General features: G+C 44.9%; 1 long non-coding RNA gene across 1 annotated transcript; it reads right to left on the bottom strand.

Moving 5' to 3' along the window:
* Positions 1-63,015: 63,015 nt before the first annotated feature.
* Positions 63,016-70,676, bottom strand: LOC131588302 (uncharacterized). Its single transcript, XR_009279551.1, has 2 exons — positions 70,447-70,676; positions 63,016-63,791 (listed from the first exon to the last, which is right to left on the bottom strand). It is a non-coding gene; the product is annotated as an uncharacterized LOC131588302 (long non-coding RNA).
* Between the last annotated feature and the right edge of the window lie 1,413 nt (positions 70,677-72,089).

Here is a 72,089-nt window from a genome sequence, read left to right as displayed (position 1 = left end):
TTAGTTTAACTCTGTCCTTTACAATAGGCGTGAAAGAGGAATTGAGATGCTTTGCAAAGAAAAAAAATGGAGATGCTGTGCAAGAAAAAAGATGGAAAAAAATAAAAGTTTGGGTTTTTTTTGCCTCACTTCTCCCTTAAATCCTCCTCACCCTCCTGGCAGGGCTGAGGTGAAACGGTGCCATGTGGGGATTTCATCCAAAAAGCAGAGAGCAGGAGATGCTGAAAGCCCCAGCTCTGTCCCTCCTGCAGCCCCTGCACGGAGGGGAAATGGTGGGGTTAAGAAAATAAAGTTCTCTCCCAGTAAGGCAGGCACATAATGAACACAGAGTTATTATGCAGGAGGCCTCTGGAGACAGCGGCCTAAAAAATTCCACTGAAAAAGGAAACACCTGTTGGAATATTAACTAGGACAAAGTCAAGCAAGGAGAAAAGAGGATAGGTGGCCAAGAGGTCGGAGAAATCAAAGAGAAGATGTTGGAGGGATTTTTCTTTATTTTTTTAAAAAGTGGGACATTGGTAATATTTGAGTTTTTAGCCTTCTCTTCATGCAAGGATTTAGAGAATACAGGAAAAAAGCCAATATTGAGCAAATTCTCTTGGTTTCTAAGAGCAGAACTGTGTTGGGCATCCTTAAACTAATAATAACCAGGTACCTCCAGAAGCTGATGGGTTCCAGATATTGGAAACCATTTATAGCTCCTGTGTAAGAAAGAATAAAGAATAATGCAAAGAAAAATAATATTATTCAATACTTTAAAGAAAAATCTCAAAATTATTTTGGCCGAGGGAAGTTTTCTATTAAGATGAACTCGCCATCAGGTTTTACAGGTTTCCAAAGATTGAATATGCTGTAAGAATAAATTCCATTTTGCTGTTGCACCATCCCCAAGTTCCCTGGAGAATTCCAGAGTCTTTCCCTCCCCTTGGCTCTGCCTGGGACACTGAGGCACAGGTGAGGGAGGCCAGAGAGCCCTGAATCCCTCTGGGCAAGGAGAATTTAACTGTGGAAAACCCTAACAAAGAAATCAGAATTTAGAAAGGCCCAGCACAGTTTTGATCCCAAGGCTGCACCTTAAAAAACCCAAAATCCCACTGTGACAAAACCCCAAAATCCTACTGTGACAAAAACCCCAAAATCCTACTGTGACAAAAACCCCAAAATCCTACTGTGACCTCTGTTGCACATCCCACTGCCAGGGCTGTAAAACCCCAAAACATTTCAGTTTTTCTTTGGTTTTTTTTCTTTAGGAAGGTGACCAAAGCTCATATTTTGCAATATTTGCTGCCTAACTGGAAGATGCATCATCAGCCAGCCCCTGTCTTCAGCTGAACACCCAGTTCAGGAGGATTTAACACAGGTTTGAGAGCACTATAAAGCAAATGAGCACTTACACCATGCTAGGAAACACGATCCTTACTTGTAGTGCACTTGTAAGCACTTTTTTCCCCCCTCCAATACTTTTATTTTAAAGGGAATAATGTTTCTTCCCCTATAATACACTGGGGGAGTATCTCAATCCTCTCGTAAAAGTCCCTGCAGAGCCTGAAAATAACGTGTTGGAAAGGTTTAAACTTGACACATCGAGGAGGGGCTGAGCTCTGCAGGCAGGGAGGGAAGGGAGGGATGCAGAGGCTGAGCATGGGATGCCCATTCCCAGAATTTCAGCCCTTGGAACGGCCTGGATCCGGGAAATAATCACGAGAGATGCAAAGCACAGAGCTCTTTCAAAGAGCCATTTGAAGGAGGAGGAGAAGAAGAAGAAGAGAAAGGGGGCGAAAAATAAATTAAAAAAACCCAAACAAACCCCAGCCACTTGCAGGGATGCGCCTTGGCAGCTTAGCAAAACCAAAACAAAACCAACAAAAAAACCCCACAACTCAGCTTTCAGCCGAGCCCCTACACCACAGCCAGGATGTCTGAACAGCATCCCAAGATGATCCCAACAGAACTCCTCCCAAGGAAGGAGCAGCTCCATTCCCAGATTTCCCATTCCCAGATTTCCCATTCCCAGATTTCCCACTCCCAGATTTCCCACTCCCAGATTTCCCATTCCCAGATTTCCCATTCCCAGATTTCCCACTCCCAGATTTCCCACTCCCAGATTTCCCATTCCCAGATTTCCCATTCCCAGATTTCCCATTCCCAGATTTCCCACTCCCAGATTTCCCACTCCCAGATTTCCCATTCCCAGATTTCCCATTCCCAGATTTCCCATTCCCCTGGGCTGGCGGGGAGGGATGAACCCTCGGGCTCTGCTCTCCAAGAATGCTCGAGGTGCTTGTATTTCACAGACGGCTCAGGCTCATCCCTTTTCTAATGAGCTCGGCTTTATCCCGATTACCTGGAAAGCACATCAGCCTGGCAGAGCCAGCCCCGCTAATCCTTAACCCTTCCCACGCTGAGCCTGAGCTGGGTTTTACCCTCGGGATTTTTCTCCCAGCTCCAGGGTGGAGAGGTGGGGATGCTCAAGAACGCACCAGGTTGTTTCCCTGCTGCTTTCACACTGCCAGAAATTTAAGGATTTAGAGATTTTAGCAGGCACCTGTGCATATGAGAGAGCAGAGGTGTGTGATGATGATGATGGGGAGCCCCAAAAGAGGTTTCAATACATCCTTAAATATCAAAGATACCCCTGGCCATGGCAGCAGGCTGGAAATGGATGATTTTTGAGGTCCCTTCCATCCCAAACCAGTGTGGGATTCTGTGATCACAAAATTCCTGTTGTCCTCTCAGCCCAGCACCGCTGTGGGTGTCACCCTGCTTGGGCAATATCTGCACCCCTCCTGGGATTTATTTATTCAGGCAATCAATTCTCCAGCAGGAATCACCTCCCCATCATGTATTTATCAGGAATATATCCAGAAACAGTGGGGAATGATCTCGGCTGCTGACTATAAGTGTGTTCTTACATTAAAAAAAAAATCCCAAACCCGGATAAAACACAATTTCATATTTTTGTAAAGTAGTGGAAATCACAGTAAAACTTCAAATAGATGTTGTATGGAGATTAAAAAAAAAGAAAATTAAGAATCCTCTGCAAGTTACCACACCCAAGAACTTTGGAGGTGCTGTTACATAACAACTGCAATAGGTTTACTATTGGTACCAAAAATAATAAAAATAAGATTGACACAGACAAGACAGGGGCTTGGTGGCATTTCCACAGCTCCATATCCATCTCAAACTCTCTCATCTGGATTTAAAACAGGAATCTAAACTTTGCAAAGCAAATCTTTGCATGGTGGAATGCTGCAGCCTTCTAAAACCCAGAACATTTAATGTGAACTTGAACCTGGCAGGGAGGAAGAGTCGTGCAAAGCGAGAGCGTAATTTTAGAAAAATCCAAAATACCCTGGCAAATTGAAATTTAGCCAGGACATGAGCACAGCTCACTGAAAGGGAACTGTGGGCTCTCAAAAGAGGCCCAGACCTTTCCCTTTTGCAAAATACCGGGATCCAAACCTTTAGATTCCCTGTTTCATGTTGAGAAAGCAGGAGAGGAACAAGAAAGTCACGTGGCTCAGCTGAGGAACGCTGTGTTCCTCTCCTTGTGACTACAAGCAAATTATTTAGTCACTTGGTGACTGTTTTCTCCATCTGTGGAAGAGAATAATATTGAATGCTCACTTTGCCCACACAGCATTACTAAAAACTCTTTCAAAAGGTGGATTTTCGAGCATGGCAGCACCATCAGGAGCTTCCTTCTGCCCAGACCTTCATGCAAAGCAGCACCTTTGGAAGAGTCAGGGGTTCTTTTCCCAGCTTTGGCAAATTTGCACTATGGGTTAATTAATTTTTATCGAGGGATTTCAGAATGTCACAGGAAAAGGCACTGCAGAGATGGAAAGTGATTTTTATAGTGCTGAGATGAGGCCAAGGGAAACAGATTTGGATCAGAACCTGAGAAGCTCTGAGCTCGGATCTCTCATAATGGTAATTAATGAACGAGACTGCAAACATTTGTTTTTTGGGCCAAACTATTACCTTGATATGCAATGCCCGAAATCATTTCAAAGCAAAATATTTAAGTTATAAATCTGTCAGCACACCCCGAAAAGCGTTTGAATTTAATCTCCCGAGTTGTGCTGGGCACTGGGCTCTTCCTGCAGAGCTTTTATTGTCCTGGCCTTGATAAAGGCACTCGGAGGTGAGAAACTGAGCTCGGTAATTCACACCCTGAAAAAGGCAGTGCTGAGGGGAAGGAAGGGAAGGAAGGGAAGGAAGGGAAGGAAGGGAAGAAGGGAAGGAAGGGAAGAAGGGAAGGAAGGGGAAGGAAGGGAGGGAAGGAAGGGAAGGAAGGGGAAGGAAGGTGATGCTGCAGGGATGGAAATACACTGGAAGCAACGAGCTGAGCCTGCTCAGGTGCCCGTGTGGCAGGAAGGGAGCGAGGAGCCAGCATCAAAGCATCAGCCTGGTGAGTGTTTGTGCAAAGAGCCCGGCTGAGTCACCCAAGCTGTGATCAGCTTTTAGCGGCAGATCACCGGGACACACAGCATTCAGCAGCGAGGGCAAAACACACCGGCAGCTTCATCTGAGCCTTAATTCCAGCCCGCAGCCCTGCCTTTGTCACTTGTCAACTGCAATCAAGGGGGGAAAAAAACCCAGCTTAAAACCTTCTTCTGTTCTGTTACATATTTCATGTTCTCCCTGCAGCAGGGGAGTCCCAGTCCTAAAAAAAAAAAAAAAAAAAAATAATAAATTCTTGCTTTGAATTAGGAAAAAATTCTTGTAAAAGCCACACCTGGCCCTCACACAGCCCACAGTGAATTTGGGGAACTCAGTGGCACCAGAGGTTGCAAAGTCCATTGATAAAAAGGAATTTTAAGTGCACGCACATTAATAAATAGAAGAAAGGCCCACCTGAGCTGGCAAACACGAGAACTCAGGTCACTAGAAGTTAATGCCACGTTCTGGGGAGCTGTGAAGGCATTGCTGAAATTCTTCTGGAACTCTGAGCATCAGCTCCTGGCTCCTGCTAAGGGCTGGAAGCCGGTCACAAGGACCTTGAACCAAACACAACACAGCCAATTTTACAGCCAAACCCTGTGGGGGTTTCATCCAGCTCCTGTAAATCTCAGACCTGAACCTGGGCTAAATCCAACCCCCTCAAGTCCTCACTCGAGTTTTGCCCTTCCCCTTTCTCCTCCCCTTTTTTTACCCCACTGGGACTGATTTCAGAATGGAAACACCTCGATCTTCTCTCTGGGGGGGCAAGGTGGGTCCTGAGTGAGAAGCAAATGAACCTTTGTGCTGAGGGAGCCAAGAGCAGTGACAGGAGTTTCATTTCTTTTTCCACACCCTTCAAACCCTGCCGAGCACCATCCTGGCCTGCCTTGGACCTTGGAGCCATCCAAACCTCAAACCCTGACCTCAGGAATCCTCAGCTTCTGCTGTGGAATCAGAATCGTGATCCCTTAAAGCCCTTCCCCTCTCCCATGGCAAGGAGGAAGGATCACTAATAGGGCTGTGGAGTAATTAGTCATTGAGCCCCATATCCCATTAAGAGCTGCCAACAGCAGATGCCAAGGGAGGGGTGGGAGAGGAGCCTAGGTGCACATTGATATTCCTCCAATATCCCTCTGTGGGGAATATTTCGTTTCAGTGACATGGAAATGTCTCCAAGGGGTGCCAGAGGATGGGACCAGGCTCTGCTCAGTGTGCCAGGATGAAGAGCAATGGCCATAAAACAAACCACGACGAGTTCCACCTCAACACCAGGAAAAAGCTCTTTCCATGGAGGTGGCAGAGCCCTGGAACAGCTGCCCAGGGAGAGCATGGAGTGTCCCCATCTGGAGACATCCCAAAATCACCTGGACACATTCCTGGGTCCCCTGGGCATGGGGGTTGGCCTGAGTGATCCAGAGGTCCCTTCCAACCCCAGCTCTTCTCTGATCCGAGGATTTTGGGACAGCAGCAGGAGTTTTATCCCTGGGCTGTCATCCTCTCCCTGTCCAGCCATCCTTTAACCCCTCCATGCACCTCCCCTGCCTTAAAGTGAATAATGGGGTGGATGAGCCGGGCAACATCTCACCCATAAATATTCCCCCAAAAAAGCCCCTTTATTTCCTGCACAGATAAGAATATCTCCCATCTTTATAAGTTCCACATTGCAATCAATGTGGTCTGCATTTAAAAAGCACACACAAACATGCATCCATCCATCCATAGGCCCTACGTGTTTCCATCCACACCATCCAGACAGAATATTTTGCCACACTCCGCAGGATTAAGTGCACATTGCCACGGAGAAATAAATAAATAAACAACCAGCAATTTCTCAATTTCTCCCTGCTGCGTGGCAGTGGTGAAAATTGCTTGGAAATAGGGAACTATTATAAATATTCTATATATAACCACACATTGTGGAGGGAAAGGGGTGTGGGGGGGGGGAGGAAAGGGGAGAAGGTTGGTGTGTTTGAAAAATGGGAACACAAAGGAGGGCATAGAAACCTATCCAGCCATTTCCACCTCGGTGCTATTTATAGCTGCAGCGTTGGGAGGTGTTTGTTTAAAGGGGCACTGGAGGAGCATGGAGGGACCAAGCCCTCCTTGAAGGAGGCCTGCAAACAATATTCCCCTGGCAAAGGGAAGGAGAACTCGTCTGGCCTGAAAAATCAGGGCTGTTCTTGTGCTTTTTTTTTTTTTTTTGGTGTGTGTTTTTTTTTTTATTTTTTTATTTTTTTTCTTTATTTCCAGAATTAAAGTTTTAAATTGTATTTGCTTCCTCATTAACACTTTTGTTCCTCTAGCCTGCAGAGGTGGCTCACTAGTTTTGGGGTCAGGCCCCAAACTGCAAAACGAAGAAAGAGGGAAATTAGCAATCATTTCTGCCATCACCCTTCCCAAATTTCCCTTCTTTACAGCAGGCATTGGCAAGGGGAATCAAATTTCAAAATGTTCTGGTTAACTCCACAGTTGGTCGAAAGTAAAAATGAAAAATATTCGCCTGAGAGCTGCCAACTCTGCTGAGAATGTATTTAGGTTTGAAATTCAGTAGAAATATTGAAATAATTGGGATGAAAAATCCAACCAGCTCCTCGGAGCATCCTTTGCTTCTGAAGAGTTATAGTAGGAACCCCTGAAGAGCTCTCTATTGTTCCCTTGTGAGATGCCATATGGAGTAGGAGGGGTGGGAACTCGAGGGAAGAGTTATGACAATGAAAACAAAAACATAAATAAAAGAAAGGAAGTTCTGTGTTCTCTGCAGGGACATGGCTGAGGACTCACCAGCCCAGCCACAAGACGTTTCTGCTCCTCCAGCAGGGCATGGGGAGGATGGCAGCAGCACGGGAGGGTTCTCTCAGGCCTGGTTTGCGCAGAGAATGTGGAGGCCAGCAAGGGAAGGAGCATCCCCAGAGGCTCCGTGGATTTTGCCATGCTCCAGTCAGCACTTCCAGCTCAGCCCCACTGGCCAGACAAGTTCTGGATGTTTTGATTCATCGCTGGGAATTGTGGCTGACCCGTGAGGAGAAGAGGAACGGCTCCCACACTGCTGCTTTGGGGAGATGTGGGATCGGGGATCAGGGTTTGTGTACGTGGCTGTGACCGGTGTGAAATTCCTGGAGTGGGTTGGGCTGGGGGCATTAAAATCCATTTAATTCCAGCCCTGCTGTGGGCAGAGACACCTTCCACTAGGCCAGGCTGGCTGTGAACATCCCACCTGGGCTTGGACACTTCCAGGGATGGGAATATTGGAGCTGCAGTGAAGGGAGTCTGTAGGGACAGCAACCACCAAGGTGATCCTTGCTAAGGCCACTCTGTGCCTATCTCACATTCCCAGGTGTGCTGCCTCTTCCCGTGGTAGCTGGAGTGCAGATCCAGCCCATCAGCTCCTCAAAATGTTCTCCCAGTCCTCCTGGCTCTGGTAGGAGCCACATCAGCCATGAAAACACCCCTTCTCCTTTGGAGAGCCACAGCATGGCCACAGCCTCCTCAGCTCCCTCGGGTGATCCAGTTCCTGTGGGGAATTGCCACTGCTGGTTGTTCTAACAAGCTCAGGAAAGCTGAGAAGGAAATCTGGGAGCGGGCTGGGGGCTCAGGCTCGCTGTGTGCCGAGCAGAGAGGGAGGGAACGCTCTGAGAGCCTCCCCAGGGCTGGTTATTGAGGCTACCGGGCCGCTCATCCCACCAGCCTCGTTTGCCACCTCCCCAGGGGCTCGCTGACACAAAAGCTGTCCTGCTTTGGCTCCCAGAGCTGGAAACGCAGCAAAGTCATGCCCACGGCCAGGGGAAGGAGTCACAGCAGCCTGAAGAGCTTTTACACGCCAAGGGCTGCCCTGGCACAAACAATGCTCATGTCTATATAAAAACTAAATACAGAAAGCCGGCCGTGAAACAGCAGCTATCAGATTCTGTGCTTAATTATAGGTTTTAATTGTTTAACTGCAGGGGCATTTGGCAGTCATTAATACAAGCTCACCAAAAAAGAAAAAAAAAAAAAAAACCCAAAAAAACCCCAACAAACTAAAACTTGAAAGAAGTTGAATCAACCTGAGAAAATAAAATATCATCCTACGAAATGCTTGATATATTGTTACTTTGATAAGTTCAAACAAGTGTGACTCACCATACAACCATTCTATCAATTCTGAACAAAAAACTGCATGGGATTATTATGCTTTTAATCCAAAGAGCTGGGTATTTGGAATTCCTCAAGCCCTTTGTGGTGTCATATTAGCTAGGCCAGTCTCTCATGAAAAGAATGTATTGTTGAATAGAGTTGAGTCCGGATCTCTGCTCCATTGGGTTGATAAAATGGCAGTTGATTTAAAAAGAACCAGCTTGTCTGGAGAAAGGATTAGCAGATTAAGAGACTGCATGTAATTTTTTTTTATGTAATGTAAAGTTACATTTCATAACTAAAAGGGATTAATTAAAATGTTAATAGAAGAAGAGATGTTATTTTTCCAGGGACAAATGCCTCACCACACATATGAACGTTCACTTTAGTTGCTGCTGCCTCGACAGTAGGAAACGAAATGCTATTCTCTGTGAGCAAGAGTTGACACAGAAAAGAGAGACAAGAGGTTTGTGTGGTGGCTCAGCATTTTATTTTCCTGTTGCACTGATCTGGGTTTCAAAACAGAACAAATTTTTCCTGTGCAGCCAGCTATATATATAAATATATATAAATATGCACACACGTACATGCATATTTATCCCGCTTGAAGAATGCAGCAAAACTCTTTTGCCTGACATATTTTCTGCTCTAATAGGATGCTTTCCTTCCCTTTTTTCTCTGTTTTGTGCCTGCTTTTGCGTCAGAGATCAGATTCTGCTCCCTGCATGTGCATTTTCAATGCTTTAATAATTATTTTACACCAGGGCAGGGTGGCCAGGACTGTCCCAGCGCCCTGTCCTGCGATCTGCAGGAAAGTTGCAAAGCTTGGCCATAAAAGCCCTACCTGAGTGCAGTTTTAGCAGTGTTTATATTGAAAAGTTCAAAGTAAATCCCACCAGGAGGAGGTGGCAAGAAGCTGTCAAATTTACTGCCTGTGTCACCAAGTCCCAGCTTGCCTGAAAATCCTGGGCTGGGGCTTTGCTGTTTTGTTCTGCTTTCTTTTCTTCCCTGGGGATGAAGTTTTTGGCCAGTGAATTTTGGGCTCCCCAGGTTTTCTTTGACGCTTTTGTGAAGGGATCCAGGGGCACCGAGGGAAGCTGGGCTGAGCCCCTGCCCTGGGATGAGGCACCTGCCAGAGCTGAGGGGTTTTAGGGGCAAAGCACCACAGGTGCCCTGCCCTGGGACCCCCAGCACTGCCCCAGGGCACCTCTTCTGTCCCCTGCCCTCCATCCCAGCTGAAGATGAGCTTCCTCTCAATTAAATATTAACAATAATTAAAAAAAACACAAACAACAAACCTCTTACAATAAATCAAAATTCGTCCTTATTTTCAGTGCTTCCCCACCTATGCAAATTGTGCAGGAGTCTCATCCTCCCTATTAAGGAGCATCACAAATAATCTTTTATTTTAGTTCTAGCACCTAAATCTACCTGTGCAACAAATTTTAATTGAGTGTAATAAACTTGTTCCACCACTGCCCCCAGCACCTGTTTACAGCTGTGCATTGATGATGCCATATTTGCAAAGAGGAGGAATTTCATTTCACTCTTAAATTCCCCTTCCTTTCACAAAAATTTGGGTAACATGGGAATAAACCATCATAAAAAACTACAGGCTGTAATAAAAACTACGTGTTGAAATATTTATTTAAGGCAATGCCAAACCTATTTTGCAGTGATAATAAATTTTTTATTTTACTTTATTTTATTTTTTATTTTTTTTTTGGTGCCTATCTCCTCCTGGATCACAAGGGAAAACCTTTAATGAGGAATTTTCTTCCCTCCCCTTTCCTCAGCCACTATTTAAACTATGCCCTGGAGTAGGAGGGTTGGTGCTGGTTCTTTGCTAAGAATAGCATCCCACCCATTTCACTGCAGATGTTTCCATTCACTGTACAAATGTTCAATGAATTTTTCAATCCCACCAGATTCCTGGCCTCAACCACGTCAAGAGACAAAGAGCTCCACAGGTTTTTGTCAACTGTACAAAACCCGGTTCTTTCTAAGCGTTTTCAATGTACAATTCACCTTCCCTGCTCCTTTTATTATTTACTCCTATGTTCTCTCATCTGAACAATCTCTTTTAAGAAATTATTCTTTTGAGCACTTTTGCAGGCCTCTAATTATTTCTGTTGTCCATCTCCCAGCTGTTTCTATGTATTCCCTGGCCCCCTTGCTTAGGAGTGACCAATATCACAGGACACCGATATAATATCTTATATTTTCAATATCATGTTCCATGTAAGTTGGTGGGGTTTTCCTACCACTTCACCGGTGTTTTTTAGCCCCTGCTACAGCCTGAACAGTGATACCATTGAACTCTTCAGTCACAGACCTCTTTTTTCCACCCCCTTTGGCGATAACTTAGATAGATATGGGCTATCCAAATATTCTTTTGAAGAGTTCCCTTGGAGTTGCCAGCTGGGAATTTCCACCCAGCCCCTCAAGATTTCCTTTTGGCTAAGCAGGGTTCCATTAAAACCATTCAGCCACCTCCAGCCTAGCCCCAAAATCACTTTTTCTGCCTTATTTTTCACTTTTTCTGCCTTATTTTTCACTTTTTCTGCCTTATTTTTCCGCTGTCCCAACTCAGTAGTAAATATATTCAAGCAACGACAAAACCCTGGGCTCAGCACTGATTTTTGAGTTGGCAAAGGAATATTCCCTCTCATCTTGGGGTGTTGTAGGGATGGGAGGAGCTTTTTCCTGCCACCTAAAGCACATCAGGGCTTTACCAGTCAGCCCTCGTCTTCCTTAGCACCCCTTGTCAGGGACTTTATCCCAAAACTTTCTGTTTGATAAATTCTATATAAATTCATATAAATTCTGTCACCCAGTCCTCCTTTTCCCCCTGGTTTGCTGACCTGCTCCCAGAGTCTGTTACAGAGATGTGATTTCCCCTCCAGGAGCTGCTTTGGCTCATCTGTCTCCTATCCAGGAGTTCTTTTCCTGAAGTCTATTTTCAATAACCTCCTCATTCAGCCTTGCCCAGCGCTTAATTAAGCCTTGCTGATTTGCAATGTGCAGGGGGAGCATCTCCAAAGGGGCAGGTTTCCTATGGAGCAGCTGATTTGAGCAGGATTATCACTTCTTTTTTTTCTTTTCTTCCTGTCAATAGCTCAGTCCTGTCTTTCACAAATCACAGGTGTGTGCTCAAAGCTCCATCAGCGCTCCCCTCCAAGAGTTAATAGGGAGATGTGGCATTTATTTCTCTGCAATATTGTGCTTTTCCTGAAGTGTTCTTCAAGCCTCCCTCAAGTGTAACAACTCTTTTCCCTCCCAGTCCCACTGTTCTGGCAAATCAATAAATTCTCTGCGAGTTGGTTGAGTCTCGATGCGCTCTTCAAATCCCCCCTTACCCTTCCTAATTTCCAGCTTGTGCTTAAGCCATTTATTAAACAATAAAAGTATTGTTTATATCCCACTCTGCTGATGGCACTGGCCTTGTTTTTTTTCCACTTTCTGGTGATATTTGTCCCGTGAAAGGCACAGTCTGATGGATTATCCCCCCTTTTTTGAAGTGCTGCTGAAGCAGAAGGCAGGCATGGCCGGGGGGATCAACACCACACTCAAATTGCCTGGCACAGTTTTGAGGAGCAACAGTACAAATTGGTGGCTTATTATTAATTAGATTGGCCCTGCCTTTATCACATCACCTGTAGGAGTCAGATTCCTCCCGTCTTGGAGCTGGAATTACAGCAGTAACCTCAGGGTTAAAGCTTTCTGCAGCTCCACAGAGCCCCACGATAAGAATTCAGCATATCCTTATATCATTTTATGCAAGCCAGACAAGGTGATTTATAAGTTATTCTCCCCGAGCTTCAATTAATTTCACTTAGGACATTTTCACAGTTGTACAATAAATGTTTAAATTAAGACATTTCCCTGCTCCCCACCCTGCTGTGGAATGGAACTGAATATTAACTGGTTATTGGGTGCCATTCATGGCCTGTGCAATTACAGATAAGAACATCGATCTGGCAGAAAAACAAATTGGCTCTTAAAAGAGGGTGGTTGGGATCTGACAGGTTAAGATGATTAGGCATCCCTCTAATGGATTCTGGATATTATTCCTGGATACAGGCAGGAAGCAGACATCCACCCCACTCCTGGGTACCAGGCAGCTCCTGCCCTCAGGCAGCAATCCCAGCTGGAAAATTACCTGCAGGGTTTCAGGAAAACCTGCAAACCTGGAAAACCTGCAGGGTTTCAGGCCAGTTGTTTGCTCCCTGAATTAACCTTCTTGGCTGGTCCTGGAAGTTTATGGCACTGGGTGGATAAAGCAATACTTAAAGGGAAAGAGGTGGGGTTTTTTTGTGATATAACCCAGGGAAGCCTCTCTGATTTCCAAGTAAAGCTGAGGAAAACTCCAATTCTCAGGGTGGAGAAACCCACCAAGAGATTGCCTCAGATTTGGGACCTGTGGGTTATCACAACCACGGAGACATCCTTGGGATTAATTCTAAATAAGGAGGACATTGGACTCTGAGGTTTTTATTCCCTGATAAAACATCAAGTAACCAAAATACTAAAAATTTCCAGGGGTTGAATTATCATCGTTCTGCCAGCTCATAACAACAACAACAACAAAAAAAAATCACATGGGTGTTAAATACATATAAATTAGAAAAGTGAGAATCTGCAGCTTTAAGGATAGCAGAGACTTTATAAACTCTTCTTTAGGAGCAGCTCTGCAATGCAGAAGCTCCAGCATGGCCACCAGCAGCTGCACCTTTGGCAGCCACACCAAGGCATTGTTCTCGTTCCTCGGCTGTATTTGGATTTAACCAGACTAAACTATACCCACACTGAGCCTGCACTGGCCAAAGATGTGACCACAACAAAGATTGGGCTGAAAATAACTGATCTATAGCTCTGCCCAGCTCCTGGGTAGGACAATCAATTCCACGCATTTCTTGTCTCCAGAAAGGTCACTCGTCATGTTATTAATGGGCTCCAAACACAGGCTGCAGATTTCCTCTGCAGTTGCTGGCTGGGCTGATTTTTCATTTTCCCACAATGAGGAGATGTTTTCTAAATGTTCTGTCATGGAGCTGTGAGGCTTTTACAGTAAGGGGCTTGAAAAATTAAATGAGAATCGTCTCAGTAGTGTCATTGGAAAGAGCCAGGGATGGTGCTCACACACTGCTGGTGGTGATTCCATCAGCGCTGAGAGCTCCACTTCAACCTGGACAGAGTTATCCCCACACATGGCTTCAAATCCAAGAGAAAATTGGCCCAAATTGGAAGTTCTATCATACGGAGCACTGACTTTCTTGATCACAGCACTGGGGTTTGATTTGAGAAATTAATCTCATACAGGAGGATATTCTGTCCCCAGCTTGGTGATGCTGTCCCTGCTGTCCTCTCCCACCCAGCTGGCCCCTGGGATTGGCAGTACAGCCAGCAAAAAGTTGTGATTTGGATTTTGGTGAGAGCCCTAACGAAGCACGACTCGTCATCGTGTCCCTGTGACAGCAGGGACTCAGCAGCATCACCCCAGCACATCAGGAATCCAACTCCTCACAGGGAAAACCTCATGGAGAAAACCCAAACAAGTCAGAATTATCATCAAATTGCTGCTTGCCACTGCCTCAAGCTCAGAACTGGGTCTAAAATATTTTCATTTTATTTTCCAGCTAGATCTTCAAGTATCAACTTCTTGTATGTATGAAAAAACCACAAAAGGCTTGGAATATTTTTTTCCCCCACACTCATATTTTTTAAAATGAGAAATGCATTTAATGCTTTCTGTTAGAGAAAAGAGGAGATGAAAACAAATGAGGGAGTATGAAAACTAATAATTCTCCATCTCTTCTCTCATTTCATGAACAATCTTGCTCAGAGCTTTGGAAAACCTAATGAAGTTGAAAAGACAAAGAGGTTCTGATTTTTTCCTCCAGATTCCTCCCCTGTGTTGTGAGCCATCTGTAGCTCCAGTGAAAGACATTTTCCACTCAGTTAATCCAGAGACTAAACCTTCCCCAACTCTCTACATGTTTTGTGTTAAGAATCCATTGTGAGATCGTGTTATCGGTGCAGCTTGAGATACTGCAGTGACATAAAATCTTGTAGATAATACAGCCTGAGCTGCATTCAGAAAGCACCTGATAAAACCAGCAGAAATGCAAAAAAATTCCACTTTTTTCACCCAGTGACCTCCCCAAATCTAAGTCTAGCTCTTGACTTTTTATGAGCAGTTTGGCTTTAGATTTGATCCAAAGCCCTTGAAATAAATAATTTGAGAGATTCCTATTGACCCCACCAAGGCTGGCATCAATCCTGGGGACTACAAAGGAGCTGCTGCATCTTTCAGACACAAAGATGAAAATTTGTGCCAAAACCATTTCTCATCTCACAGGTACAGCTGCCACTTATCCCTTGATTTTCCCGTGGTGCTGCTCTGGAAAATGAGTGCAGGGTTTGACCATAAATTCCCATTTTTATCTCTGTGGCAAACCCGTGTTTGATCAGGATCTGCCTCTGCTCTGGGAAAAGCAGGGCAGGTTTTCCAAAGAGGTGAATTGGAGCAGGAGTAAACCCTAATGAACACCATTTTTTAAGTCTTTTGGCTTCCCAATGTGTGCCACCCTAAATAAATGGCTGCTGGTGCTGTAGCAAAACACCCCGAGTGTGGTTTTAGTGCAGAATAATCACAAGGAAAGGCAGATTATAAATTCTGGCCATGAAACATGACCGTGATAAAAACCACAAATAGACCCAGAAGGGCTTGTGGCGATTTAAGGCAGATCCGTTAAAACGTGTGCACGATATTACAAGTTTGGGATTGTGCTGAGCTGGGCTTTAAAGTGTTTAAATCCCCCCAGAGGGCTCCACCAGCTCGAGTGTCACCTGAATTCCCGGTGACATCAGTCAGGAACCTTTCTGAGGGCCAGCACCTTCACCGAGCTGCCTCAGAGCACAACTCCAACGCCGCGCTCATTCCTTCTTCACTTCAACCCTAAATTAAGCCTGATAGTTCCCCACCTTATTTATTCCTTTTAATTGACCTGGCTCATTTCTATAAAGTAGATTCAGCCCTCCTGAAAGCAGCTCTGTATTGATCAAACCTGACCTATTTTCTCGGTGCGCCCACCCAGCTCTCGTGGCGGCAGCGGCGGCGCAAAGCTGCTCCATCAATATCCTCATTTTGCTGCAGCAAGGATGAGATGCACCTTCAGGGCTTGAGACCTGCTCACTCATCGATCTGATGAATAAAATTGTCGATGGGAAGGGGTGGGTGAGTTATTTTCAATTGCTGGGACAGTTTTTTGGGATGTACATGCAAGGCCTAGGCTGCACTCTCAGCCACAGGCCATGGACAACCAGGATTTCCCCTCCCTTTTGTTGTAATTCTGCATATTCAGGTGAAAATTGAAGAAATTCAACTTAGTAGTTGCATTTACGTGCAGGGAATTCTGCACTGCTTAACCCCGTGGTATTTGAGCATTTTAACCCCGTTTAAAATGGACAGTTTGAGCAGTTTGTGCATTTCAAAAGAGTTTTAAACCAAAACTTCCCCCAGTATCTTGATGAAGAAGCAAATCATGAGTTTTAACAGAACTGGGCACAAACACACCGGGAGACTGAAAACCTCCACAGAAAATTCAGGCTCAGAATTCAGACCTCTTAAAACATAAACTGGCAATTTAAAGTTTTGCTCCTTACTCCATCCATTTTTTTTTTTTTTTTTTTATTTGTAGGGAAATGTTGGGAAAAAGCAAGGAGGAAGAGCTTCAACTTCACAGCCCTGCTCCAGGCCCCATGGTCATCCCAGCTCTCTTTAATATATTTCTTTATTGAAATCCAGCACCCCTATTCTGAGGAACTGAAGCCACCATTCTGTGCACCACTCAGAAACACTCTTGCAGAAATTTGGAATTTATCAGCAGAGATTAATTGAATCCCACCAGTACTGTACATCAAATGGAGGAACAGGGCCCCTATTTATCTCTTAAAGTTCTGAAAATGAAAAACATCTAATCACTGGTTGCCTTTGATGAATGCCTCATTGTTCTCCTCGCCGGAGAGGCATTTCATATGGCACTGGCAATACAGTGCTGCTGGGGAGGGGGCTGCAGCACTGCTTGGAGAAGTATAATTCCATTTACATCCAACAGAAATATAAAGTTTCCATGATACAGGATTTTTATTTTTTTTTTTCTCTTTGGTTTGTTTTTTTCTTTCCCTCCCAATGCAAAAAAAAAAAAAAAAAAAAAATTCTTAAGGCGGAGCAAGCAGAAACTAATACAATTAAATACTTTGCTTTGCCTGCCAAGGACATTTGACTGCTACTGTGCTACATCAGGTATGTAATGAAAGGCAAATGACAACGAATCTTAATGTGGTGGGGAGCTTGGGTAACTGTAGTTTTATGTCAGGGATAGCCTGCCAGAGAAAAGCTGCATTGTATCCAGGATTAGCAGAACTGCAGGATTTCATTAATGACCGAACAGCTCTGGAGCAAAACAAAGATAGTTAGGGAGTAAAAAGAGAACATGACCAGAATGTGTGCCACTAATTGGAAATGTATATTATCTTCCCGTGCTCGGGGAGCAGGCTCTGGGGGGCTGGCCATTGTCATCTGGGGAATGTCACTCGGGACAAAGGCTTTTCCCAGGTTGGGGCAAAGCTGGACAAGGAGGCAGCAACAGTTGGGGATGACGGGGTTTGGGGTGGACACACTGAACAGGGAACAAACTGGGCTCAGGTGGGACAGGGGTTCCCATCTCCACCTCCTCACCCTCCTCCCAGAAGGGACAGCCTCAGCAGGTTCCTCGCCCAGATTGGATTTCTGCCTTTAAACACCCATCCCTCCCTGCCCAGACTAGGAATGACAAAAACAGAGTGGCCTTTTAGAGCAGAAAACTAAATTTGCTTCTGGACAGCTTCATTTTTCTCCGGAGCCAGCATCAGCAGCAATTTCTCCCAGGCAGCGTCACTTCCAGTAAGTCATCGCTTCCATTTGCAAAACAAACTGGAAACTGGAAAACTACAACTCTTCCCATGCAGGGATGGTGCAAAGTCGATTAAAAGCAGCAGGAATTGCTGCACTGCTCGTTCTGTACCCAGCTTTGTGTTGGTCGCATTGCTCAGCCCTTATTTCTCATAATTCCTAATTCTTCTGCCAAAAAAATCAGGGCTTTTTAATATTTTTTTCAAATATCTACAGAACATACAAGTTGTCTGCAGTCATATCCAGCAACTGTTTGCTCAGGACAGTGGGAAAAAATAAACGTGGAAGGATAAAAATCCCCCTTTTTCATGCAAACCCTGCAATTCTTAATGGGATAGACCCTCCCTGTACACTCAGCTCCTATTGCAGGGCTTGGGGCTGTGATATTTACACCCACTCAGATGCTTTTTTTACATGGTCAGAGTGGTGTAAAACAGCTCAAGTCAAATGACAATTAAGCTTATTACTTGAGACAGCTTTTTATTTTAAGGAAAAAACCCCAAACTGCTTGCCCTTGACCACTAGGCAGAAGGGAGGGGGAAGGGAGAGAGGGAGGGAGGGAAGAGAGGCTCCTTAAGACAATTTTGAAACAGTCCAGTACTTCCCTGATCACTTTGCAAAGTTGAAATATGATTACAACCTTTTTGCATACAGAAAGGACCCATTTAAATGAAAAATTAGCTGCCTTAACAGGTCAAGCACACAGTTACATTAATGTTGTGTAGAACAATAAATCAACTTCGATCCCCAATTGAAAAAATGCTAATTTAGCCCAGCGATTCACTGATTGTACTTCCCCCCATGGATGGAAATCTTTTCTTTCATTTTTTTTTTTTCCTCTCTCTTCTCTTTCCCCCTTTTTTTTTTCTCTTTTTTTTTTTTTTTTATTTTTATTCAACACCAGGCAGCGATTTGCCGGCCCTCCTAATGGCGCTCTCGCAGACTATCAGCATTTCAGTGGAATTCTGATCATGGTTTTAATATTCCATGCAGCTTTGCCCCCTCTGATTTCATGCTGAAACATTAACAAGAGCTGACACTGGAGATTAGAAGCAGACAGCTGGAATGCCAGGTCTTTGTTGCAGCATGGACATGAGCCAACATCGTTCAACCGCAGCCAAGAGGGACCTGGGAAAGTCTTCTTAAGAAGGGGAGGTGGGAGAGGGGCAGACAAGGTAGTTTACTGAAGGGCATATACAAGTAGATAATTGCAGAGCCCTTTCATCTCTTAAAGCCAAATTCTAATCAATCCCGGTTTATTAAGAGGGTCATTAAAGGTAAAATTAAAGAGGGGGACAAAAAAAAATAAATAAAATTAAAAAAAAAATCGCCATTAAGCCCGGCGAGCTTAAAAGTTTTGAGTGAAAGCGACTGCACGGCTGCAGCCGCCTCTAATTTGTCTGCTCGTTGTTTGCAGTGGTGCTGGTTGGAAATGCAGTGCTGGTCTCCTTTAAAGAAAGAAAAAATAAATAAATAAAAAGAGATTTAATCCACTTAGTTCCAGGTGAATAAATTGAGAAATAAAACTGGATTTATGTGCTGGTGCAGTGTGTGAACTGTAAATTCCCAAGCAAAAAGGAGGAGGTAGTATAACACAACATTCTTGTGGCTAATAAATTGTTTCCCGAGAAGAGAGACCTAATAAAGAGACATAATTTCATCCAAACCATGGGGTAACTCTTACTCTTCATCCATTCTTCAGGGAGGAACTTGGGGAGGAGACAGCAGACGCTCCATGGCAATGCTGGGTGGGTTCTGGGGGCTGTTTTGGGTCGGTTCTTTTGAATAAGAACTTCTGAAGTTCTAATTATATGTTGTATAGTGAGCACTGACATACAGGTAGTGTGTAAATATATATATATAGGTATATATAAATAAATAGTGCAGCTATTCAGACAAACCTGGGCTAAATCAGTCAAGAAAGGAATTTCAGATGAAGGCAGCACTGGGGGAAGCAGCTTAGCACTGAAAATGATACCTGGGGGAGCCCAAGGTCCACGGTGTTTACCCCATCACTTTGAACCTTGCAGCTTGAAAATTAGGATCAGACAAAAATCCTGATCCCAATCCCACTGTCCACCCCACTCCAGCCCCCTCGTGCTCAAGGAAAGGGGTTCCCCAGCTTGGGGAGCTTTCCAGGCTGGGATCTGGAGTGATTCATGTGCTGACTGGCCTTTTATTTACCTATTTAATAATTCCCATCTGCCCCTCTCACCAGCCCTTCCTCCTTCCCTGCCTCTTCCATCTTAGAGATGTGCAGAATAATAAACAAAGAGCAAATATTTGCACTAATAATCAGAAGGTGATCTAAATATTGGACTCAAAAATCTCAGCAAGGAGTGGATGAATGGAAAGCATTTAATACTTTTGCCTTCCACACATCTTTCCACCAAAGGCATGAAACGACTTCCTGAAAATGATTTACAATTACCTTATTCCTCCTTTGATTTCTGTAGCAGCCTGGAACAACGCTCTGAACTCAGCCCAGATTTTAAAATCTCGCTGTTAATTATTAATCCTCACAACAGCACCCAGGCAGGGCAGGAATTCAGGGGCTGCTGGGGAAACTGAGGCACGGGGAGCGAGGATGCAGTGATGGAGAAAGGCCAGGAGTAACCTGGGAAAACCAATCTGCAGGTCAGGAAGAGCAAGGCAGTCCCCAGAGGAAAGTTTAGGTGAATTTGAGGCTCTAATCCCAGTTTAAATGGAGCTGTGGGGGCAATGAGGAGCCCAGAGGTGAGGCCAGTCACACCTGCTGGTCCCTCACCCACTGTGAGAGGCACCTTAGGGATCCACTGAGGAGTTTCTTCCCCTGGGTGATCTCCCTCACTTAGGGGAAAAAAAAAAAAAGAAAAAAAATGCTCTTTATTTCTATTTGGAGCTTGCCTGGCTCGGTAATAGGCTTTTATGTTTATCTCTAGTAGATTAAATGGCCTTTTGGTAAATCCTGAATGTCCCAGGGCAGTGCCAGCAAGGAGTAAAGGAGCCATCTCTCCCCATCCTTTCTCCTAAATAAACTCTTCTTTCAGTCTGTCACCGAGACATCCTCGCTTTACCCCTCAAACCCCTTCAGAAAGCAATGTTCATATCAGAATTACAGCCTGGGGTGGAAATACCCTTCCTCTGCCCATCCTCTGCCTCCTCCAAGGGCTGCATGAGACCTCCATGCAAAGCCTCGTGTGCCACCTGCACTGAGCAGTGTCTGCTCTGATCCTCCCCACAGCTTTCCAAGCTCCCTTCCAGGGTTTTGTACCCCTGGGCAGCCTGGTTTGCACTCCTCTGTGAGGTGGGTGTTGCACTGACTGCTCTGGGCTGTGATTTATTGGTTTATCACAGCAGGGTTTGCCTGAATATCTGTCCCATTTATGTGTATAAACAAATCTATTTACATTCAAACACAAGGGCAAACCAGAAATCTGTCAGCACAGACACATTAGTGATGCTCTGTGCCAGAAAATGCCTACTCAACAGCAAGATCAAGATTTAAAATTTGCCTAAAATTTAATAAAAAGCTCAGGTATGAGAGCTCCAGACCTCGCTGTCACACCTGAACTTCCCAGCCCAGCTCTGCCAAAGCTGCTCCATTCCTCACCTCCCTCCAGGACCCTTTTTTATCTCTCTGTTTGATCTCCCTTCCCCCTGGCACTATCCTCTCCCCAGCCTGGTTTTTGGTCGTGCAGCCCCCTGTTTTGGGATCCTCTGGGGGGATGTTTTGCTATGTAAATGCAAGCACAGTCCCTGCATGGTGCCTCCTGTTGTTCCTGCTTTCCTTTTGCTAATTGATTTGTTCTTGTCTAGACTTGAGCTCATTACAAGGAGCACTAAAGGCTCAGCATCATTTATTTCATGGCTAAGTCAATCTGTGCTCCGAGTGCTGGGGCTCTAGATTGGATAAGGAACAGGTTCCTGCAGATGGAAATGGCCTGGGAAGAGAAAATAAAAGCTGAACCAGGTAATGAACGGAAATGGAATGGCCATCATCGAATCCACGGATACCATTGACCTTTCTCAGATTTACATCATTATCTAAAGTTCACCAGAGACCTTCCATGCTTGTTATCATTATCCCTCATTAGAAGTCACTCTAGAAGCATTAACAAGCTTCTGAAATGCTCAGCTAATTGCTTTAATAAGGCAATATCAATACTAAGCCATAGTTCCCATGATTAGATAGAGGCGGGGACCCTTCAGGCTTTGCCTCCTTGGGTTTAAATGCTGGGCTGGGGGCCTGAGGGAAGAAAGAAAAAGGCTTTCCTTGGAGAATGGAGCACTTGGAGTGGACATAAAATGCTCTGATGTGGCAGAGTGCAGCTGTATTTTAAACAACTCTTCCAGTCAATAGAGGAGGGGAACAGTCCTTCACCTAGAACAGTTTGGGCACGTGGGAGCTCTCCAAATTTAGGCTGGGAAGGCTGGTGAGCTTCCAAAACAAACCATCCCTCAGACAACTGTACAAAATAGGGAAACCACATCCATGCATTTGTCTGGGCTTGGTGCTCAGCCAGCACAAGGCAGCTCAGCTTTGCTCCAGCAGCACCTGATTCATTCCAGGTGAGCACCTCCGACGGCTCCTTCGGAAGGTGGAGCACGTCAGCGGGGAGCAAAGGTGCAAACACACGGATGTCAGCACAGGCACATCAAATGCTGCCATCCCTGAATCCCCCCAGAGCTCCTGAGGGAGCTCAAAAGGAGCTGGGAATGTTTCTTTCCCCGGGATCAGTGCTGGAATTCAGCCTGGGGAAGCTCCATCCTGCTGCTGTACTGCTGAGCACACCTCGTGCTTCCCAGGAGTTTCCAGCCCAGCTCTCTCCACCTGCACTGGGTTTGGACACCAAGATCTGATGACAAATATTCCTTTCTGTGTTCTCCACCCTGCTCTGCATGTCCCTAATTGCCAGGAATGCTCCCACTCCTGCAGGGGGTTCTGTCACCAGGAGGCTGAGCCACTTCTGCGCTCCTTGGCTTAATTCTGCCCCCCAAAATGCAAGGATGAAACAGGAATTTTTGGTCTCTCATATGCTGGTCTGCATTCTGCCCACAAACTTGGAATTGGCTTAAATGGGGGGAAAAAAGGGGGGGAAAAATGCACATGGAACATATTAAATGCGGGTTGATAGCTCTAAATTCACTCAGATTGATCTCAGCAGGGAAAAGCTGGCTGTCCAGACTTACAGGAACTCCACCAAACCTGCAAGAGGAGGCACAAATCCACATTTTCTGTGGACTAGGAAAGGCTTGGGAAAGGCTGCTCCCAGCTCTGCTGAGCTTTGGGGCTGTGATCAAGGACAAAAAGCCCAAAATGATGGAAGGTTTTTGTTCTGTGGAACCAAGACCAAGCTCAGGAGACCTCATGGGTTGTTCCATCAGCCTCAGTCCACTTGTCAGCCTGGTTAGGAGTGCTCAGTTTTGGGAAGGATCTATCTGGAAGCACACAGAGAGTTTTGAAAAGCCAGGAATTACTTAAAAACATGCAAAAATAGGAGAAAATAGTCCAAAGAAAGCTAAAGAAATGAGTCAGTGAGACTTTTTTCCCCTTCTTTTTTGAAGGGCTGTACTTGGTTTTATCTCTAAAACAGGCCAGGGCTAGAATTCCCTTCCATTTGCAGGTACATCCCTAGATTGTTGATTTACCTGGAATTACTAACTTAAATTGAGCAATGTTACAGCAGGAGCTGACATTTTGGCAAAGATCAGAAATGATCTGTGGAGTTGAGGCAGCTTTGGAGGCAGGAATGGATCTACACAGGGAGAGCAAAGTGAGACAGGGACACTTTTGGGACCTGGACACGCCCAGGGACTCTTGCAGCAATGGGGCATCCCATGGAACTGCAAAAAAAACCATCAAAATTTGACTTTGCAGTCACTTCTCCCTCAGCTTTCTGTGGTGAAAATAGGAGTGCACACAATCAGCTCATGGCCCTCTCCTGTCAGATGAATCATTTTATTAAATTTCCTGGCCTGACCTTGTCTGCTGGGAGAGAAAGGAGGGCAGAACCAGGCCAGGAGAGAGCAGCCCCTCCTCTTTAATGGCAGCAGTGAGTCAGCCCCATTATGGGGACAAACCCTCCCTATTTCAGCAAATTCAGGAGTTCCACGAGCTGGACATTTCCTGGTTTATCTCCTCCTTCAGGGACTGCTGATAAATCAGATATTTCCCTGGGAAGAAGCAAACAAAGTGAGAAAGCTCCAGGACAGACATTGGTCCTTCCAGAAAGGATTTCAGGAGGGTGAGGAGCTTTGAGAATGATGATCCTACAAACCTGAAGGTCTGGCTGGCAGAGGGACCCTTCTCCCCTCTCAGCGGGCTCCAAACCTTCCTCTTTTCCAGCGGATTCTGCAATGAATCCCACGTTTCCCGAGACAAATCTGCAGCCCATATAAACCAGGAACAATGGGGCCCTCCCAAAATAGCCTGGATTTCATAACAACCCCAACACTGAGCTATTGTCAGGCAGGGCTATTGTATAGGGCCATGGCAGAACATTTGGCTCCAATACTCAGGAGTGAGGGCCTGGTGCAGTCTGAAAAATGCCACGGCATCAGTTTTCACTTGGGGATGGTGTTTGCTCGGCAGATAATAGCAGATAATTCCTCCAGCCCTCCTGACAGCTTCAGCTGACCAACAGATCCCAGCTCAGATTCTGGTCCAATGAAAAGAGGATTTTTTTTTTAAATTATTTTTCACCCCCCGTCCGTTTGTATTTGTCAAATCTCTGTTAGTAATTGTAGGGGAAGAAGAAGCAGTAAATAAGATGATGGACAGGGTCGTGTTTAGTAATAATAAACTTGAAAAAAATGGGAAAAGAGCTGGCTTTTAAAACTGAAATCATGAAAATGAAGTATTTTTGGGTTTTTTGGGGGGCTGTCAGTTTCTTGGGGGTTTTTTATGCAGGTGGTTTCGTATTAATACCTTTAATTTCAGCTTCTACAACTTCTAGCAGCATTTCTGTGGCCATAACCCCAAAATTAATTAGCAATTCCCTCCTAGACAACAGATCTGCCTGGAATTCAGCCTGGCAGCATTTTAAAGGTGCACAGGGAGGAATGGCTTCACTTTGAGGGGAAGCTGGCTGAAATGGGATGAGCTGAATGTGATTTATACCCAAAGCAGGGTATAAATAACCACTGGATAAAAACAGGAGCCTGGAACTGAAGTCCATCAAAAGGCTCAGCGCCCACAGATTTCAGTGACTTTGGATTAACCCCCATGCTTTTAATTACCAGAGGCAAAAGAACATCATTTTACCTTCCCAATAATCCCAAACCTTGCTTGCAGCTATTTAACAAAGCAAAAATAATCTCCCAGAGCTTTTTGTTTCTGGCTCACCCCAGCCCAGTGCCTGTGGAGTGGATTATTCTGCTGCTGACCTTGTTTGTGCAGCCCCATTCTGGAAGTGAAATAGTTACCAAACTATTTAAACTATTGTGTGTTTGTGGGGAGGATCAAACCAGCATTTTTTGTTCATCAATTCAGATTAAAAATTTAATTTCATGCTACAATGATCCCATACAGAGTTATATCTATTAAGGTCACCTATTTCTTGTACTCCAGCTTGCTTTAGGTATTGATGACTGCAAAACTCTTTAGAAGATAAGAATCACAGCTCCAGCCTTCTCAGCTCTCACAGTTTTAATGTTGGACACAATTTTCCTGACTCTCAAATACCTCGGACTTTATGTTTGAGAATGAGGAGAAAAAAAAAAATGGAACTCACTCTCTCTTTCTCTCTCCCTCTCAGTTGCTGCCTGGAATTTTTAAATAACAGAGATCTGGCTTTAATTGAGGCTTTCATTGTTTGAAAAGGAGCTACAAGTATTTCTAAACTAAAATATTTGCATAGTTTCTTGCTCTCTCTGCTAAAAGCTGAGAGGTGCTGGACCTCTCTCTGAACTGTCCCTTCTGGAGAACACAATTCCTGTCCTGTTCCTGCAAGAGAAAAGATTTGTGGAAAGGTCTTCTGAATACATATTTAACATCTAAATGTTTTCCTTGCTATCTTTGGGCCAAGTCCTTATTGGATTGTTACTCAAACAAAACTCCCATTCATGTCAAAGCAAGCCAGCCTTTCATTAGCTCAGGAATTTAGCAAATTTGTGGTTAGTCCATCCAGAAATTGGTAGCATTTAATCAAATCAAATAAAATAATTTTTAGAAGAGGGATTTGCAGCACCAAAACAAAGATGTGTGGCCATTTGGAAACACTTCAGAGTAAACTCGCTGGTTTAGCCAATCTTGGTTTGGTTGGGTTATTTTTTTGTTAATCATTGCCTCTCAAGTGCTCATTCCTGGGTTTGTCCCAGGGATCTGTGGCTCAGGAGGTGGCTTTTGGTACGGCCAGCCCAATTCCCACCATATCCTGACAGTAAAATGCAGTCAAGCACAGGTTTCTTTTTGAAGGCAGGTATTTCTGTCATCTTTATGCCATAAAAATCATGAAGTATCCCCAAAATTGCCCATGAATTTGTCTCTAACCCCCAATTTTATTTGGATTTATTCTGAGTCTCCCAGAACAGGATCTCACCCAGCTCAGGCACCATTTGTCCAACAAATCCCAACTGCCTTTTCTTCCTTGTTACCCTCTAGGTGGGAACTCAGTTCAATTATCTTTTTTCCCAATAATTTCCCATTGTCTGGCCCTGAAATGAGTGCTCTGTGATTCTCCACTCCCTGGACTTCACAGCTGCCCTTCACAACCCATTTGGGAGCTCAGCATCCCTCATGTCCTTCCAGAGATATCCCTTCCCCTGTTCTCAGAGTCAACAGCACTGAGGCTGCACCAAGCACATTGTAAATATCACAGGATGAAGTCCATCAGGCCAATCACCATTTCAGATGTTTAATTTTCCAGCAAAATTCAAGAAAAATAGAAAAAAAAATCTCCTAAAAGAGGCGCTGTGCTGAGATTTTTCACTGTCATCACTCTGCCTTCACAGCACAAATCAAGTTTTCCCTTGCCTCAAATGAGTTTGCAGTCAAATGTTGAGTCATGGTGAACTGCAAACAGTTCCTTGAAATTAAAAAATTAAAGGATTACATGACTAGACAGCCAGGAGTGGCTTATCAGCCACTGGAGCAGAAAAAGCAAGGAATTAAAAGGACAGTAACAGTCCAGCCAGGCTTGCCTTAAGGTAGCAGGGCCTGAAAGTTTGAGCTGTGGGACAGGCAGCACCTTGCAAGCGAGATTTTCAGGTGCCAGCAGTGGAAAGGGAAAGGGAAAATGACCCAATTCAAACCCTACTTGGAGTAAGAACCTGAGTCTGCAACAACAGGGAATACCGAGAGAAAGAAAAAGCCCACGGAAATAAATAAATACATAAATAAATAAATAGATACATTGAAGGAGCCATGACTGCTTGGAAAATCTTTGGAAGACAAAAATGGTGGCGTTTTACATGGATTTAGGTGAGATTCAAATCATTGCCTGCTCCCAAAGAGCTGTGTTGGTGTGTTCTGTACCTGTGTTGGGTTTTGGCAGGAGGGGAAACACCAAGCAGGCCTCAGTGGAGCTGCATTTTCTCTTTCCAAGCAGCTCTGACTCTGCTGGAGTGATGCTCTCGGTGTTGATCTCCACCTCCAGCTGCTGCCATCCCGCCCTGGCTGTGATTCCGTGCTCCAAAGCTGGGTGAACCCCCCAGCTCAGTGTCTGTGTCCCCTCCCCAGGGACCTGTCCTGTGAGCAGGACACAAACCTGGCCCTGCCCTGACCCGTCTGGGGGTCCCTGTGTGACCACAGCAGATGTGGCTTCTGTCCCCTGGCCTGGGAGCCGCAGGGTGGCCGTGTCACCAGCAGCTCCAAGAGGGATTTCCCTCAAAAATGTCTCTGAAAGATCTCCCTTGTGCACAGACTGGGGGGAGATCCTTCCCCTGCCCAGCTGGAGCAGTGTCCACGCTCCTGTCCCAAAGGGGGATCTGCAGGGATAGCTGCTCCAGCAGCTGGAGTGGCTCATGGCCAGGGATGGCAGGGGTTAATGGTCCTCCCCTGGAGCTGCCCTGGATCCAGTGGCACCATTTGCCACGCTGGGGCACGTCAGCTTCATCAGGGGAATGGGGGAACCTGAAGATCAGTTCATGCAGGGAGGCCAAAGGGAATAAATAACTCCCCTCCCCCCCAAAAAAGTGATTTACAGCGAGGATGAATTCATCTGCCCGTGGCAGAAATGTTAATTTTCTATTTAATCGTGCTCCAGGTAAACTGGGAAGGACAACACCTGACAGGAAAGATGCTCAGCACAAGCAGGAGGGCTTTTCTTTAAAGAGGGCTGAAAAAAGGGAAGTGAGGGGCTGATTCCCACAGGGAATGTGTTCCTCATTCCTCGAGAGAAGGATTGGGAAGAGCCAGGAGAGCTGGCAGTGCCTCCCTGCTGCCTCTCTGCACAGAGGAACCATGGTGCTTCGTGGTGAGAGTTAATATTTAGTGAGGAGAAAACAGGACAGGCTGGAACCTCATATCCTCTGGTGGCTTTGAAGCTGCTGGAATGTTTTTTTTAGGATGGATCAGATCCTAGGAAAGGAAATGTGGAACTAGGCCTGGTGTGTGCTGGAATCTGGCCTGGACCTCTGTGCCTAAACCCCAGCTAAGAAAGATGAGGATCTCTTCTACCTGCAACTATTCACTCCCTCTAAATAATTTCTATTTCCCTTTTCTGGATCAACACCAAGTCTTTGGTGTCAAACCATCCAGGAATTGGTACTGAATTTTTATTTCAGTTGTCCAGGCATTTAGAATTCTTTAACCCTGGACAATGATATGGATAAGCAAGCCTTGTTCAGCTGAGGTTAATAACTCCTAAATTCAGTTTTTTATGTGAAAGGAGCTCATCACCACCTGAGCATTCCCTTACCTGGCAGTTCAGTTCACTGTAATTGCTTCCTGAGATTTAATTGTTTCCAAACAATGAAAACAGTCACAGAAAGAACACTGCAGATTCATTCTGGAGGCTTTAGGGATTATATTTTGACTTCAGTTATAGTTAAATGGCAGCAGAGTCTGAAGTCAAATTGTTTATTTAATTAGCTGCCATATTTATCATATTAATAATTAGCATCCCTGTCCTGTTGAAATTCAGATTATGGCTGTGGAAGAGAGGGAAAATAATAATGGGCAGTGTTTGAGAGAAGGTGTCAAATGCTCTGCTGCAGGCAGCCAGGCTGCTCCTTGGACAGGAGCTTTGGCTCTAAAACATTACAGATATTACAAATTCACACACCAGGGCTTGGGCCACTCCCACTGATGGGAAGCCAAAATTTGTGGCTGTTCTTTCCCTGCTGAGCCAAGGTGGAGCCCCACAGGTAAATAAATCCCTTTGGGAGGACTCTGGACCTGTGTGCCTGCAGATTTCCTGTCCCACATTAGCATCACATCCCCGCTTTTCACTTTTCCTGCCTCTAAAACGGGTCAAGGAGAAGCAGAGGACGTTCCCTCTCTCCCAAACCGTGGCCTTTAACTGCACCCTCACTCCTGGAACATTCCTGATGCTTCCCAGCATCCAGGGGCTGCTGCAGGATAAATGCACTCCTGGCAGGGGCTGGGAATCAGAGGGAGCAGGAACTCTGGAAATTTGCTTTACAATCTGCACTGAGCTCTTGGAAAGACAGTGCCCCTAAATTTGAGGAGTCCCTTGAGGAGTAAGAACCAAGAAGTTCCCCATTATCCATCCCCACATTATTAAACACAGGGGCTCCAGCAAGGAGCAAAATAGAAGAAAAAAGAGAAATAAGTCACCCTGTCCCAAGCCTCTGCCTCCTTTCCGTCACCTGCACTGCTCCCAGCCCGATCTGTCGAGGGCTGGATGGATTTACAGCAGGGATTCATTTAACTCCCATCTCACCAAGTTCTCCCTCCTTGCAGCTCCTTCATTTTCCTCCGAGTGTTCAGCTCACAAGCTGCTCTCCCTCGTGTTTGGAAAACGGGGAGGAAGAGCCAGTGGGGCTAAAAGAAGCTGTAGATTTAACCTGGATCTAATGGCAGCAATTTGACATCTTGTCTTAGCAATAAATCTCTCCTATATTGTCTCCCAAAGTCAGGGGAAAACAGGGTGGGGGAGAAAAATTGTTGCAGAATAGAAATGAAACAAAACAGGAGCAGCTTCCCTTTCCTCACAGGTGGGCATCACATCAGCCAGCAGAGATTGTGAAATATAGATGTAAAATATATATATTTTTATATCTGCTTTATATATATTTTACAGTCTGCTCATCTCCACCAAGAGAAAAGGTCCAGACCTCTCAGAAAAGGAAATTTATCCCCTTTTTCCTGACACTGCCAGGTTGTCCTGAGGATTCCCCCTCTGCAGGTAGACTCTGCAGCTTCCATCTGCTAAATGTTTAGCGGATATTTGGTTACACAGAAAGAGGTGAGCAGGCATCAATCTTCATGAAAAAGGTGGCAGGAGGTGACATCTGCCCCCCTCTGCTGCAGGAGGCTGGGGTGGTGGAGCTGGCTGTAGGGAAAGAGGGGAAAAACGTGGATATTTCAGCCCTCATGGGAAAGGGATGCTGCAGGGAAAGGAAGATTGAGTTGCATTCAGATGGGAATTCAGGATGGAAGGCCATCCACAGAGATAAAGGGATAAAATCTGTGTCTGGAGAGCGAATTCCCCAACAAGTCCAGTGGGATTTCATAAGAACTGGGCTGCTGCAATGTGATTTAACCTGCAGTCAATGGCCTGGCCCATCTTGTGAAGCCCTGAGGACACCACGATTCCCACGGAGCAGTGGCACAGGGCTGTGGATAACTGGATTAAAGACTGAGCACAGTGACCATGGAAATGCCAAGTTTGGGGTTGTTTTGTCACAAACACCACGAGGTGCCAAAGGAAAGATGATTTTTTAGTGCTCAGGTGGGCAGTGAGTGCCTGGAACCTGCCTCCAACAGGGCTGTGAGGGAGAGGCCATCGAGGCCTCGGGGCGTAATTAACACTGACCCTTCCTCCTGCTTCCATTAGGGATAATTAACAAACAGTACCTGAGCAGCACAAGGCACAGTCTGGCTTAGAAGCCAAAAAAAAAGGATCAAACCAGGTAAAAAAAGATCTGGCCTCAGACACTCAGAAATAAAAGGGCTGGATTCAAAGCAGAGATGCTGTTCTGTACCTAAACTAAAGGATGTAAAGAAGTTCTGCTTTCATATATCCAATTCCAAAGGCTAAAGCAGCCTCCAGCCAGCAGGAGATGCAGATTAAATCCTGCCCTTAGCAGTGTTCCACACCAAATCTGATTTCAGGGACAGAACTGGTGTAGAGAATCCTCAAAGCTGGAGGCAAACCCAAGGGCACAAGGCTCTATTTAACCCTTCCCTCATGCAGAAATTGAGAAGATATTTGCATTTCTGGCTACCTGGGCACGGCCATGACCTTGCAGGATGTCAGGAAGGAGCTGTGCAGGCACCTGAAGGACTCATAAATCCAAGTGGGGTGATGGATGCAGGGAAATGCTGGGGACCTGAGCCAGGTGTTGGCAGAAGCAGGAGGGAGGGGATTATTCCTCAGGTGATAAAAGGAAATGCTCATTCCAGCTTCCCAGGCAGCAGAGATGGACAGGGACAACCAAAATCACGGCAAAATCGAGTCATGAATGAGTCAGCAGCTGCTGCAAACCCTCGTGCTCAGGGTTTCACTCTCACTTTGAAGCAGTCTGCAGTGCTTTTAGTCCAATAAACTTTGCTGTGACTAAAAACCACCCCAGGTGAGCAATGACCCCAGGAATGCACCTTCCTCCTCCTCCTCGCTGAGCAAGGCTGAGTTTCTCTTGGACAACAAAATAATGAAGGTCAGGGTTTTTATTAGCCTGTCTTCAAGTGGCTGGTGGAAGTTCCCTCGAGCTTCACCTTGGCCTTGGCTTGTTCTGCACATTCTGTAATTGTGGGTCATTATTTTCCACCCTCTGGGTTATGTTGAATCTCATGAAGGGAACCTCCAAGAAAGGAGAGGGCTGATTTCTAGCTTGATTAATGGTGCTAACCAACCTGATTTGCAATAACACAGAGCTTCGTCCCACAGATTATTTAGATTTTATTCTTCAATTATGTCCCTCTGCTGCTGTTAGGCATGTACATTTGAGCTAGAACATCCATCTAATTCCTGTGATAAATTCAGCTATCTCCACTTCAATACAGTGGTGCTGTCCCTGAGCATCTCCTTGCAGCTCAGGAATTTGTACTGTTCTGCAGGAGGGTTAATAATTAGAAATATTAAATAGCTGGCTATGAAATTTTCTGAAAAAAACCCCAATATTTGGTCACTGTTTTGAATCTTCCATCCTGCAGCTGAGAGAACAGAACAAAACATTACTTTTTGAAAATCTCTGCCCTTTTCCCTTTTTCTCTCTCGCTGGTTCTGTTTCACCAGTGGAGGAAGGGAGATCAGCTCACTCTATTTGCAGTTTTTAACAGGCTGCCTCTTGCAATATTCATGTAATACCTCTTTTCATACTTTTTATAAGGGAAAGGAGTAAAAAACTGAGCCAGGGTAAGACATTTGGAATTATTTTTTTGAAAGAAGAGAGTGCTGGAAGTTTTCCAATATTTCCCCCTGAATCTTGCTGTTCCTGTCCTACAGACAGATCCATGAAAACCTGTAAAGACTACGAGCATTTTTAAAAACAACAACACTGTGGCTTGCTTTGGGCAGGGAGGGGATGGGGGAAAGAACACAACTTTCTTTGAAGGTAGAAAACTCAAGTTGTGCCTGTGTGTTACCTCTCTGCACATCCATCCCTTGTTTCAGAGTGGATTCTCCTGACCTTTTCTGCGTTCTGCATGCTGATTATCCAGCATTTCCCCTCCTCACCGTGTGGGAAAGGGCTGGGATAGCCAGTCACTCAAACTGCAGAATAATGAAAAGGTCACCCCAGCAGCAGCCTCACTTCAGGGGCTGCATCAGGCAGCACACTTTTGGTACCTCATCTTCGTGAGAGAGACCATAATGAGGTCAGAAATCAGCACTGAAGGAAGGTCTGGAATAGGAAACCGAATATCCAAGATTTGCTGCAGTCCCGAAATCCTTCAGAGCTTTGATGGCCAGGGCAGAGAATCTGGTTCACACCGAGGTTTGTGCTGAGGATGTGGCTCCCTAGGAATAAACTGAGGAGCAAAACTGAGAGAATTCTACTGGGTGTGTTCCAAAATATCAATTTTCCTCTGTCAGGAAGAGAAAGGGAAGCAGAGCTCAGGGCTGGATTAACTACAGCAACCAACAGGACTGGGGAGTTAGCCACAAATTACTAAAATATTCCTGGGATAGAATCACAGGTTGTTGGGAGATAAGGAAGCAGCTCCCCCGTGCCCCTCTGCAAGGTGAGGTCAGGATGGTGGGATATGGGATATTCCTTTAATATGGGATGTGCAGGACCCTACAGAAGGAGCAGGGCCACAAACAGGTCATGCCCAGCACGTCCCCATGCCAAGGAATATCAGGAATTACACACTAAGGTGGCTGCTGGTAACCAGCTGAATCTTCTGGTGAAGGAATTCATGGAGGAACCTGACAACTTCAACCCCTCAGGCTGAAAAACAGCAGAATCCCTTGAACACATCCATGATTTGTCAGTGTTCCACACTGCAGCCCTGCCTTGCTCATCCTCTGGGCCTTATTTCAGCAGCCTTGTCCCTACCACAGCTCCCTCTTCATCCTCTCACCCTCCCACTGCCCTGTCCTGATTCCCTTCCCTCAGCATGGAATCCCAGGATGGTTTGGGTTGGAAAGGGCTTCCAAGATGATCCATTTTTTATTTTATTCCCACCCCCTGCCATGGGCAGGGTCACTTCTGCTATCCCAGCTTGATTCAAACCCCCTCTGTGCTGCTTTTGAGGGATCCAGGGGCAGCCACAGCTTCTCTGGGCACTCAACAGGTGATGTGTTAAATATCAAATCTGCCTCCACAAGCTCCCATTCCCTCCTCAGAGCAGAAATTCCCTGTTCCTCTCAGCTCTGACCTGGCTCCAATCCTGGATGCTGATCCCAAACATGGTGTAATAACCCTCCCCAACAAAACACACCCGGCCCTTTCCCATGTCGAGGAAAAATAAATTAAAAGGAAAGAAAGAGAAGTGAAAAGTATAAAGGGGATTTCATGGGATTTGAATGCCAAACTCCAACAGGCTCTTCTGAAAATCCCAGCTTAAAGCAATAGATTTGTGTTCTTGCATTTCTTTCTCCTGATGTCAGTAATAACGACTCCTGAATTAGTTTAAATATCTCACATATTGCTCCGGGTTTTGTTTGTTCATTTATTTTCTGTGTTTTATGCTCAAAAAGTTAATAAAGGGAAAATTCCTCTGAGAAAGAATGGAAGAAAGAAAAGATAAAATCAGAAATAAAGGACTGAATTTTCATCCCATTTAAATCCACTGCTGATAATTGAAGAGGAAAGCTGTTTTAAATGAAGGATCTATTGGAAAGATTCTGTTTCTGTGTCCCCACTTACATCCTGTATATTCCAGAAACAGGTTCAAGTGCAGGGCTCTGGCAAAGTCCGAGTTTAAAATTCAGCACAGGCTTCAAGTCCATTCACTCCAATGTGACTTTTTTTATTTGGTAAAACTTAAGTCTGAGTCAAGGTCAGTGGAGTTGAAATTAGGTCTGGAGCAAATCATCTGCTGAAGTTCTTTGCCTGGTCAGTGCTTTTATTGCTCAGCCTGGTCCAGGGGGAGGCTTGGAAGACCCAAAATGTGCTGCAATTTTCCCCATAAAAAGTTCCAGAGACCTCCTTAAGTTTTCAAGTCAAATTATCACTGGAAGGATTATGAGCTGTACTCTGAATTTCATCAGGATGAGACATCCAGGAACTGAGAGCTCTCTGTTTTCTCTGATTCATCCTGAGCTGTCCCTCTCACCCTTTGCCATCACTGCAGCATCTGGGCTGGTGCCACATCCAGTTTTCACTCTTGGGTTACAAGAGGGATGAAAACAAAACAAGCCCTAAAACCACACCAGAGGCTCTGAGTTCGGTGTGTCAGCCTTTGATGCAAAGGAAGAGTTTCCAGAAAACCAGCAAGTAATTTCCCTCTGGGGTTTTTTTCAGTCCACTTGAAGAGAGCCAAGACCCCAGGAGGCAGCACAGTTAAACCAGCAGTTAAACCACAGTCCTGGCCCTAAAGCTGCCCTTCCTGAATTACTCTGAGACCTTCCCAGTGCTGGGCTCACCCCTGAACCCCCAAATCCCTGTCAGCTGAGGAGCTGATCCAGCACAGCCCTGGGAATGTCCAGGCACTCCTCCACCTGAGGATTTCAGGGAGATGCCCGCCCTTCCTGCTGCACAACCCCCTGAATGATCAAAAATGCAGCCAGGGGTCCGAATAATAAAAACTCCCAGCGTGTTATTAGTGCTGTCAATTTAGCCAGGGATGTTATGGCACGTGTGTCACTGAGAGAGACAGAAGCTATTATTGAAATGAGATTAGAAGCATTTTGAAACATCAACAGTGGCATTATAGTTGGTAACATTTCCATCTAAAATAGATGACATTGATGCTATACAATCAACAATGCCACTGGGAATACAGTATAGAACTGAAGACTAGATTGTTTTACTCTATATTGATTTTCCCTTAGTACTTTTTGATTAACTGTCAAATCAATTAGCTCTCCCCACCCAAACATCATCTTTTTTGATGTCCCCCCTCAGAAACTCCCTGTTCAAGAGCAAACAACCCAGAGGAGCTCAAGTGCTCCAAAGTGCTCCGGAACAGAGGATTTGCAGGCAGAGATAAGTCCCCACAGCGAGCCTGCTTCTCCTCATCCTGCTGGAGTCCAGCCATGTTTTTATTGAATCAGGTTCTGAAGCTGTCTAAGGCACTGAAGGATCTGATTGTAGCCCTGCCATGATGGCCTTTTAAAATAAAATGTGTGGCATTTTCACTGTGACATAATGTTCCTTCGCCTCGGCAGAGACAGCGTGGCTACAAGTTGTTTGACCAGCTTGGCCTTCCCATATTCTAAATCTATAAATAAATCCATCCATCCATCCATCCATCCATCCATCCATCCATCCATCCATCCATCCATCCATCCATCCATCCACCCTAATTTCCCAGTCTTTACACAGCCACACACCTTGATAATTTTATCTTTATCCCACAGAAGCTGTAGGAAAATGTTATTAAAGATGGGCATTAAGGAGAATCAGTGAGACACCAGGGAATTCGCCCAAAGTCACAGGCAGGCCCAGAACCCATCTGGTTTTCACAATTACAAGCCCCTCACCTGAACTGGAATAGTCAGGAAAAAGGGAAAAGAAGGTTTCAATCTGTGAAACAGAAGCTGAGAACTCGTCCAGCTCCTACAACAGCTTCCCACCTGAGCAGTAGTGACTGGCAGAGCAGCAGCAGAAAGCTCAGAGCCAGACTGAGGCAAGACCCCAAATTTCAGAAGTTCAGAAACTTGCTGGACCTTGTTCTTTTTCTTGCACTTTTTATTCACTAACCACTGTCTTGTTTCTGCACCTTCTCTTTATTTCTCTAATTCAAACTGTGTTCACTGTGAGCTTTAAAAGTCTCCTGGGGATGCTGTACGATCTCCTCATGCAGCAGGGCAGATAAACTGGACAATAAAGGAATATTTGCATGACCTGTAGTGCCTGTAGGGCCAGGCCCTGTTTCTGTGGGCTTGTGCAGCCACAGCAGCTCCAGCTGTGGAGCCCTGGCAGCCTGGATGGAGGTGGCAGGGAAGGCAGGGAAACCTCAGATCCACGGGGCAGGGGAGTGTCTGGGACAGGTCCTGGGTAATTCCCAGTCCCTGCGAGGCCTTGGGACAGCACACGAGAAATAAAGATTAAAAAAGACTCTAATAAAGACTTCCACTGTCCCACTAAAATCCAGATCACCCAACCAACCCTCCAAGGCTTCACTTCCCTCCTGCCTGCTCCCCAGAGCCCTCAGGAGGGACAAGGATCCCGATCCAAGCCCGAGCTGCCCCAGTGCTGGGTGCAGGAGCCACAGTGGAACCAGCTGCTGCTGCCACGCCGCCAGCCAAGACTCTCATTTGTTTTGGCTGGCGCTGAAGAATCAGCTTAGGCATCTCTGAGAACAAAATGGTGCGTGGAACATGGCCAAGCTGCAAAAGATAAGAAGCAATAGGAGTCGCAACAGATTATTTGTCTGGTAAAACAGAAGGAGAATCCTATCGGGGGAAAAAATCCGAGCGGGTCCCAGTCCAGTGCTGCGAACGGGAGCTGTGTTTGTGCAGCTCCTCTCGGGCTGCAGGAACAGGTGCTGAGCTGCAGCTATTCCTGGGGAATAACAAATCGCTGCTGCCGAGGAGCAGTGACAGCAGAGAAGTGATTTCTGCACAACTGCTGGGGAGAGGAAGGCTCTGCAGTGACATGGCAACGCTGCCGGCAGGGCTGGAGGGGAGGGATGCGAGGATTCAGCCAGAATAAACACGAGGAACAACGGCATAAAATAACTGCTGTGCTCTCCTGTGATGCTGGGAAGGGAGCTTGGGTTGAAGATTAGCCACAGCCTTCCCCAAGTGATTCTCAGCCAGGCAATTAATCTCTCTGGAACTGGACCGAGGATAAATCTTATCAGCTCCTCGTGTGTTTCAAGTAGATTGGGCCCATTTCCTCCCTGGCTTTTACATAGGAGGGGGAAAGAGCAGCGAATATAAGTGAGAAGAGATGTAACCAAACAGATCAGAGAATCCCAGCATGGTTTGGGTCAGAAATCACCTTAAAGCTCATCCTGTTCCACCCTGACACCTTCTGCTATCCCATCTCCAAGCCCTGTCCGACCTGGCCGTGGGCACTGCCAGGGGTGGAGCAGCCCCAGCTGCTCTGGGCACCCTGAGCCAGGCCCTCCCCATCCTCACAGGGAGGAATTTATTCCCAATATCCCATCGAAATCTACTGTCCTTCAGCTTAAAGCCAACCCTTGTTGTCCTGGCACCGCATGCCTTTGGAAATCCAACCTGAAAGAGGAGAAAAATAGTGAATTCAGTAATCAAATATAAGGTTAATAAGCAGTGAGTGATGACTGGCACAAATGCAAGGATTAGTTTCTCACCTGACACACCCCAGTCTTGCTGAAATAGCCTTCAAGCACCTAAGGTAATTTTTATTCCATAAAGGGACCTAAAGTAATTTATATTCTATGTCACTTCCTTAGTCGAATGTGAACTTAACTTCAAAGTTGAGTTTAAAAGTTAAAAACACTGATTCACTTTCTAACAAAATCACTTTTTTAAAAAAAAATTAAGATTTAGCACCAAATTCATTCCAAGTCTTCCCTTTCAGATGTAGGTTCATTCCAACCCAACCATCAACTGGGAAATAAAACCCAGAGAGGAGGCTCTGAGCAGGCACAAAACAACGCCCACCTTCAGCCTAAACAACTGAATTTGCACATATTTTGTGCTGAAAACCCAAGGAAAATACAATAGCAGTGTGTATCTTGGTTTCTCAGCTCCAGGAGAGGATGCAAGGAGACAGATTGCTCCTCCCTGTGAACCCAGGCTGCCTCAGTGTGCAGCATCTCTTAAAATTCAGGATGTTAAAGCCCTTATGATAAACACATCTCTGCAGCCAGAGGGATTTTTAATCTCCCTTGATTTACAGGCATTTCATTGCATTTGAGTATAACTTATTTTAATAACGTGGTGGAAATTGCAGAGGGGGCTAATTAGAGCAACTAAGTTAGTTAGATTTGTGTGCATTTGGAAAACAGGCTGCATCTTTTTTAATAGGATAATCTAAATGGATCACCCTGACCTGCAGAGCTTCCCTGTAGGTACCAGGACACTTCTGCATTTCTCTGAATGAGGTAACTCCGTTGGAATTAAGGGACAAAGATAATTTATCCCCATGAGGGTCAGATCCCACAAATTTATGGGCACCTCCCCTTCCCACAGAAATTGTGGGAGGTCTGGGCAGCTCAAAACCTGGCTGGACTGAACCCTGAGAAAAAAACCCCTCTGCTTTCACTGCCATGTCATTAATAGATGCTTGACTTGCCAGCAAGCCCCACAGTTTGGGATTTTTAAGCCTCACAGTCATGGTCTTAAACTAAATTACAAAACCATTAGGCCTCAGCCAAATCTGAGTTCCTTCAACACCACCAGGCTGGTTTGAATTTTTCTCAACTTGAGGTCGTAGTCTACAACTAATTCAAAACACATTGTGGAGGTCAACAAACCTGTCCCTGCCTCTCCCTCTTGTCTTTTTCCTCAAGGTAAGTTCTCAGACCTGATCATCTTCAGATCTTTCTACAGATAAAGAAGAGGAACAGCCACTTTTGGGGTACTGAGTCATTTTCACCTGCATTTTAGGGTAAGGTGGCTGGCATCCTACAAGGAGAATTTATTTCTGCACAACCAGATGGGACTAGCAAACAAAGCATCGACCAAACACCACTCTGCTCTCTGCCACAATCCACTGACCTTCCCGAGCCTCTGTTGGCCCAATTCTAAGGAAATTATCTGACTTCCAACAGTTCCTTCATTTATATGAGGAAAGGGAAAATTATCCCTTCGTTCTGCTTTTCCAGGGTTTCCCTGCCTCACACTGGAACGAGGAAAAGCTCCACCTGGGCTCAAGAAAAAAAAGATGGGGAGCATCTTTGATCCCCTTTGAAATTTCCACAGAAGGATTTAATTTAATTTTCCAGGCTTCTTTGCCTTTCTCCTGCAATAATGGCTGATATCATTTAGTGCAAAGCACAACGACAGCCATTAAAAATGGTTATTAGTCTGGAACTGCCTTCTTAATAGGAAACACACATGCCACACTCTGGGAGTTCAATGTTTTTTAATAGACTTGGAGGTAAATGCCACTGTGACCCTTCCTTTTCAGCAGGGAGGGAGAGAGAGAAAGAGGAATACGTTCCTTGGGCTGAGATTTTGCCCTTAGGCAGAGCCTTGGGCGGGAGGTGGAGCAGCTCCACGGCTGCCCTGGGGAGGGACAGAGGCTCTGAACGCTCCTGGGAGGATGTGCAGCTCTGCTGCAGGGGAGGAGGATGCATTAGCGCTCCAGCATCCCTGCTCAGCTGGTGCCGAGCAGCAGAGCCATGGCTCAGCAGACTGACAGCCTTCTCCTCCCTCTCCTGCCTCCTCCTTCCCCCAGGCACAGCGGGACCTTTGCAGGGCCGGGGTGCCCTTCAAGGTGACCCTGGCAAGGCTCAGGCAGACACGGAATCTGCGGGTTCCTGGCATCAGGGCCGAGCCCAGCTCCCCATGCCTGGCCAAGTGCCCTGTCTGGAGCAAGGGATGCTAAAAATTCCTGCCTTGGGGAAGAGTAAATCTGGATTTCCCAACTTTCAGCAGGCTGAAATATCTCAGTGTGATGTGAGACTACACATCAACATTCAGGAGTAACATCAGTAAGAGTTTTCTTTATTTACTTCCCATCTCCTCCCACACCTGAACCTGCTCTTTAAAAGCACAACTTGGGACCTCTTAAATGAAAATAGCAAAAGCACCATCCCCACTGCAGTGTAAGGAGCTGAGGGCTACTAGACCTGATGGAAAGTCTCTAAATCCACAGTTTTCTCTAAATCCAGTGTTTTCAGCTCTTTACTTCACCCAACAAAGACATCCCCCTTCCTCAAAGCCTATTTCACCAACGGGGAATTTGATTTGCACTGTCAGGGAACCTCGGATGCCTATCTGATGTTTGCATTAGGGTTTGTTGTTGTTTTTGCTCCTTTCATCACCTTAGAAAGGCCACACAATGATTGCGTGATGCTGAGACTTTTGACAGATGTAACATATGTGCAACAATATTTATCATTTATTTAGCATGCTGGGTAGAGCGGCTGGCAAGGCTCTGCCATGCCTGACTTAAAGGCTGCTGGCATTTCCATTAGATAAAATCCCATCATGCAGGGGGTTAAGAATTCAGGCATTTCAAATCGCATCAGGCTGAATCATGATTCAAATCAGAAAAGCCAGTTTTTGGTTCACTAAGACAGAGTGGGGCTAGGGGGAGGGTCAGGAGGAGCAGGAATGGATGGCAGGTCACGAATATGTTCTTCTTTTTCAACGGATGACCAGGCTAATGCTGACTGGGTTTTCAAATAACTGGGGGAGAGGGGGGTTCTGCCCAAGTCCGAGGAGCTCTCCCATCCTCGGCGTTTCACGGTGGGATTTCCAAAGGCATCCATCTCCCTGCCTTGCTGCTCCAGCCGGTTTTGGTGGAAGCAGACATAAGCCAGTAGTCATCCTCTTTGAAAAGCCCACTGCAAAGTGTCTGGCAGATGCATTTTAAGGAGCACGTGCCTGCCAGACACGGGAATTCTCCTGCTCCGCGCCGAGGTCCTGCAGCTCTCGGGAGCAGAGAGGAAAATCCCTGCTGATGGAGAGAGGCAGCAAGACCACGACAGCCAGAGCCCCAGGCCGAGCTCAGGAGCTCAACATCCAGATCCTCTGGGCTGTCTCAGTGTCTGTCAGGTGTGATTGACACTTCAGACCCAAAATCAGTGCTCAGTGCAAACATCCTTCCTTAAGCCATCCTTAAAATCAAGATTCAGCTTATGGCTTTAATGGTAATTTCTATTTATTTTCATTCTCAAGGAAATAGAGATTAAAAACCCCACCCAAACAACCAAGGACTGCCAATTTATCCTGACCCTGACTTGCCTGAAGAGCAGTGAGAGGAGGCCTTTAAGTTCTGCCCAGTTGCAGCTCTCCCTGTTCTCACGGAGCAGCAGCATACCGCACATTTCAGAATTAGGGCGAGAGGGAGAGATAAGGCGGTGGGGCTGAGCACATGAAAGGAATGTGCTGGGTGTGGGGAGATGGTGCTGAAAGGAAGAAGAGTTTTATGTGGGCTGGAAAAGGCTCGGGGAGAGCGGGGTTATGGGAGGGGGAGCTGCGTGTGCCAGCGGGAAGGCGCACGCGTGGCAGGAGAACGGGCTGGTTTCCCTGCCAGTCCTGCTTTCCAAGGAATAAAGAGAGGCTGGTAAAAATCCTGAAGTCCAGGATACACTTTTTGGGAGGGGTTTTGGCTTCCAGGTGAAAGGAAGAAGTGCCCTGCAGTGGGAGGGACACAGCCAGGGTGGCTGTCCCCGAGCCCTGCAGACCTGGTTTGGGGAGAAGAGAAGGTTTGGGATTTTTCCCTCTGACCATTCTGCACAAATCCACCTCAAGGTAATATTTATGAAGCCCACTCTTTATTCTGGAGGGCTGTTGTGTTTGTTTGGTTTGAATAGCCCTGGTTTTGGCAGCAGGGCTGAGGAAACCACACATTTTTACAAGATTCCAAAGTGAAAAGAGACCTCGGCGCTGAGCACAAAAGCACACAATGGTGGCAGAGCATTATTTGCTGAGTAAATCCAGAAAAAAGCCCAGGAAATATGAAAATACAGCAACACAGAATCTGCAAATTCTGATCTTTAGCCTGGGCTCTGCTGTCTGTGGATGAGGTGACCTTTGGTGAGCCACTCCACGTCTTCGTGCCACTCTTGCTCTCCTCAGACCTTGGGTTTGCTTCCCCCGATTCTAACTCTGGGCTCTGAGCCCACAGCACTGGGTCTGCTGCACTCCTGACCTTTGTGGGCACTCACAGCTGCTCCTGGAGCACCAAGAAATGTCTGCATTCAATATTTCACCTCAGCCCACAGCGCTCCCTGACCAAAGAGGAGATGGAGATAATCGGAATATTAGAGGCTGATATTATTCCTGTTAAAATTCCTGGGTGGGAGTAAATAAATATTAGCCCTCAGCCTAGAAAACAGCCTGTCTGATTTAATTTTTGCTGGTTTAGATATTAAAATTCAGGCCTGGGTATCAGGTGTGGGAGCAGGGAGTCGCTCCTTTGTCTCGGATAAAAGCGACTCTCCTGATTTTACACCACTGCAGCATCCGAGGCTTTGTTCCAGAGAGCCTCACGTAGATCCCTGCCGGTGATAAACCGGGAAGGAATGACCTAAAAGTGGTTCTTTTCTTTTTAATATCTATTGAAATGCTGGTTTTGTACCTGCCAGCCCTTCTGCTAGGGGTTTGCTCCTCCAGCAGCAGCAGCAGCCTCACTACAAAGAGCTTGCACCAAAGCCTCCCATTTTCCTAACAAAAGCAGCACATGAACCCCCTCTACAAATGGTGGGGAGCATTTTCCTAAAATCAATCAGCCTCTATTATTCACTTGAAGCCCAATCTCATTGTCTACTTCTTCCTCCGGAGGCCGATTTCTGCCAGGTAGAAAATTAAGTTTCCTCCACTTTTCTTCCCCACACAATTTTTCAGTGTTTCAGCACCGTTGTTCGGTGTGGGAAAGCGACTTCCTGTCTCAATAAACAAGTGCACACAAGGCTTTTCTGGACACATAATGGGCTCTTTTTTTTTTTTTTCTTTTTTTTTTTTTTCCCCCTTTTTTTTTCTTTCTTCTTTTTTTTTTTTTTTTTTTATTTTATACAAAAATCATTCCACACTTAACACATCAATGAAGCCACTTAAGCTCTACTGCGTCTGAATTAAAGGGGGAATTGTGTGATCAAAGAGTGTGAAGGAACCACACATGGAGTTCTTCAGACACTTTACTTTTGTTACATTTGATACATAACAAACCCAATAAATATGCTTATCCCAGTAGCCCATTTCATTATCTCATATCCTTATGTTTAAGAGCATTTCCTTCAAGAGCTGCTCTTTCTCCTTTGTTTTTTAAGCATCATAGTTTTGAGGCGGTTTATTTTAAATGAAGATGCTAAAAAGAGAGAGAAAAAAGAATGTTTTTTGGCTCTTTATTTCCTCTAGGTGTGCTCAAACAAGACCAAAAATCCATCTCAGCTGAATTTTTTTGCCTGGATGTATTTATTCATACAAGAAAACAGCCACAAGTGCATTAACCTCAGTTATTAGACACAAGATTTGCACGAGGAAGGTTTCCTAAAATTCTTCACAATAATTCTCCACAAATTCATCCCTTTCCTTCCATCATAGACTGAACCACTTGGAAAAATATCGATTTTGTGTACACTGATGCTTTCAGTGCTGAGAATAATTCCATGTTTGCAGCTGAATTATTAAAAATAATGAAGATTGAAGCCTGCCCATTTTTTTATCCTGTTGTTTCACATGGAAGTGGCCAATTTGTCCAGACAGAAAAGAAACTGCAGGGTCTGATTTTGGGGGAATTGCTGATGTTTGTAGCCAGGAGTGACATGTGGCTGGTCAAAGAGCTGTCAGACCTGAGCCAAAATGGGACCTTGTTCAATGAGCTGGAGGTTTGGGGGGTGATTTTTGGCCAGATGGACAAATCCACTGGTCCTGCGAGGAATCTGTATTTCCAGAAGGAATTTCAACAGGATTTCTGCTGGAAATCGCATGCCCAGGACTATATTTAATCCAGTCTACCACAAATAACCATGGCAAAAGCATCCACCAAAGCTCCAGGATAACTTATCTGGGAGGAAATGACAGGTGCTTTTAGCAGAGTTGCTCATTAAAAGGCATTTCAAAACGTAATTTTTAAAATTGCCTTTGTATCTTTTTGTTTTTCCCAGCTTCCCCTCCACTTTCCCCAAGGGGTCCTGACAGAAATGCTCAAGACAGGAGGTTTTATATCCCCTGCAATGGTGAGATCAGCCCCTGTTTGCTGCCACACACAAACTCCTTTTTCTTTTTAAAAAACTGAAGAAGAAAATGATCCTGCCCTAAAATCGTGGACTGAATTGAACAAATCCAAATGCTTCTCACGTGCAGCAAAGGCAGTGGGGGGAAAAAAAGCACCTGAACCACCAGAAAAACAACCAAAAAAACCCCTAATAAAATATATTTTCTGCTCTGTTTAATTCCTATCAGTAAATATCTTTACAAATATGCTTTTGTGATGAGCACAGCCTGGTTGGAGCTGCCTTTGTTTCGAGGCTTCCCAAATCAAAACAAGCAAACAAAACAACCCCCTGCCAGCAGGAACGGGGCTCCACTCACTCCTAAGTAGGGCACATCCCTCTCCCCATCCCAGCCCATCCTCATCAGCACCCAGCCAAGCCCAGCCGAGGTAAAAATTGCAAAATTTGACCTCAGCCATGAGCTAGAAATTCTTTTTATATCTCAGAGACCTCCAACTCTCCAGCAACGGAGCCCTGACCACAAATTTAACAATGTTTATCCATGAAACAGCTCCTGAAATCATGGGAGTCTGTGACAGCATCTAAAAGGGGTGGGAAATGATTTCAACACTCGTGGTTGAGGAGGAAAATCTGGAAAAAAAGCCCAAAGAGAACCAAGAATTTCAAAAGTTAGAAGGCAATGGGGAGTTTTGGGTATTGCTTTCCCAACCTCATCCTTTACGGACTCAGGATGGGCACCTGACACTCTGGGATTGCTTCAGGTCACAATTCCACACCAATATTTCATTTAATTCCTGCCAAGAAAGTGCCTGATGAGGAGGGAGAAGAGAATCAAACCCAGCAGCCTGGCTGCTACCAAAAATTAATGCTAAAATATCAACCCAAAGTGCCACGCTCATCCTTTGATTGTGGTGCACAGGGAAACCTTAATTTATAATAGTGGGATCCAAATATACAGGAAATTTTCTACATTTCTCCTCCTATTGTTGCTTTTTTCTCAATGCAAATCCATTCTGGTCATTAAATCAAGAATTGAAGAAGTTTTTAGCAGCAGCTGGGTGTTAAAATCCTGCTCTAACTCCCTTAAGCTGCATCCCCTTTATTGGTGGTGGGGAATATCTGCCCCACTCACTTCCATTCCTAAAATTATCTGCTTGAAACAAATAGGAAGAACAGAAAAACATTCAAAGAATTTTTATAATGTCCTTTTTTTTTCTCCCCACAACTGAAAGCCTCATGAAATTTTGGATTTCTGCCTCATTTTCTGAGCAGAAGCTTTTAAAGGTGACTGACCTGGGTGTGGTTCTAATCGTTTTTTGCTCCTGAGAAGAAATGTTTTGGGGAAAATGAAAAGAGAAATAATCAATTAATAGCATTTAAAACAGCCTGATTGCAAGAATTTGAGGGAAAAGGTGGAAAGGCTGCAAAATTTGCCTGAAATCTTTGCCAAAACACTTAACTGGTAATGAAACAAAGCAGCATTTGGGTTTTTTTTTACAGATTTAATTGAGAAAAGAGACCTGAAAAACCCACTGATGCTTCCCCAAATGACTGCAGACATTTAGTCTGGCAACACATTGTACCTAATGATTAAACCAATTCCCCAACCAGAAATTTTTAATCTTGATGGAAATTGGGAAGCAAATTTCAAAAAGGAAGAAGTGGATTTTTGAATGGGGTGACTTGGTTTTTCCTGCTGTATGAAATAAAGTTTCCCTCATTGCCTTAATTCAATTAAACTTAAAACCTGCCCTGGGAGAAGCCTGAAAAAATTAGAAATTGGTCTTAATGTGTAAATTAAGTTATTTCTATGGATTTAACAATCCCCAAAAAATCTACCAGGTGGACAAAAATGATCCTCCACTGGTTTTGATGTGGAAGTGAAGATTTATTTCAGCTTTTAAATTTGAAAAGTGTAGCCTGGAAATTTCACATTTTCCCTTGACAGTTTACAATGGATCATTTGAGTCCCTGAGTCCAAAATCGTTAATTTTTTTTGAGCTGTAGCCACCTCTTCTCATACAGGAAAAATATCATCAGGAATTAGGGAAGCGCCTTTCACTAGCATTTCCTAATTCCAGATATTTTTAGGCCACTGAAGGAGATGTTAATCCTGCAATCAGAATAGAAATAAACTGGTTTTCACTGTAATTCTTGGCAGAAAGGGAGTTCCAGCAGCCTCTTTTGCTCCAATATTCCATGAAAATCCTCCCCACCAACCTCAGCACAAAAAAATAAAGGACAACTCCAAGCCAGGCTGGACTAAGGGAAATCAGGTCCAGGGTTAATTTATTGGTTTGGAGTGAGCAGAAACCTTAGGGACACACACAGTGTCCCCTTCCCTAAAGGAAAATTATTCCATATTGGGAATAAATTTCTCAGAGATCACTGGCACAGCCATCCCATGGCAGTGGCTGAAAATCAGACCTAAAATCTGGAGGTCATAATGAGATTAAAAAGAGTTGCACCTCAGAGAGGAATAGTGAAAGCAGATAAAAATTCAGTTTTTTTAATCTGAGGAGAATAATCCCAACCAGATCCTGGATTGCCACAGCTGAGATATTTTAGTATCATTCAGCAAAAAAGCCACTGTCACCACACTGTCCTTCATCCCTCAAGTCTCCAACTACATTTTCCAAGTGCTTTACACTGCATTTTAACTGATTTAAAAGAAAATAATGAAAAATGGGTGGTTTCAGTGCCTCCAGTGAAAGATGTTGGCTGTTAGCACTGAAACAAGACTGAGAAAAGGTGGATCTGGACCTTAACCTTCAGTGGAGCTCCTGAAAGCAGCAATTCTGTGTGAAAAAGAGCCCAGAAATGTATATTTTATATAACATGGAGCAAGGAGCACCTTCCTCTCGCTGTTCCACAAGTGCCTCTCACTCCCAGCACAGCCTGGGTCACTGCAAGGGAAGATTTGCAGCCCAGGATATAAGTCATGATGAGCTAAAGTGGGAATCTGAGCCATGGCATTTTAATTTCAGACATATTCAAAGGCAGGAGAGTCACTCTGTTCTGCCTGAACTTTAGATAAGCACACGCTGTGCCATGGTTCTGCTTTCCTCACAGCATTCCTCAAATTTTCACTGCAGTAGGAGGAAAGAGAGAGGGAGAAAAAAAAAAAAAAAAAGAAAAAGAAAACAAGGGGCAGAGACAGAGAAAGGGAAGAAATTTGGTTTCCAGGTGTTTTATTGTGTGGATTCAATCAAACCTCAAACAGACAAAGCTCCTCCAAGACCTCACAGAGCCTTTCTCACCTTCCAGAGGAAACTTTTGGAGGCTTTTCCTGGGCTTCTCTCCCACCACAACAGGACAGGGCTTTTCCTGAGCTCCAGAGAAGGAAACTCTTTGACTTCCACTTTGGAGGGCGAGGGGTGACTCCAAACCCTGGTGTGATTTAAAAACTTGGTGTTGGAGAATCAGCAATTCCCCATGAGCCAGGGCACAGAGCTGAAAGAGTTGCTGAAACACTTTCAGCAGAGTTTCCTGAGTGAGGTTCCTCATTTTTTTCTGCTGCTCTGAGGGTCTTTCATACCCTGACCATGTCCAAATACATTTCCATCCACCCAGCTGAAGCTTTAGTCGCTGCATTTTTCGGTGTTGGGATCAGAACACGGGGTTAAAAATGCTCAAAGCTCAGTCCTGATCTATCACCAGCTCAGGTAGCAGAAATATAACTAAAAAATAAGAGGCTGGAAAGACAGTAAGATAAATGATACACACATCAATAGACAGAAGCAATTAATTAGATATAGCTGAAAGATGTTCAGTCCTTTCTCAAGTAAAACAAATACCAACTCCCAGGATTTGGTTTTTCCCTTGTATTGTGAGATTCGATCAATTAATCTTAGTTAGAATGCCTCTTTTTAAGAAAATCAATCAGCACTTTAATTTTTGAGCAAGTTCATTCCTTCCTTTGCTAATTCCCACGTAGCCTTTTCTCCTCCTGGAAGTTCATTTTCGAGCTGGCATTTTGGCTCCCATTTTGTTTCCCAGCAAAGACCCCGAGCCAGACAATAACAGCCAAACCTATTCCTTTCTTACCAGATAACACTCATGTCTTGTTACAGAATTCTCAGGCTGTAAATCAACTTGAAAAGCTAATTTAAGGATATTCACTTGCACTATTCAGGGCTGTATAAACATTCCAAATTCCAATTTTTCATCGAGACATATGCGAGCATTTAAAAGGGGCTTTAAAGAGCCATTTTGCAGCTGAAGGGAGAAGATCGAGCTCCAGCGTTTTATTTCTTTTCCTCCAACGAGGTTATCATGTAATATTAATACACAAGGAAAAAAAAAAATAAAAAAATAAAGTATTTCCAGTGCCTCTGTGTATTTATGAGGTCCTAAGGGATGGCAGAGTTCCTTTAGCCCAGAGGAAGGCTGGAGGAAACTGCAGGAATGAGAGCGACTGTTGAAACATCAAATACGCAACAGAATTTGTTCGTCCGGCGCGATTTCTTGCCCCGGTGCTGTGGTGTTGGTTTTCACTGTATCTGCTGGTTTAATTGTTTCTGCCTGTTCAGTCCTTTGTCTGCCCAAACCCCCTCGCCTTAGGGAAATTTCAGAATCAAAAGGTAGGACGGGGTTTGGGCAGGAAATGAACGCTGGTGGCGCGGCGGAATGAAAGGAGAAAGTTCAGGAGTGGCTCGAGGAATGGGTGGATTCATATAAATTTTAGGGCATCTCTCTCTCCCTCTGCTCTTTTTGTGGTTGTTGTTGGGGGTTTTTTGGTTGGTTTTGTCGTTACTAACCCAAATAAACCCCACAAACCCTGGGTTTGTGACTCTGGAATGAAAGGAGAAAGTTCAGGAGTGGCTCGAGGAATGGGTGGATTCATACAAATTTTAGGGCATCTCCCTCTCCCTCTGCTCTTTTTCTTGTTGTTGTTGTTGGGTTTTGGGGGGAAATTTGGTTGGTTTTGTTGTCACTTCTCCAATAAACCCCACAAACCCTGGCTCTGTGGCTCGACCCCGCTGATGGAAAGCTCTGCCTCTGCTTTGGTGCTATCCCAACCTTTCCTGCTCCCCGTGGATCCCTTCCCCATGTGGGAGGTTGTGGACACAGAAAGAGGGAGAGGGAGCAAGACTCAGGTTTCTATTTTGGGTGGGGAAGAGCAGAGTGAGCTCCCAAAGTTCCTGGAGCAGCTCCCATGGCACGCTCCAGGAAAACAAACAGAGCTGGCATCAGGATCTGGGCAAGGAATTTTCCTTTTCCCCCTTTTTTTTTTAAGTGCACTCCATTCTCCCTGCCTCTGCTGTCTCTCCCTTTCCCATTTTTCTTCCTCTGATCTCTTTGGACAAAAGATTCCACAATCAGAGATGCAGACACCAAGCGAGGAGGAGATGTACTTAAAATGCCACATGGCCAATAAAACCAATTTTATAGCAGATCTCACCTTTAACAAGCAAATTGACCACTGTAAGAAGAAAAATGGCCCAAAATCCTGGAATAAAACAGCTCCCACCACCTCAACCTTCAACTGCAGCTATTTAAACAATTCTCTGAAATATACCCAGATTTAAAAAAAAAATAATTTTTTAAAAAATCACAATACTGGGAGTTTCAGTGCTCACCAACCAAAAGGTATGAGGCCACAGATTTCAGGAATTAATTTGGGTTAATTCAGATGGCAGAGATGAGGTAGGCAAAATAACAAGCAATTACCTTTTCCTGCCTTTGAAGAACAATGAATTTGGGAACTGGTCCAACTTTAGGAAGAGTGATTACAGATTTTTCTGCTCAGAGAAACCTCTCCCTCCTCAAGACATACAACACGTGTGTACATATGTACTTTTTATGGCCATCCACTTATCTGTATTCCATAACACTTGAAGGATTAATTAAAGATAAAATTCAATTATTTATTACATACCCTGCTAATTATTTTTGAAGCTCCATAAAGAGAGCAGGAAAAGCTGTCCAACACAAGCCATAATTAAGCAGAAAGGCAGCATTTGTGTGGTCACTTGGCAAATCCAACATGCAAAACGTTTATCATTTAACCATTTCCTTTATATTGTGCACTGGGCTAGAAGGGTTTGAAAGCTGGGCAGAATGACAAATTCGACTTAAATCTAATTTTGAGGAGGGAATATCTATTTCGACGAGTTTCGACAATCACTTTAGTGGATAATAAGCAACGTTAAATAAAACATGTAGCTAAATAGGCATTAAAGGCCTTTTTACATACTTGGAAGAAAAGAAAACAGTTTTTTTCTCTTTTTTTTTCCCTCTTTTTTTTTTTTTTTTTTTATTTTATGCTGCAGACTGCAGGCATTTTGGTCTATCTCTGTCAAGTGCAATTCTTTCTTGATGAATGACAAGGTACGATAATAGGCTGCCGTTACCAGGGCAACCAGACAGCAGAGCTGTGTGCCTTGAATTTTGTCATCTGAAAATGAAACCAGAAGCAAAAGAAAAGCTGAGAATCGAGCGACAGATTAACTCTGAGAGGGGGGGGACTGTCGGGGGGAGAGAGAGCACAGGAGGAGGAGGAGGAGGAGGAGGAGGAGGAGGAAGGAGAGAGCAAGGAGGGGGAGAGGGGGGCTGCATTACAAGCAATTAAAATTACTGTAATCTCTGCTCGCTGTGTGTGTCTGGCTTGCAGTTGCAGCTATCATTTGTCAATAAGCTCCCAGCCCTGTTTTCCCCACAGCTCTCTTTGTTCCAGAAATGTCGAGGGGGGAAAAAAAAAAATAAATAAAAAAAAAAATAAATAAAGCTTTAAGAAGTACATTTCTGGGCACTCACCTTTCCAGGAGGTGGATCTGCAGCGTTGCTCCCAGCAGCTCTCCCAGTTCCTCCCAGTCCCACCCAGCCCCTGAGAGGCTGCAGATGGCAGCTGAGGGTGGGGATGCAACACTCATTTCTGGGCACAAGAATTCCCCAAGGATTCACCCCATGGCTTCACCTGGGCCTGGGAAAATCTCTTTGGATCACGGCCAACCCCACAGGAATTGGTTTTGTCTCACAGGGATAAAGTTGGGGACATTGAGCCAAAGGTTGAAAGCAGAACATCTCGAGAGGGACCAGCTCACCAACTCCAGCCTGGGATCACATTTAAACACCAGGATGGCTGGATCTGGGCTTGGGCTTTGTGGAGATGAGCTAAAACTGTCTCCTTTGTGCCCATAAATTCGAATCAGATGGAATCAACACACATGCAAGCCTTGGGTTTATAAAATGTGCCCAAAATGCAAAGCTTAAGCTGTAGGTGCACGGTGTAAATGGCTTCACAAACTCAAAATATTCCCAGCTGAGCCAAAAACTCAGCCTGCCCAAGCCCCAGGAACTAAACCTGTAGCAAATTTCCTCAGCCCTGTAACCTGAGACCTCACAATATTCGTGTTTCACCCTCTTCCATTCCCTCCAGAGATTTTTACGGACGTGTTCTCTCCCTAACCTCCTGGGTTCGCAGATTAAACCTCACTCCTGCAGTTTTGTGGAAGAGCTGTTGATAAAATAAACCTCCTGTAATTTCTCTGCAGTCCCTCAGGCAAAACTCCCCGTGCTCCTTGCGCAGTGTGGGTGAATCATTAGGCTCCCATACCTCAGAAATTGGCATTTCTGCCAAGTTTGAAGATGAGGAAACCGCCACAGAGAAAAAGCTGCCTGAGTCAGACCCTTTGAAGAGTCCATGGGACTCTTTTCTCCTACTTCAGTTTGGACCAGGCTTTAACAGCACTTGAAAAAAGGACTTTGGATTCCTGGCTCACAACTTCATGTCTCATTAGGCCAAACTTCTTCCCAACGAGCTTTCTCAGAAAACACTGATTTAAAATGTAGTTAATTCAATTAAAAGAGAATGCAAAGCAATAAATGTTGCCTAACCAAAATTACTCCACCTTTGCACAGGAAAATTATACTCTGAGCGTGTCAGTCATAGAGATGACATGTTCTGGAAATAAAAATTCATAACCTATGCATGTTTTTACACGGCCAAGTCAGCTACCTGATTTCTAAGGTATCTAAAGGAAGTGATCATCCCTCGTTTTTCTCCATGCTTTAAATGGGTTATAAAAGAATGACTTAATTTTTTGGCATCTTGACCACCTTTGAATATTTTCCATGGAAGAAATGAAGTGATTTTTCTCAATATCATCACTTGTGTGATGGGCTTTTTTGCCGTGGCAAGCCCAGGACGTTTGAGTTGTGCAGATTTATTTTTGCCTGCCTGTGTGTGCGTGGCACCGAGGAGAGGAACCCCTGCTAGCTCTGGCAGCAGCAGCTTCGTTCCACGTGGGCTAATTAGCACTGGGTGTTTTGGGAGGGAATGTGGAATTTCATACCCTTACACCAAGTTTTGGAGCTGGGTCAATGTCATCTCCATGTTCCAGCTGAGCTCCTGCACAGGTATCAGGAAGCCAACACTTTGATTTTTGGGGTTGAAGGAATGATCTGGCTGCTCCTCCAGTCTCCATCCAAGCAAGTGGTCACCAGGGAAATTACAAACTTGTCTTTAATGCAAGCTGATTCCAAACCCTTCATTTCAAAGCTGGCTTATTCCTTCTTTTCCATTCAGTTTTTGAAAGGCAACAGGAATCTGCACTAGAATTTGTCACCAGCTGCATTTGCAATATGTGTTACTCCTGATGATCTGGTAACCCCCAAATTGGTTTTGTCCAAAGCAAAAAGGTTTCTTTTTATTAAGGGTTTTTTTAAATTTCCTTTTTCTATTATTTCCATTTTTTTTTTTCCTATTTCCCTCTTGTATCCTTTCTGCATTCTCCTCTTTGTGCATTGTGAGAAAGGAAGAAAATGAGTTCTGCTTTATTTGAGTTACTAATTCCCACAAATCAGGGGAATTGATAACACATTAAACTGCAGCCTTTCTCCAGCTACCACACATCAATTCTATTTTTTTCCCCCCATCATGTAGCACAGGTGTCTTTCACTATTTGGGAAGTCTCATGGCAGAACCATAAAAACCATTTGAGAAATGCTTCTTGAAACCTTGGGAAATGCTCCTTCAAACCTCAGGCAGTTCCACCTGTTTTGGTCAAATAAAAGCAATGTTTAAAAAAAAATATTATTTACATATTAATAATTTTGATTAATTCTACACTGTTTTTCTCATAGTTGAGTGAGTGTAGAGCACAGCCACCATGATTATTTTCAATTTAGGACTGAATTAAGGCCTCAGAGTTGTCTTAACCCACTAGACCATCCTGCTTTTTTAATCTTCCCTCCGTGCACCTCTGTGTTAACTCAAGCTGAGGCTGAATTATGGCTCCTTCTTATCCCTGATAAGCAGAGGGAGCTGCAGCAGAGCAAAAGCTGGGGTTTACTCAGCCTTGTGCATCCATCAGCAGCGTGTCAGGCAGTTTCCACTCCTGGAATCCTTATGAACAGTGGTGATGGAAGAGGCCCCTGGAAAAGAGCGGGGTTTTCAAACCCCTCCACGGAGAGGTGACAGCTCAACAAATCACCTTTGGATTTGTGAGCTCAGCAGATTGTTCCTGGAAGCTGTTGAGAGAAAATAAATATGGAAAACCACAATGTCATTTCTAAGAGTCGCTTTTCAGAGCCTGACCACATTTTAAGTATCTGCTAAGTGATGTCCTTTCTCCTCCCCTGCTCCCGGCCAAAACCAATGTTGTATCAATCTCCCGACAAAGACAAGCTTGACTCTGGGGTTCCAGACACCAAAACAAATACCACCTACAGCCCTCGTGAGTCACACAACCCATGTGATTTAAAACAAAAATAAAATAAATTAAAAAAAAAAATAATTAAAGCAAGAAAAACTCAATTCTTAATCTGAGAGACTCACAAAAAGGAAATAACTCAGCAAGGCTTTCCTCTTTGTGAATGACTCGGTGTTTGAGGGAGAGGGGATAAGTTATAAATGCGAAATAACACAACACATCTTTATATAAGAAATGGATTTTGTAGCTATATATATATTTTATATATATATATAATATATTATATATATTTTATATAATAAATGAATTTTGCAGCTATATATATTTTGTATATATACACTATATATTGTATATATGATATAATAAATGAATTTTGTAACTATATATTATATATATAATATATATGTATATGTATATGTATGTATATGTATATGTCTATTTTATATAATAAATGAATTTTGTATCTATATATATATTTATATATATAATATATATATGTATATGCATATATATGTGTATATATATATTATATAATAAATGAATTTTGTATCTATATATATATATATATATATATATATAAAAAATATATATTTTATATAATAAATGAATTTTTCAGCTGGGCCTGACCCCACCCTGCATGGTCTGACCTCATGGGCAGCCCCTGTAAGAAGTGTCTCTGGGAAAAGTGCAAATCTTCCTTTCATTTCCATGGAGCTGGCTGGTCCTGCACCCCTGAGCTGTGCCTGTGATCCAGCTCCAGCCCTGGGTTATCCATCCTGATATGTCAGCACAGCTCCCAGACCCCAGCCAGCTCCCTTTGGGAAGCTCTGGGCCCAGGCAGGAGAAGCTTTGATGTCTCTGCACCTGTCTGTCCTTCTGTGCTGCTTCCTCCTCGTGGAGATCCCTTGGCTCAGCAAACTTCTCCAAGTGTCCTTCCCGAAATCTGCTTCAGGGGTGAATGGAACATTTGGAAAGGGCTGGGGAAAATGGTTCTTTTGAAGAGAAAGATAATGCTAAGCTTATATCCATGGCATCTGGGTTTTCTGGTTATGGGTACATTAAAATGTATTTAAATACTGGTATTAAATGAGAGCTTCTTGCTCCGAGTGCAGTTGTCCAATAAATTATTTCAGAAATGGCTTCAGACTTTTGCAATAATAGGTTTTTGGCAAGCAACAGGACTCTTAAAAGAACCACTTTATCATTATGAGGAGATCATAAATGAGAGTTAACTCCTAGATACAGTCGTTTGCAGAGCCATCAGAGGTAATAACAAAATATGAGCCACTTCTAAATGGACTGCTGAGGAGGAAGCTGAGGGGAAAAAACCTGTCACCAACCCACAGCAGGCCAGCAAATGCAGGCAAAATGTATTAAACCCTGCAGGGCAGCAGAACCCCTGTGTCAGATGGAGCTGCCACAAGAGGGTTTTTCTCTTTGAGAAGAATCCCAGAGCTGGGGAGGTCTCATCTCCAGTGGACACGAGGAACTGTGTGCTCCCAGCTCTGCTTCTCCCTTTGATGCAATTTTCAAGTTTCACTTTCAGCCTTCTGTTCTCACCAACAAAAGAATGAACAAGTCTCTCAGATTTAATTTTTTTTTTTTCCCCCCCAGAAAAAGTCATTGCTCATAAACCTCTGAGCACTCTTTTTCCTGCAGAGGGAATGTTCACAGGAGCACAGAGCCAGGGGGAGATGCTGTCCTGCTCTGGCTGAGGGTGATTACTCATGCACCACATCCCAAATGATGGCACTGCTGACTCATGCTGACACAGGCATGGTGAGAATTATTACAGGAATTATCAGACTCTGAGGTGGCCCTCAAAGCTCTGCTCTCTGTGACCAGGGACAGGAGCTGAGGGAATGGCTGGCAGGGGTATCAGAGGAGGTTTTGTTGGGTATTTGGAAAAGGTTCTTTCCCAAGGGAATGGGCACGGCCCCCAGCGCTCCAGAAGCATTTGGACAAGGTGGGATTTGATGATCCCCAATTCTATAATTCATGAGCAAAGCAGTGTCCAGCAAAAGGATGAGCCAAAATGAACCAGTTATCCATGGAAACCCTCTGAAAAACACCCCTCAGACACTCTGGACCTGGGGGCTCTTGATCGTGAACTGAAGGCCTCAAGCCACAGGCCTCGAGCTGTAGTGACAGAGGAGACCAAATATTTGGAGTATGACAAGAAGCAGCTTAGCCAATTTAACTTATCTGTTTTCATAACAGTTGGAGAGACTCCTGCATCTCCACTGGGGAGTGGGTGGGGGGTTAGGAGAGCTGTCACACTTTGATAAGTAGGGCACTCCGTTATGAAAGATTAAGGCCAGAGATGCGGATGCAGCTGAGTGTAAATGAGACTCCCAAGAGTGAAGATCAAAGTTGGGAGGAAAACCATAGTAAAGCATGAAAACCAAACTTCCTACCAGGAATTTAAGCATGAAAGGGCCATGGTGACTTTCAGCTTCGAGGCTGGAGGCTGAAGGCCTTACTGAAAGCTGTTGGAGGGTCTCTGTGCCAAGCTTGGATGGTCCTCACTGGAAACAGATGGGAAAAGAGGGGTTCCTGCATGTCCCATAAAAAGAATCAATTCTGCAGGCTGGGGAATCGTGCTAACAAAGCGAGACAAGATACAGCTTTGATATTTCTTGGCATTTTTCTCCTATAAATATGAAGACCACAAGACTTTAAAAAAAGCCCAGAGGGTTCTTGTCTGTGTGTAGTCATGTAAACCATTGCTCATCAGAGAGGCTTTCTGGCCAAAGAATTAAAGCTGTTTCCTTCCTGGCCCCATTTGTTAAAGATTTTGTCTCTGCTGCTTCAGTACATCATAGCTGGCTGGGACTTCACAGGATGGGAGAGGGAAAAATCTCTTGCACAGCAAGGTGATAGCCATGAACACTCATCTGGTACAGGAAAAGAAGGTGCACTGGTCTCAATTCCATATTCTCTTTATCGCAGAAATTCTGCACATGTTATTACCTTGGCCAATTCCCTCACTCTGAATGACTTCATGTGAAATTTGGGGTAAATAATTCAATTTCCCTGCGCCTGCAAAAGAGGAAACGGGGGGGGGATGTGTTAAATAGTGATTGTACTTACCCTATAAACTGCAACTCAGCCATTAGATCCATCTTATCTGAGCCTCTGATAATCTCTTGCTGCTTCCCACATTGTAACGATTGAGTTTGTGGAAATATGGCATGGAAGGAGCAGGAATGAGGTCTGTGCTCGTGTTCAGGTCAGAGGAGCAATAAAAGGAACACGGAGGAGCTGCTTTGGCAATGGTACTTCTCACTTTTCAGATCCCAGCCTCCTTTAATTAACTTTCCTAAAGTATGTGAGGAAAGAAGGGTAGAACATCGAGCTCTTCTCGTGTGCTCTGACTGCAGCAGAGCTTCTCTGCAAGGCTATTTTCAGCAGCTGCTGCTCATTGCAGCTTCCAGTGAAGGGGGATAGGGGTGGCATCTCCCACTAAATGTGCCAGCACTGCTGCCTGCACTGCCACCTCTCAGTTTGGGGTTAAAAAGGATGGTTTAAGGCACAGTGGAGCTTGTGGAGCAGCCCAAGGGGAGGCAGGGCTGCACCCTGGTGAGTTCTGGGAGGTGAGTTCTGCCCTCCTTTGGAGTTGCACTGCAGTGACCTCTCCCATCCCCAGGGACACCCCAATTCCAGAGCAGTGTCCCTGCCTGGGGACAGTGACCTGCTCCCAGTGGCTGATGCCGGCCAGCACCTTCCCTTTTACAGGGTTTATAATGGGAGACAGAGCCCTTGCTGGTTTATTTTCCCCCTTCCCCACATTTTTCTCCTTCAGTTTCCCATTCCATCCTCATCATCTTTCTTATCAAGTCACTCCCCCCCTCGATCTTCCTTTTACACTGGGGACAGAGTCAGATGTGAAATCCCCCATCCCTACACCCCAGCTCTGCCCGTCACCAGCCTGTACCAACCTCAGGGGCTTCACTTTGGTCATCAAAACCCTGCAGCAATAAATCTGGGAGAACTGGATTGGGCTGAAGTGCACAGCAGTGGAGAGCACGAGATGTATTTGGGTCTGAAGCAGCTACACCACACAATTTGCAGTTCTTGGGATGGAGCTGAGTAAAGGCTCTGGGTTTTTATGCAGGGAACTGGGTCATTCCTCTGCTGCTGCATTTCCACCCCACCTTTACCTGTGAGCAGAGCCATAACCGCATCACACCTTCCCCTCTGGCAGCAGAGCCAAACTCTGGGATGAATTTTCATCCACAGGCGACCTGGTTTTGTTTCCACCACTTTTACCCAGTGATCTCCCTCCTCCCATCCCTGCAGAAAGCAATTCCTGACTGGGAGCTCAGCATCCAGCAACTTCCAGGAGAGCAGGGATGATTTATATCAGCTGGGGATTGAACCAGATTATGTTTAGCTTTAGTGCCCTGTTTCAGAAACAATAATGTGATGAATAATCCTTTTATGTTCATACAGCTTGTATAAATATCTGAAACATGTATAAAACCAAGGAGAGGAGGGAATTCATTAAGGTGGTCCAGGGAAATGTTGCTCTGAGACACCAGGGGCTGCTTAGGAGAGTTAAAATTGGTTTATCCCATTACTTTTTCTTAAGAAAGAAACCAGGGGAAACTAAATCTAATGAAATTTTTCTGAACAATGGTGGGTATTAGTTTGTGGAAGCATATTCCTGAGGAGCTCATGGGAGCATTAGTGTGTTAGTTCAGCTGCCCTAAAATATGCATGATAGCTGTTCTTCCATGTTTTACTGTAAAATTCCCGATCAGGCAGGTCCAAAGTCTGGAATCAATAGCAATTTTTCAATAGAGTTCCATGGATTTACGGGCAGGCTCCATGTGCTCATTATTTAAAATAAATGAAGGGAAGAAATAGTGAAACAAAATGTGACAGGGGCAGCGATTTTTGGAAAATCCCCCTAATTTTAAAGAGACCTTCAAGCCAACTTTTTAAGACAAAACAGGGCATGCATTGAATTTTCAGCTCAATGACATCATGTCACCCTGATTTCATCTGGTCCCCGCATGTTCTCGCTGGGAGTGTAACTCGATGCGGCTCCATCCAGCTCGTGGCACGCTGTGATTTATTACAATTTAAATGATAAAGCACCCAAGAATGTTCAGGCAATTGGATTAGCCCATTGACTGAATGTGCAGACAGCTATTTTTAGGAAAGAGGTGTCAGTTTGTGCAATATTAGACGGCCTGATCCGTTTTTTACTGAGGGGGCAGGGGAATTTCCTTTATCACTCTGGTTCTGATGTTCCCTCTGTGTTCTGTTCCTCCCAAGTGGAGATATGCATGTCACAAGATTTTATTCATCAAAGGTGAGACCAAGTTCTTGACACCCTTTGCTGAGTCTTCTGAGAGAGAGAGGCTGGCAGGATAAACCAAGCCCAAATTCCTCCTGCAGTTTCGAGAGACTCAGGACATGGCTTTTGGTGTTCCCACATGCTGTAGGGACGGGTCAGTAATGATAATTTATGAGGAGCAGGACTAGAGCTTGTCTAGAACACATGCAAGTCTCTGGCTGCCAAGTTCTTGATTCACACCATCCCCATCCTCATAAATTATCAGGTGGATCCTCCAAGCTGGAAGCTGTTCGGACCCACAGCTCCAGACAGACAGACGGGAAGTGGAAAAAACGATGCTCCTGTCTTTTGTTTGACAAATATTTTAGGATAAGGCTCCAAGCCAAAGCAAAAATAACCCTGAAACTGGAATAATTCATGAATAACGTGGCCCAACAATAAAAGGTTCGTGTTAGTGCAGTGGATTCCTTAATTCAGCCAAGAGGAGAAAGTGCTAAAATCAACACAAAGGGATCCCATTAGGAGATGAAAGGCTTGTTGCAATCCCTTTGGTTTACTCAGCTGGGTCACTCTAGGAGCACTGAGTGCTCAGGTGTGGCCTAATTCTCCTTTTCTTGTGTTCCTAAGCTCGGGGCAGGGGCTGAGGGCTTGTTTAGGTAGGAAGGGAATTCGAGATGTGTATTTTGAAGGACAGCATTAATGATTCTGGCCATCCCGAACTGGTTCAGCTCTTCGGGACACAAATCAGGGAAAGGGCCCTGTTGGCTCCCAAAATTTGTTCCTGTCTTGACAGCAAACTCTTCATTTTACATGAAAGCATCAGCAGCTTCTGGGAAACAGGTTAAATCTAGTTCCAAACTTCCTCTTGATATGGATAAAATATGTCTAGGAGGGCTGGCTGGAGTGATCCCAGCAGGAACGAGACCTCCTGCTGCTGAGCTCTTGGTTCAGTGTTTTAACATCTGATCTTACTGTCCCTGGGTCAAAATGATGCCTGGTGCAATTTTGACAATGACATTAGGGTCAGCTTAGGAAAGAATTCCTTCCAGTGCATGTGTGGGTTTTGAATCCATCCAAGTCCGGCTCTTAGGAACAAAGAAAGGCTCTGAAGGCAGCAGATACAGAGAAAAAGCCAAAACTCAGATTCATTTAAAAACAGAAAAGAGCAGGTTTAAGTGCTCATTCTTTTAAACATCTCTATTTCTGCGTCTCCTCTGGCAGTGAAAATGTTTGGGTTTATAGAAGAAACATGGGGGCAGCACCAGTGCTGAGGATTTCAGGGATTAATTGCTTAGGTATTGTTAATTGGGAGGGGGGCAGTCACCAGAGAGCTGTTACCTTTGTCTTTTGTTTTAGCAGCAAGCAGGAAAAAGCTGAAAGGAAAGGATGTGGAAGGATATTCTGGCCCATGTGTGTAAAAATAGGGGCAGGCTGCTCTCAAGATCAGAAATTCCCTCATGGAATAGCCCTCCTGGGTAATCCCCCAGCTGCAGCTTCCAAACCCCCTGGGCTGGGCTGTCCTGGGCCTCCTGGCAAGATTTACATTAAATATAAAAGTACATGAAGGAAATTCTGCAGTCAGTGGTGGAGAAGCAGGGATCCCAAAAGTGTCGGTGCTTCCCATGGCAAACCCTGTGCTTTATTCCAGGGAATTCCCTGATCCTGATACCCCCAGACTCACCTCACTGCTGTTGTGTTTATCCACAGTGAGGCCTGGCTGTGTGTGAGGCAGAATTTCATGACAGAGGAAAATTAGTGCAGTGAGGGGTTTATCATGATCTATTTTATAATAAATAAATAAATTAGAAAGCAGGACTTTTGCAGCTTTTGAATCTTAAAGCCAGAACAAGCTGAGCATCTCAAGAAGCCTCAATTAAGCCAAGATTTGTCTGTGCAGTTTTTCTGTGTGACTTTTCTTCTGGCTAACATGGGTTAACAGGGGAAAATCTTCCCTAAAAGCTGTGCAAGCTGCCAAATGCAGCACACTCAGCTCCAAACATCCAAAAACTGCTTGGAGGGTGGGAGTCAACAACTCTCAGTGCCCTCAGAGCTGCTGAAGGCACAGCTTTATCCCCCCCACTGCTACATTACCTACACTGGAGGTGTCTTCACGGGCACAGATGGAAAAGGTTGTAAAGGAAACATTTTAAAAGTGAGGGTGCATTAGAGGAGTGATTGCAGCACGGTGATTTGTGATTTATAGCTGCAGTAATGGACTGGGTCTCAGCAAGCTGAAATCCAATTATCAGCCCTGCCATCTCAGGCAAAATGCTTAAGCCAAACTTTCTAATCAGTGCTTTTAGCTTTGGGTTGGTTTTCAGAGGTGCTCAGCACTTCCTCACCCCACAAAAATAACATATCCCTGGCCTTCTGCAAAGCAAACCCTCAGCATGGAAAGCCAGTCTCCCCTCCCCTATCCAGGAGGAAAAAAATAGATTAAAAAAAAAACCCAAGAAACAAAAGAACCCATTAAACCGGATTATATTTTATACTATTGTGCTTGATAAATATTTCCAACAGCTGGGTTGAAAATCAATAATTTTATTCCATGTTATGTGGAAAATCAAAGTGAGGAAAAGAGGTTCAAAATGGCAAAAATGAGGGATGTGATTCTCTTCCTGTGTGAATCAGGATCAGGAACATCTCCATACCCACCTCACAAAGGGACTTGTGAGAGTTAATTCAGACCTCTGCAGAAAGTGGCTGGAGCTCCACAGATGAAGTTGCTGTAGAAGGGCTGCATTATTAAATAATGAGGTGCCATCACATGTGAATAAAAACACTTAGATATTTCTCCATATGTTTTAGAGCACTGTGTTGTTTTCCAGCAGCCTCATCCACTCCAACCTGCAGAGGATCAAACAATTCCCAGAATATTTTGTCTTTTCTCTATTTCTGAGATGAGGAGATAGCTCTGACAGCATTGTTGTCTCTTTTTGGGGTATTGAAACAAAAAAAAAAAAGGGATTTCTCTTTTTTAAAAAAAAAAAAAATGGAAAAAGGGGAAGGTTTCACACAGCACGTGCCAAAGGAACGAAACTTCTCCCTCGACATCTGTCCCTGAACAGCAGAGGAGACCTTGGGTTTCATATCTCAGCTGTAAAGATAAATGTGGAAACACCTCCCCCACTGTCCCACTGCAGTGGCACGGCCGGACTGGGAGAGATCCCTCAGGAGAAGGAACTGCTGGAAGCTTTGGTTTTACCACTGGAGTCTCCTCTTGCCCCTCATCCCCCAGGGAATTCACACCAGCACCGAGTCCTCCATACAACAGACAGAGGTTGTGTTTTGGCGGGCTGGAATCTGGGGAAAATCCTTCCTAAAATATCCTAAAATAGGATCCAGCAGTTTTATTTGCCTTTGCAATGCCAGCCTGTGTGCCATGAGTGTAAGGACAAGGAGCATTTGGCTGCCTGAGGAATATGGGGACTTGAGCTCCTTGTTGAATACTTTTAGCAATTAAACCCAAATGTTGTGTTTCTACTGGGTTTTGATCACTATTTTTAAGTTGTCTGTTCATATTTCCCAAAAGGAATTGGATGCTGATGTAATGACAGCAAGGACACCACTAATTCAAAACCAGGGCTTCCCTGCTGCTCCAATTTTGCTGCAGCATCTTCCAAAATCCACATTAACCCCCAAAACTACACACAGAAGGTCAGGCCATGTGAAAAAGAGCAAAGGGGGATGAAGGAGAACAGGAATGACACCAAAGCTGTGCTGTTATTTCTGAATTACCCATCAAACAGGGGAGAGGAAAATACTGATTTCAGGGTTCTTTTTCTCCTATTTGAGCCCTCAGCAGTGAGATGCAACAGGCAGACATTGGTGGAGTGAAAACACAACTCAATGGAAAGGCAAATTTTGTGTGTGAGGTGCTCCACGAGCCCACCAACCCTCTTCCCAAGCTGGAATCCAAACCCCAGGAGGAACCCAGCCCCAAGCACTCCATCCAGGGAAGGAGGTGCTCTGAAAGCCCTGGTGGGAAGGGGAGAAAGGGGTGAGCAAATGAGACAAACACATTTCAGGTAACTGATTTACAGAGGTGCCATTTACTGGATTCCTTATGGAAAACCAAGTTCTTTGCATGTTCAGACATGATACAAGCACACCAAAGCAAAACCAAAGTCCACTGATTAATTTGTGATCCTTTCCACACCTCGTGTCCTTTTCTGGAGGAGCTGGAATCCAGGTGAGTGTGACTTTATCCACAAATAAGTTCATGCACCGAGAGGACTCTTCTCAATCCTCAGCATTTCTGATGCTTCACAGCATTTCTTGCATAATTCATCCTAAAAGTGAAGCCACCAGCAGGGCAGTCAAGTGAGAAGTGTGTAATGGCCTGGGAGCACCAGCCACAGCTTCCAGGGAAAGTTCAGCTTCTTGGAGCAGCCAGAGGGAGCAGTTTGGAGACTTCTCTCAGGAGCTGAGCTTCTCCTCTTTGCCCTTTTGTCCACCTTCCACAGGGATGCAACAGCAAAGAGAACCAGGCTTTGGTCAGTGTTGGTGTTTGGCAGGAGCAGACATGGAATAAACTCAACCAGAGCTCATCCACTCCTTGTCCCTCAGATCCTCCAGCCCTGCTGCTTGAAGGGTGGTGTGAGAGGCACAGCAGAGCCCGTGCTCATCCTCCCATCCCTCCCAGCCCCCGAGAGAACAGACATTTCCATCAGATACACCACCAGCCCACTGCTGAGACACTGCTGTAGGTGGAGCTCTGCGAGTCGAGGCAGCAAATAAATGATTCTGGAAGTGTCAGACATTTCAGTCCAGGAGATTAGAGATTCATTGACTGCAGTGTGGGAAGAGCTGTTAAATAAAAACAATTGCAAGCAGGCTCACCACGGAAAGCAGAGATTCCTCTTTCATCCTGGAAATTATATATATATATATACATATATATTTTAATTGGTTGGAGTGCCCTCATAGATTCAAATACAGTGCCAGAGCATTGGGTGAACAACAGAAAAACAGAAGGGAAAAAATGCATGACTTGTTGACAGAAGTACCATGGATTTCATTGTTACATGTGGGGGTACACCAGAGGGTCAGAACCTCATTCCCAACCAGAAAAGCTCCAGAGAGGAAGAATTTGTGCTTAAAGAGCAGCAGAACCCTGTAAACCAGGAGACAGAAATATCGTGATGTGCTTGGCTTCCTTGGGCAAAGCACTTTTGGGTGCATTTCTTCCTCCTATTCCTTCCTTTTACCTTGTATAAATGAGTCTCCACCTCTTTTTGGGCAGGGAAAAATCTGTTTCCATGTTCTAGGGACAATTTCAGGGGGAACCTGGAGGCTCTTCCCCTCCATGCATAACAATAATCACAAACTGTAAGATCTCACCCCACTGCATGACTTGTTGGACATCCATGGGGTCGAAAGCACCAAAATTGTAACACAGGAGTAAAGTTCAGTCTGGGCCCAGGGTTAAAACCAGAATTATTGCTGAATCCAAGACTGATGAGCATCCCCTTCCATTATTTAAAGCAGGAGAATTTTAACTGGCTGCCAAAGTCAAATTTTCAGGCATTCCTTTGTTTGGCAGAGGGAAAAGGAACCCCAAATATATCAAACACAGAGGCGGTGAATGAGTTTGCAAATGCCTCTCGTGAACTTGGGGATGTATTCAGATCAAAGGAGCGTAATGAGATATTCTGAATAACACAGCAAGATATTCTGAGCAATATTTGATGCATCTAATTACTGAGAACGTGCCTCACTGAGTTTTCCAGCAGCAATGCCCTGCAGGTCCCTGTCAGTGGATAGGATCTGTGGATTGCCAACCTGGACTGAGCTCAGGAACATCAGCAGGTAAATGATTCCAGGTAAAAAAACTCAGGAATCCCAAGGAAAAATACATTGGCACGGCATGAGAGTCGCAGCCATCCTACTGACGACCTAAAACAGCTCCACAGATGATGATGGAGCTCCTCCCAGTTCGGTTTTGGCCTTGGAATGAGAGCCCAGGTTAAACCAGAGGTCCCAAACCTCCTCTGGGCTTGGCCACACATTTCTCAGTGCTCCCCAAAAAGCTGAAATCAGCCAATGCAGGACCCCAAATTAACTCTATAAAAAGATCTTGGACTCCAGCACTCATCCACCAGCTCCAAATGCCAACGAGTCAGCCCCATCCCAACCCACCCCAGAGAGGCTCCTGGCTGATAATTTAATCCTTTAAATGGATCCCTCCTAACAGATCTGCCTTTTCTGGAGCTGCCATCTTTTCCTCTGGATTGACTCATATCGAAAATTCCAGCTAAGCATATTCATTTCCTCTAAATACCTGATCCCCTTCCATGGAAAATATTATCTTGAGGAAGAGCCCAATGAAATTGTGCAACCTTTGGCGTTACAGTATCAGGTGGGGAAGCAGCTGGAAAACACAGGATCTTCGGGAAGCCCAGAGTATTATTAGGTTTGATGAGATCCATTTTCTTGATGGCTTCTGAAAGATCTTTGTGCTAATTAGCTAAGAATACCACTGAATTATTTAATTATCTCTACTTTTGTGCCATAAAATATGTTGTCGTATCACGCTCTGTCTTGCTGTTGCTCTTCATACTTAATGATGCCTTTAGAGTTCCTGATTTCCTTTGTTCTCCCGCTGCAAGTGGTTTTTGGTGGTGCTGGGGAAGGAGGGGAGAGCGGAGAGGGGAGGCCAAGGAAAAAATCTCAGGTTTTAAAGGGATTTTTACGTGTGGGAAAAGTCTTTACACATGCTCAGCTCCATCTCCCTGTGCCATACACAAAGAGTGTCTCAAAGCTGTATTATTTATATAATATTTCTAATAAATAATATTTATTGCTAATCCAACCAGGAATTCCTTCCAGAGGGGAAAAAGGGGAGAAAACACCATTTGGGGGGGAAAATAAAAAATTAAAATCGGCATGGAATGCTGTTGTTTTTTTTTTTTAACCAAGGAAGAGGTAAATTATGATAATTACTCTGACTGGTAGGGTCCTTAAGCATTACTAATTAGCATTTATTGCCTGGATTATTGAAACAATGTGTGTGTTCCCAAGAGTGAGGAAGAACTGGGATGCTCTTTCCTTGGGAGCCCTGGGAAAAAGGCAGGGCAGCAGGAATGCGGCACAGTTGGCACCGAGGCTCCTCTCCCCGAGCACGGCGAGCTCCAGCCTCGTGCAGAACTGGAATTGTACCTTTGGGAAACCCACGCCTTGAACTCCTCAACCCTGCCTGCCTTCCCCCCCTCCTTGCTCAGGGAGAAGGGAGCAAAATTTAGGGTGGAAAAAGGAAAAAAAAAAAAAAATAAATAAAATCAAAATGGTTTGGCAATGGTCGGAGGCGCAGATTAAGGTGGAATCAATCCTCTGGGAATTTGGAATTTCAGTGTCTCCTGTTATTCCAGGGATTGTGCACAAAGCTCCTATGAATGAGCATTTCATTGCTCTGAAGGACTGAGGTATGGCCAAGCACTTCCTTACAGAGGAATTAAAGGGTTAACAAATCCAACAAAAAATTGGAATATTGTTGTATTTCCAACTGGCATTTTGACCGACTTTGTCAAGAGCTTGCAATCAGATTTCGGCATAAACTGCATTTTAATATCGAGCATTTATAATGTGATTTAAGTTCGGAATTAGAAATCGATCAGGAATTAATCAATCATCTAATCAGCACTAGCCACTACACAGCATCTCAACTGCAATTTGCTATCTGGCCCAATAAATCCTTAAGTACCTTGGAAATGATTCAGGGAAGAAAGGCAGTAAAAGTATTCTCTTTTTTTTTCTTTTTTTTTTTTTTTTTTTTTTTTAAGCTGCAGCTCTGTGCAACTTTAGGTCCTGTTAAACCCCTGGAAATAAAAGAGCAACAATGGAAAACTGCAGAATGCCTCAGACCTTTTATTTTTACCTTTTCCTGCCACCAAACCCTGTGCCTTTCAACTTGGGAGAGCAAGTTCCAACTCGGCCACAACGAGGTCAAAGTCACCGAGCTCAAAGCTACAGTTGCTGCTCAGACAGAAATCCCAGACATCAGAGTTTTGCAAAATTTACCATATTTTTGGCTTTTTTTTTTAAAAAAAACTATATTAAAAAATAAAATCTCCTGCCTCATTTTCTTATCTTTCGCCTTTTTAATTATTTGCATCACATATTGCACAGAATATTTAGCAATGGGTTATATTAAACACATTGGCAGCGTATTAGATATACTTGAAACTTGTTCCAACCTGGTGGTTTTTATTTTAGCGCTAATAAAAATTTCTTCAATCCTTATTAAGCTTTACTTATTAATTAAATGATTAAATGAATGGCTAATATTTATTTTCTCTTCCATTTTCCTTGTAAGAGAAAAAAACCCGTCTTTTCGTCCACAGATTTGTTTTTTTTCCTAATGAAAACATAAAATCATGGAAACGCATGAAATTATTATTGGAAGAAGTCTGTAACACTAAGAGAAGAAAGCCTTGGAGCCGTAGGAATAAGGCAAAAAAATAAACCCCAACCGCAATATCCCTCCTTTTGTCTGCTGAAGGTAAAAAATCGCTGCAGGAATCGTTCTGCACCGAGTTCTGTGTGCTGGAAAAGAAACGATTCCTGCTGGATATTTCTAAAGGGACCGACTTTTACCAGCGCTGACATTTCTGCAGCTCCCGGGCACGAACGTGGCCGAGAATCCTCCCTGAACCTGCCTGGAATTGTGGAGTGGGAATGCAGGGAAGGGAAAAGGGTGTGTGTGTGTGTGTATGGGGGGCACTCGCTCTATTCCAGCCGCTATTCCCTCTTTTCCTCCTCTCCTTTCCCGCTGGAAAACCCAGCCTGGCTGCAGCTTTTCCCATTTCGCCGCCCTGCGCTGTTTTTTGTGGCCGCGCTGTTTCCCTTCGCAGCGGATGGATGCGGGATGGGGAGCGCTGGAAGCGGCTCCCGGTGCGCGCAGGGGCGCGGAGCCTGCGCCGCTCCGTCCTCCCCCTTTCCCCCCGCTCGCATCCATCCCCTCCCCGCCCATTGTTTTTGCCGCAGCCCCGCGCAACCCCCGCCCCGCAGCGCGGACACAATAGCGACCCCCGGGGAGGGGACAGCGGGGCCGGGGCTCCCCGAGCCCCCCGAGCAGCGCGGGGTGCGCAGGGACCCGCGGGGTTCTTGGGGGGACCCATCCCGGACCCATCCCAGCATCGCGGACAAAGCGCTCGCCCCTTCCCTGCCCGCGGAGAGGGGCGAAATTGGGGTTAAAAGCTTGGGGAAGCACCCCTGAAAAAAACTACTTTTTGCGGGGCTCCAGCGCTCCGGATTTACGAAGCCAGGCAGGTAACAGAAAATAAATGCGGCTCGTTTTGGAATTAAAGAACGTTTGGAATAATATAGAAATTCAGAAGGACAAGGCTTCCTTGGCATTTTTTTTTTTTCCTCCCCCCCCCCCCCCCCTTCCCCCCGCGGAGGTAAAACGTTCGGTGGAATTACAGTGGCAAGAAAAAGCAGCTAAAATTAATTTAAAAAAAAATCAAAATCAAAATCGAACAAGAAACCTTTTCCAGTTCAATAACTGTTAAACAACAGGAACCAGCAAACGTATCCTAAAGCTCTTAAATACCAAAATGTTACACCGTCAATTAATTTTTGGTGCATCGTTTTAAGTTCAAGCATTTGCATTCAAATATCAAACAGTAATTCGGTGCCATAACAAGGTACAGTAACTTCATTATAAATTGCCTTGCAGAACAGAGATAAGAAATACAGTTCCAACCATAATTAATTTTACAGCAACATAAAAAAATCTAATAAAGGAAAAACAGCAGCAGCAGGAAACATTTCGAACATTTCTGATTCATCATTTACATATCATATTGCCCGGAAAAGCAGCAAAGCTGGAAGTTCTAGAAAAGGACTCACAGAAAACTTCAGCATTTCTTTTTACTTTCCAACCATTAATACATGCAACCATTTTATTCTGCAGTTTATTTTTCCAACCTATAAAATCCAACCCGTCTCCTGGCTTTTTATTTGTATATTTTTTTTTCCTCTCTCCTTCTTTTTGTAATTTTTTTTTATCCTTTTTTTTTCCTTTTTTTTTTTTTTCTTTGGTTTTTTTTTCCTTTTTGGTGTGTCCATAGAGCACATTTCCAAGATTAATCGTTCAGTTTTAAACTTGGAAGCATGAGGCATGCTGGGATTTCAGCTGAGGTCAAGCACCAATGTACCGAGCTGTTACTGTTACGCTCTCAGGGTACTCTGTGTTGCTCTCAAGAAGGGAGGGGGGAAGGCGAAAAATAAAAATAAAAATCAAATTGAGATGCTCTATGCAGTGGCCTGCAGCAAATAAAAAAAAAAAAAAAATAAAAAATCTCCCTCTTTTACCACAGGCGTGATATTAATATTCCTCCATATGGAAATATCTGTATTTATAGTTTTATTTACCTCTGTTAGTTCATACATCTGTGGATCGCCACGCACACCTCAATAACTGGATTTGCATGCATCCCTATCATGTATATCTTATCTACACACGCATATATAATAATGTGTGTACACACATACACCCCCATATCTGGATCAGCTGGAAAATTATCTCCTGAATATACACACACACATTAAAAAAGAAAAAAAAAAATTAGGGGGGAAAAAATTATATAAAAATCGCTGCGGTACGAACGCTAATTTTAATTTGATTTTTATACAGAAAATGGCCATAACCACCGCCCTACATCAACCGATGGAGCTTAAGGAGGAGAAATAGACTTATTTTTCCCTTAAAAGGTCTCTAAACACTATTGTATGTGTGTGTATACGGCTCTAAATATACACACCCGCGCTCACACATATACACATAGAGAGAGGATATATTTCTAAAATAAAATAAAGATGTCAAAGCACAACTCACAGCTCCCAAGAGCCTAACCCGTGGATTTAAAAGCTAAACATCACAAGTTAGGGTCTCAGGGATTGAGAGGGGTGCAACAAACTAGTCCTTGTACCAAAAAAAAAAAAAAAATACAAAAAAAATTAAAATAAAAATACCGAAACCAACGGGGATCAAAAAATAATAATCATAAAAAAAGATCAAAAGGAGAAAGAGGAAAAGAATAGCAGGCAAGTTCAATTCATGGCTCAAGATTACAAAACAGGACACACAGGTGGAAGGAAAGAGCTTCTCTAAGGACCCTCTGTTGAGAGAATACATTCCATTTTTAATCGTTTATACAAAAAAAAAAATATGACATGGCGCGGCAGGTTCCTTACAGCTCCCAACAAGGTCGCTTGCGACAAATACACGAAAAGTCTCCGCATTTAAATAACGAAGAGGAAGTTTGGGGCAGTGACGGAATTATTTTCATTGTTTCAACGAGAAGGAATGCAGAAATAAGAGCAGGAATCTGCAGCTCGCTCCCGGCCCCTGGCACAAAGCGTGCAGCAGCAGCAGCAAGGCGCTGCCTCCCCGCCCCCTCCGCCAGCCCCGGGGATGGAGAAAAACCCCGAGTCGCCACAAAACCAGGTAGAAACTCACCATTTGGAAGCGGGGGAGGCTCCGATCGGCGGCGCTGGGAGCGGCCGGGGGGGCCGGGGCAGTGCCCGCTGCAGGCTGGGTGCCCGGCGGGGTTTGACACCCGAGCGGCTGCGAGCGTGCGGTGTGTGCGCAGCCGGGGGAGGGAGGCGGCCGAGGGAGGGCGGGTGTGTGCAGCTGGGCAAGCCGCTTGCATTTTTAAAACATCTCTCTCTCTCTCTCTTTTTTTTTTTCCTTTTTTTTTTTTTTTTTTTTTTGGCGGGGGGAGGGGGAGTTTTTTTTTTTTAAAAAAAAATAAAATAAATAGGGGGTGTATCAAGGAAAAGGGAAAAGAAAAAAAAAAAAAAAGGAGGTGGGGGGGTTGGTTGGGGGGGTGGGGAGAGGAAAGGAAAAGGAACCGAATTCCTCCGCAGCTCCTCTCGCCTGCCGCCCTCCGCGCTCCCCGGCAATGCCGCTGCCGCCGCTGCTGCTGTTGTTATTATTATTATGATGAAGAGACGGGGCTGGGGGGCTGCGGGAGCCGGGGCCAGCCCGGTGCCGGAGCGAGCCCCAGACTGTCAGCGGGGAGGAGGAGGAGGAGGAGGAGGAGGAGGTGGAGGAGGAGGAGGAGGGAGGAAGGGCGCGGGCAGCAGCGCCGCAGCCCCGGCCGCCCTCCCCTGCCAGCCGCCGGCCGGGGCTTCAAAGGAAAACCTGGAGAAAAAGCCGCTCGCCCGGGAGAGGAGGGTGCGAGCCCCGCGCACACACAGCACACACCGCACACACACAAAGGGACTCCATCCTGCACCGACTCCTCTCGCCGAGCACCTTGTGCACCCCCAGCCAATGGAAATTTACGCCGGCCATAACCCAGAGCAGGATTTCGTCCCCAGCTTGCCACCTCCTTCCCTCCGCTCTTCTCCCCCTTCCCTCCCTCCCTTTCCTCCCTCTTTCCCCCCCACCCCCCCCCCCCCCCCGCCCAAATAAATAATACGGATCCGCACCCTCCACCCAGCTCTGGAACCGCTTTAGGCCCAGCGGCATAAGCGGGGAGAAGCCGAAACGTTCCGGAGGGCCCGAGGTTAAAAATGCAAAATATCCGGCGCTGCCGAAGGCAGGTCCCCCCCGGCCCCGGCCCCGCCGCCGCCCGGCCGGGGGCAGCGGTAACAGGCACCATTACGGAACCATCATCATCATCATCATCATTCACTCCGTCCTTTTCTCACCTCAGGAGTCTGAGCCCATTCACCAAAGTCCTTCCTCGTCCAGGAGCTCAAATATTTTTTTTTTCCTTTTTTTTTTTTTTTTTCCTCCTTCTGGATCAGCCAGTCCCGACATCATTAAACTATAGTCCTCCTCTTCCTCCTCCTTCCTTCTCCCCCTCTCTGTCTCCCCCTCTCTCTTTTTTTTTTTTTTTTATTTCAAAAAGGGGGAGTGGGGGGGTAGCTGGGGGGTGTGGGGGGAAGCAGACATAGCTGCATGAAGTGGCTGCCTTTTCGAAAGCACATTTAATCTTTCCTGGCTCCCCTAGGCTTCGATGAATTAGAAGGGAAAGGAGAGGAGAGGGGGAAAGAAAAAATCCAGGCAAGGGAGGCTGTTGAGGGACAGCAAGCATCAGGCTCAAATCAACGACCAGATGAAAATGTACTAGACCACACTGCCCCCTCTCT

Source organism: Poecile atricapillus, chromosome 25 (genome assembly GCF_030490865.1).
Source record: "Poecile atricapillus isolate bPoeAtr1 chromosome 25, bPoeAtr1.hap1, whole genome shotgun sequence".
Lineage (NCBI taxonomy): Eukaryota > Metazoa > Chordata > Aves > Passeriformes > Paridae > Poecile > Poecile atricapillus.
The sequence above is the reverse complement of the archived record's forward strand: the minus strand, read 5'-3'. Positions and strand labels throughout refer to the sequence as shown.